Source organism: Salmo salar, chromosome ssa25 (genome assembly GCF_905237065.1).
Source record: "Salmo salar chromosome ssa25, Ssal_v3.1, whole genome shotgun sequence".
NCBI lineage: Eukaryota > Metazoa > Chordata > Actinopteri > Salmoniformes > Salmonidae > Salmo > Salmo salar.
In genome coordinates, this window is record NC_059466.1 from 54,007,067 (window position 1) to 54,079,155 (window position 72,089).

The following is a 72,089-nucleotide window of genomic DNA, read 5'->3' on the forward strand; positions in this document are numbered from 1 at the left end:
AGAGGGGCAGGTAGCCTAGTGGTTAGAGCAGCAGGTAGCCTAGTGGTTAGAGGAGCAGGTAGCCTAGTGGTTAGAGCGGCAGGTAGCCTAGTGGTTAGAGCAGCAGGTAGCCTAGTGGTTAGAGGAGCAGGTAGCCTAGTGGTTAGAGGGGCAGGTAGCCTAGTGGTTAGAGGGGCAGGTAGCCTAGTGGTTAGAGGGGCAGGTAGCCTAGTGGTTAGAGGGGCAGGTAGCCTAGTGGTTAGAGAGACAGGTAGCCTAGTGGTTAGAGAGGCAGGTAGCCTAGTGGTTAGAGCGTTGGGGCGGGTGGTAGCCTAGTGGTTAGAGCGGCAGGTAGCCTAGTGGTTAGAGCGGCAGGTAGCCTAGTGGTTAGAGGGGCAGGTAGCCTAGTGGTTAGAGCAGCAGGTAGCCTAGTGGTTAGAGGGGCAGGTAGCCTAGTGGTTAGAGTGTAGGGGAGGCAGGTAGCCTAGTGGTTAGAGCGGCAGGTAGCCTAGTGGTTAGAGCGGCAGGTAGCCTAGTGGTTAGAGCGGCAGGTAGCCTAGTGGTTAGAGCGTTGGGGCGGGTGGTAGCCTAGTGGTTAGAGCAGCAGGTAGCCTAGTGGTTAGAGCGGCAGGTAGCCTAGTGGTTAGAGCGGCAGGTAGCCTAGTGGTTAGAGCAGCAGGTAGCCTAGTGGTTAGAGCGGCAGGTAGCCTAGTGGTTAGAGCAGCAGGTAGCCTAGTGGTTAGAGCAGCAGGTAGCCTAGTGGTTAGAGCAGCAGGTAGCTTAGTGGTTAGAGCAGCAGGTAGCCTAGTGGTTAGAGCAGCAGGTAGCCTAGTGGTTAGAGCGTTGGGGCGGGTGGTAGCCTAGTGGTTAGAGCAGCAGGTAGCCTAGTGCTTAGAGCAGCAGGTAGCCTAGTGGTTAGAGCGTTGGGGCGGGTGGTAGCCTAGTGGTTAGAGCAGCAGGTAGCCTTGTGGTTAGAGCGTTGGGGCGGGTGGTAGCCTAGTGGTTAGAGCGGCAGGTAGCCTAGTGGTTAGAGCGGCAGGTAGCCTAGTGGTTAGAGCAGCAGGTAGCCTAGTGGTTAGAGCGTTGGGGCGGGTGGTAGCCTAGTGGTTAGAGCAGCAGGTAGCCTAGTGGTTAGAGCGTTGGGGCGGGAGGTAGCCTAGTGGTTAGAGCGTTGGGGCGGGTAGTAGCCTAGCGGTTAGAGCAGCAGGTAGCCTAGTGGTTAGAGCGTTGGGGCGGGTGGTAGCCTAGTGGTTAGAGCAGCAGGTAGCCTAGTGGTTAGAGCGGCAGGTAGCCTAGTGGTTAGAGCGGCAGGTAGCCTAGTGGTTAGAGCGGCAGGTAGCCTAGTGGTTAGAGCGGCAGGTAGCCTAGTGGTTAGAGGGAGGGCCTCGTGGTTAGAGCGGCAGGTAGCCTAGTGGTTAGAGCGGCAGGTAGCCTAGTGGTTAGAGCGGCAGGTAGCCTAGTGGTTAGAGCGGCAGGTAGCCTAGTGGTTAGAGCAGCAGGTAGCCTAGTGGTTAGAGCAGCAGGTAGCCTTGTGGTTAGAGCGTTGGGGAGGCAGGTAGCCTTGTGGTTAGAGCATTGGGGCGGCACGTAGCCTTGTGGTTAGAGCATTGGGGCGGCAGGTAGCCTTGTGGTTAGAGCGTTGGGGAGGCAGGTAGCCTTGTGGTTAGAGCATTGGGGCGGCAGGTAGCCTTGTGGTTAGAGCGTTGGGCCAGTAACCGAAAGGTTGCTAGATTGAATCCCCGAGCTGACAAGGTAAAAATCTGTCCTTCTGCTCCTGAACAAGGCAGTTAACCCACTGTTCCTAGGCCGTCATTGTAAATAAGAATTTGTTCTTAACCGACTTGCCTAGTTAAATAAAGGTCTTAAAAAATGTTTTAACAATCCCTTGAAAACGGCACGCAGTTGTCAATGGTTTTAGCAGAGCTGACGGTCTTCTTGCTCTACAGCAGCCAAATGAAACGCTCTGCACCCTGTTGTGACGTCTTATTGATAACGACCTATGGGGACAAACATCTGGAACAGATCATTAGGATTCTCAGGTTCCAAATATATGAAATGTCATGTTGGCTCATACACATCCAGAGGCTGCTACAGCCTCTCCTCATGTAATGCATGTCAATCCCTGGAGTCAAAGACATGCTGGTTGAGTTGGAAAGAAAGCGTTATGTTTCTAATTTCTTAATGTCGTAAATTAAACTGTAATATTATACAAAATGATAAGAACTGTATTATAATGAGCGAACTGAATCTAAGTTAATCTATGTTCATGTTTTAGTTCTAGTCCATGTGAATTGTTCAATATGTGTATGTCTCAGCAAAGATAAAACTATGTGAGTTTACATATGGCTTAAAAATAAATGTCAATTTCTTTCTATTTTCCATAAATGTATAAATATAGACATGAATTGTTCCTTAGTTTTGGTGTTTGCCTGTAACATCTAGTAGATGTAGCAACATTGCTATTTATTGCAGAGATGAAATTATTAGACTGTTTATTTGCTTTATCTTGTTTCTAGTTATTGTTCTGTAAGATATGTTATGTGCATTGTGTAACTAAAATGTTCATTTAAAACTATTTACTTTAATAGGGAATTATTTATGTAAAAATTGTTTGTAAAATCTATTTTGGTTTTTATGACATTAAACATGAATTGAACTTGGTACACAGAGTGTGATGGAATTGGTTCTGCTTACTATAAACTATGAAGATTTGTATTAATGGTATAACTGTTTTTAAAGTATACATTTCAATGATTTATTTGATTTGCTATAGATATGTGTCCAGAAGAGAGGTGATCGCCTCCATACATTAATATCTCCCCTGCAGGACCCCTCTACACTACCATGTCCTGATCTGTCCATCAGGACCCCTCTACACTACCATGTCCTGATCTGTCCATCAGGACCCCTCTACACTACCATGTCCTGATCTGTCCATCAGGACCCCTCTACACTACCATGTCCTGATCTGTCCATCAGGACCCCTCTACACTACCATGTCCTGATCTGTCCATCATGTTCTGTCCATCAGGAACCCCCTCTACACATTGTAAATAATAATTTGTTCTTAACCGACTCGACTGGTTAAATAAAAAAAAAGTTTTAAAAAAGTGGTGCACTCAGGTAAATAAAGTACCAACTGCTGTAAAACAACTTTAATGGGTTAATGCATTTATACAACACATTTCATGACTGTACCACCACCATGTGACCATCCATACAACACATCATGACTGGACCACCACCACCATGTGACCATCCATACAACACATGACTGGACCACCACCACCATGTGACCATCCATACAACACATGACTGGACCACCACCACCATGTGACCATCCATACAACACACATGACTGGACCACCACCACCATGTGACCATCCATACAACACATGACTGGACCACCATGTGACCATCCATACAACACATGACTGCACCACCATGTGACCATCCATACAACACATGACTGGACCACCATGTGACCATCCATACAACACATGACTGTACCACCACCATGTGACCATACATACAACACATGACTGGACCACCACCACCATGTGACCATCCATACAACACATGACTGGACCACCACCACCATGTGACCATCCATACAACACATGACTGCACCACCATGTGACCATCCATACAACACATGACTGTACCACCACCACCATGTGACCATCCATACAACACATGACTGTACCACCACCACCATGTGACCATCCATACAACACATGACTGGACCACCATGTGACCATCCATACAACACATGACTGGACCACCACCATGTGACCATCCATACAACACATGACTGGACCACCACCACCATGTGACCATCCATACAACACATGACTGGACCACCACCATGTGACCATCCATACAACACATGACTGTACCACCACCACCATGTGACCATCCATACAACACATGACTGGACACCACCACCATGTGACCATCCATACAACACATGACTGGACCACCACCATGTGACCATCCATACAACACATGACTGGACCACCACCACCATGTGACCATCCATACAACACATGACTGGACCACCACCACCATGTGACCATCCATACAACACATGACTGGACCAACCACCACCATGTGACCATCCATACAACACATGACTGGACCACCACCACCATGTGACCATCCATACAACACATGACTGGACCACCATGTGACCATCCATACAACACATGACTGGACCACCATGTGACCATCCATACAACACATGACTGGACCACCATGTGACCATCCATACAACACATGACTGGACCACCACCATGTGACCATCCATACAACACATGACTGGACCACCATGTGACCATCCATACAACACATGACTGGACCACCACCATGTGACCATCCATACAACACATGACTGTACCACCACCATGTGACCATCCATACAACACATGACTGGACCACCACCATGTGACCATCCATACAACACATGACTGGACACCACCACCATGTGACCATCCATACAACACATGACTGGACCACCACCATGTGACCATCCATACAACACATGACATTTTTTCATTGATGAATTGAATCAGTTTCAGGTCCTGACTGGTTAGAACGTGAAGCTGGCCCGACCCCTATAACACAGACTGTAATAATGCCAAGGGTACAGCATCCTATACAGCTTCATATCCAACACTATTTCAGCTTAGCGCATCTGGACAGGACTCATTTACATCCTTAACAGATAATTGCACAAAAAATAATAAAAAAAAATAAAAAATTATTGATGCCAAAATGTTAATCTGGACAGTTGTTTTCAACAATACAGGACCATGCATTAGTCTCCCCAACCTTCTGTTAACCACAAACATATTGACAATATAGAAATATTTGCAAGTTGGTAGTAACATGGAGAGATAAATCTCTGGAAGTTGAATCAATACGGTACCTTGAAGTATTCAGACCCCTTGACTTATTCCACATGTTGAGTTACAGCCTGAATTCTAAATAAATCTCATCCATCTATCTACACACAATAACCCGTAATGACAAAGTGTAAACAAGTTTTTAGAAAATGTCGCATATTTATTGAAAATCAAATATGTAAATGAGATTTCCCTAAGTATTCACACTGACACTCCAAATTGAGCTCAGGTGCATCCAATATCCCTTGATCATCCTTGAGATGTCACTACAACTTGGGAGTCCATCTGTGGCCAATTCAAATTGTTTGGACATGATTTAGCCGTCTCTACATGGTCCCACAGTTGACAGTGCATGTCAGAGCAGAAATTAAATCCAAGGACCTACGATCCCTTATTGATGTCGCTTGTTAAATCCACTTCAATCAGCGTAGATTAAGGGGAGGAGACGGGTTAAAGAAGTTTTAAGCCTTGAGACAATTGTGACAGATTGTGTATGAGTGCGATTCAGAGGGTGAATGGGCAAGACAAAAGATTGAAGTGCCTTTGAACGGGGAATGGCGGTAGGTGCCAGGAGAACTGGTTTGTGTGAAGAACTGTAACGCTGCTGGGTTTTTCAAACTCAACAGTTTCCTGTGTGTATCAAGAATGGTCCACCACTCAAAGGACATCCAGACAACTTGACAAGTGTGGGAAGCATTGGAGTCAACATGGGCCAGCATCCCCATTGGAAGCTTTCGACACCTTGTAGAGTCCATGTCCCGACGAATTGAGTCTGTTCTGAGGGCAAAAGCCGGTGTTGCAACTCAATATCGGGAAGGTGTTGCTAATGTGTGATACACTGAGTATATCTGGGAAAGAGAATAAAACAATTTCTAGAGTGTTGAAAGGTTGAAGAGCACAGTGGTCGCCATCATTGGGAAATAAAACAAATCTATATGGAACTACCCAGACTCTGCCTAGAGCTGGCCGTCCGACCAAACTGAGCAACCAGGCAAGGAGGACCTTGGTCAGGGAAGTGACCACTCTGACAGAACTACAGATTTCCTTGGCTGACATGGGAGAACCTGCTAGAAGGATAAGTCGCATCAGCACTTCACCAATCTGGACTTTATGGGAGAGTGGCCAGACGGAAGACACTCCTGAAAAAAAGGCACATGACAACACACCTGGAGTTTGCAAAAAGGCACGTGAAAGACTCAGAGCATAAGGCAAATTATTATGTGGTCTGATGAGACAAAAAATGTAACTCTTTGGCCTGAATGCAAAGCTCTATGTCTGGAGAAAACCAGACACATAACCCGTCTTACACCATCCCCTACCGTGAAGCAGGGTGGCGGCAGCATCACCATCCCTACCGTGAAGCAGGGGGGCGGCAGCATCACCATCCCTACCGTGAAGCAGGGGGGCGGCAGCATCACCATCCCTACCGTGAAGCAGGGGGGCGGCAGCATCACCATCCCTACCGTGAAGCAGGGGGGCGGCAGAATCACCATCCCTACCGTGAAGCAGGGTGGCGGCAACATCACCATCCCTACCGTGAAGCACGGTGGTGGCAACATCATGCTATGGGGATGCTTTTCAGCAGAAGGGACTGGGAGGGAACAATGAATGGAGCCAAATACAGGCAAATCCTTGATGAGAACCTGTTTCAGATCGCAAAAGACCTTAAATCTTCGCCCCCAGTCTATGTTCCAACAGGACAATGACCTCAAGCACACAGCCAAAGCAACACTGGAATGGCTTCAGAACAAGAATGTGAAAGTCCGTCAGTGGCCGAGCCAAAGCCTAGACTTGAAAATCTGAAGATTGCTGTTCACCACCACTCCCCATCTAATTTAAGAGCTTGAGAAAATGTGCAAAGAATAATGAGAGCAAATCCCCAAATCAAGACGACTCCAATCTGACCCAGACATCCCCAAGACGACTCCAAGCTGACCCAGACATCCCCAAGACGACTCCAAGCTGACCCAGACATCCCCAAGACGACTCCAAGCTGACCCAGACATCCCCAAGACGACTCCAATCTGACCCAGACATCCCCAAGACGACTCCAATCTGACCCAGACATACTGAAGACGACTCCAATCTGACCCAGACATCCCCAAGACGACTCCAAGCTGACCCAGACATCCCCAAGACGACTCCAATCTGACCCAGACATCCCCAAGACGACTCCAATCTGACCCAGACATCCCCAAGACGACTCCAATCTGACCCAGACATCCCCAAGACGACTCCAAGCTGACCCAGACATCCCCAAGACGACTCCAATCTGACCCAGACATCCCCAAGACGACTCCAATCTGACCCAGACATACTGAAAGGTGCTTCTTCAAAGTATTGAATCAGGGGTGTGAATACTTATGTAAATTATATATTTCCATATTTCATTTAATACATTTGCAAACATTTCTAAAAACATATTTTCACTTTGTTATTATGGGGTATTGTGACTAGATGGGTAAGGGGGAAAAAAACAATTGATTTAATCCATGTTGAATGCAGCCTGTAACATGTGGAATAAGTCGAGGGGTATGAACACTGTCTGAAGACACTGGGTTGGGCTTTGCATAACTGATCGTCCAATGGGAAAATGTCTGGGGAAATTGCCTTTCCTATTCGTCCAATAGTGTGACTAGTTCAGAGACAGAGAGTATAGACATGTTTGTCTCACATACAATAACAGCATCAACACAGGGTCTCGTAATGCCAGAAAATAGAACAGACTTGCTTTAAAACCTGGTCTTCTGAAGATGGTTGAACGGTCATTTACATAGAAATGGTGCCATCAATATGGGGCATACTCATCTTTTAAAAAGTGTAAAGAATTGACCTTGCACTGAAAGTGTTCACGCTTTAATGTCTAGTCACAAAATGGGCTAAACATTACAAATATATAATATTTCCCATGAATCAAACCCTTAACACGTCCCTATAGAACTCCATATCAAAATTACTATGGGAACTAGTGCAATCTGGAGGCAGCCTGGGACCGGGTCAGCCTGGTCTGTGGGACGGGGGCAGCCTGGTCTGTGGGACGGGGGCAGCCTGGGACCGGGGCAGCCTGGTCTGTGGGACGGGGGCAGCCTGGGACCGGGGCAGCCTGGTCTGTGGGACGGGGGCAGCCTGGTCTGTGGGACGGGGGCAGCCTGGGACCGGGGCAGCCTGGTCTGTGGGACGGGGGCAGCCTGGTCTGTGGGACCGGGGCAGCCTGGTCTGTGGGACGGGGGCAGCCTGGGACCGGGTCAGCCTGGTCTGTGGGACGGGGGCAGCCTGGGACCGGGTCAGCCTGGACGGGGCAGCCTGGTCTGTGGGACGGGGCAGCCTGGGACCGGGGCAGCCTGGTCTGTGGGACGGGGGCAGCCTGGGACCGGGGCAGCCTGGTCTGTGGGAGGGGCAGCCTGGGACCGGGGCAGCCTGGTCTGTGGGACGGGGGCAGCCTGGTCTGTGGGACAGGGGCGCCTGGCAGCCTGGTCTGTGGGACGGGGGCAGCCTGGGACCGGGGCAGCCTGGTCTGTAGGACGGGGGCAGCCTGGCTGTGGGACCGGGGCAGCCTGGTCTGTGGGACGGGGGCAGCCTGGGACGGGGCAGCCTGGTCTGTGGGATGGGGGCAGGACGGGGGCAGCCTGGTCTGTGGGACGGGGGCAGCCTGGGACAGGGCAGCCTGGTCTGTGGGACGGGGGGGGGGGCAGCCTGGTCTGTGGGACGGGGGCAGGACGGGGCAGCCTGGTCTGTGGGACGGGGGCAGGACGGGGCAGCCTGGTCTGTGGGACGGGGGCAGGACGGGGCAGCCTGGTCTGTGGGACGGGGGCAGCCTGGGACGGGGCAGCCTGGTCTGTGGGACGGGGGCAGGACGGGGGCAGCCTGGGACAGGGCAGCCTGGTCTGTGGGACGGGGGCAGGTACAGAGTCAAATAGGGAGAACACAGTAGATCAGCTCCAATGGCAGATAGATTAAGGCCATTTGAAATGACAGAAAAATAGCAGACAAAACTTGAGGACCAAAACCAAACGTTTCTTTCCACCAGTTGGAGCCAGTTAGCCTCCCAGCCAGTTAGCCTCCCAGCCAGTTAGCCTCCCAGCCAGTTAGCCTCCCAGCTCTGTTCATCCCTGCTCGGGTGGGGGTCTCCATGCTGTCTCAGCTCTCAGTCTGGATCAGAGGGCTGTAGCAGTCAGGACTGTTTTAGGCGTTTCCGCGGCAGGCCGAAGGGCGGGCACTGTGCCGATGCCAGGGCTCTGAAGGCCTCGGCCACTAAGTGAGGGTGGGACTGGATCATTGACTTCCAGCCTGCCGTCTCCATTATGTCCGTGGCATGACTGAAATACAACCACACACACACACGAAGTTAACAACCAAACATCTGAAACCAATTCAGGACTGAAATGACAGAATAAATACATAAGTACAGAGATATATTTATATATAAAAATGCAACATGTAAAGTGTTGGTTTCATGAGCTTAAGTAAAATATTCCAGAAATGTTCCATACACACAAAAAGCTTATTTCTCTCAAATGTTGCGCACATCCTGTTAGTGAGCGTTTCTCCTCTGCCAAGATAATCCATCCACCTGACAGGTGTGGCATATCAACAAGCTGATTAAAACGGCATGATCATTACACAGGTGTGCCGGGGACAATTAAAGGCCACTCGAAAATGTGCCGTTTTGTCACACAACACAATGCCACAGATGTCTCAAATCTTGAGGGAGCAGCAATTGGCATGCTGCCTGCAGGAATGTCCACCAGAGTTGCTCCCAAATAATAGAATGTTCATTTCTCTACCATAAACCACCTTCAAACGTCATTTTAGAGAATTAGGCAGCATGTCCAACCGTAGACCAGGTGTAACGACGCCAGCTCAGGACCCCCACATCCGGCCTTTTCACCTGCGGGATCATCGGACACCAGCCACCCAGACAGCTGATGAAACTGTGGGTTTGCACATCTGAAGAATTTCTGCACAAACTGTCAGAAACCGTCTCAGGGAAGCTCATCTACTGTATTATTGACTGCATGTTTTGTTTATTCCATCTGTAACTGTGTTGTTGTTTGTATCGCACTACTTTGCTTTATCTTGACCAGGTCGCAGTTGTAAATGAGAACTTGTTCTCAACTAGCCTACCTGGTTAAATAAAAGGTGAAAAAAAATAAAAATAAAAATTCTGTATACTCGTTCGTCCTCACCAGGGTCGACCTGACTGCAGTTCGGACTTCAGTGGGTAAATGCTCACCTTCGATGACCACTGGTACGCTACCGAAGTGTGCGCTTCATGGATGAATCCTGGTTTCAACTGTACCAGGCAGATGCCAGACAGAGTATCGCCTCAGGCGAGCGGTTTGTCTACGTTGTGAACAGAGATGCCCCATGGTGTGGGCAGGTATAAGATGCAGACAACACAATTGCATTTTATTGATGGTAATTTGAATGCACAGAGATACCGTGACGAGATCCTGAGGCCCATTGTCGTGCCATTCATCCGCCACCATCACCTCATGTTTCAGCATGATAATGTACAGCCCCATGTCACAAGGATCTGTACACAATTCCTGGAAGCTGAAAATGTCCCAGTTCTTCCATGGCTTGCATACTCACCAGACATGTCACCCATTGAGCATGTTCGGGATGCTCTGGATCGACAGAATATTTCAGTTCACGCCAATATCCAGCAACTTCGCACAGCCATTCAAGAGGAGTGGGACGACATTCCACCAATCAACAGCCTGATCAACTCTATGTGAAGGAGATGTCATCACCCCGCATGAGGTAAATGGTGGTCACACCAGATACTGACTGGTTCTCTGATCCACGTCCCTACCTTTTATTTAAGGTATCTGTGACCAACAGATGCATGTCTGTATTCCCAGTCATGTGAAATCCATAGATTAGGACCTAATGAATTTATTTACATTGACTGATTTCCTTATATGAACTGTAAGTCATTAAAATCTTTGAAATTGTTGCATGTTGTGTTTCTATTGTTGTCCAGTATACACAGAGAGATATGAAGAAGTGTTTCAGACAAAGGGCTGCAACAGTGGTGGTGGTGGTGGTAGTAGTAGTAGTAGTAATAGTAGTAGTAGTAGTAGTAGTAGCAGCAGTAGTAGTAGTACTAGTAGTACTAGTAGTACTAGTAGTACTAGTAGTAGTAGTAGTAGCAGCAGCAGTAGTAGTAGTAGTACTAGTAGTACTAGTAGTAGTAGTAGTAGCAGCAGTAGTAGTAGTAGTAGCAGCAGTAGTAGTAATAGTAGTAATAGTAGTAGCAGCAGTAGCAGTAGTAGTAGTAGTAGTAGTAGTAGTAGTAGTAGTAGTAGTAGTAGTAGTAGTAGTAGTAGTAGTAGTGCCTTCTTATTCAAACTCCTTTCGTCCTGACAGCAGATCACCAGTAATACTGAACTAATTAAAACAGACATCCTCCTCTATGAAAACTGAGATGACTCAAGGTGTCCTTTAACACACTACATCACACAGAATAAAACAAAATGTTCATTTCATATTGTAGAACAGCGCACAAAGCTTATCCAGGTAAGAGAGTGTATTAATAACATGGATCAGCCCCATACTAGCCCTGCTGGCTCCATCCTCCCTGGCTCTGTGGCTAAAACAATGAATTCTAATGCATCTCTTTGGGAGAGATAAGAGTTTGTTATTAATCTGGTGTCACATATCAGATAGTTACATACTTGCTATTCCAGTTTTTCCCATCTTTACAGCCCAGCTGTCGGAGGACACTGCACCTGTAGGAGATAACAGAGCAGCGCTGAGAGAAGGAAAACACGGCTGGCAGGAGGGATTCATCACTGGGGCTTTCTACAGATACTTGCCTGTTGATAAAATCTATGGCTTGTGCTTTGAGCTGCTCGGCACTGTGTAAATCCGCCAGGATGAGGGTATCAGCCACGTTCTCCACAGAGAGGCTGTTGCACAGAGCCTCTTCACACATCACCTTTAAACGCTCCAAGGCATACTGGAGGAAAGAGAGAGAGGGTTAGGATTAATTAGGGTTGGGGTCAGGATTCATTAGGGTTGGGGTCAGGGTCAGGATTCATTAGGGTTGGGGTCAGGATTCATTAAGGTTGGGGTCAGGGTCAGGATTCATTAGGGTTGGGGTCAGGATTCATTAAGGTTGGGGTCAGGATTCATTAGGGTTGGGGTCAGGATTCATTAGGGTCGGGGTCAGGATTCATTAGGGTTGGGGTCAGGATTCATTAGGGTTGGGGTCAGGATTCATTAGGGTTGGGGTCAGGGTCAGGATTCATTAGGGTTGGGGTCAGGATTCATTAGGGTCAGGGTCAGGATGAATTAGGGTTGGGGTCAGGATTCATTAGGGTTGGGGTCAGGGTCAGGATTCATTAGGGTTGGGGTCAGGATTCATTAGGGTTGGGGTCAGGGTCAGGATTCATTAGGGTTGGGGTCAGGATTCATTAAGGTTGGGGTCAGGATTCATTAGGGTTGGGGTCAGGATTCATTAAGATTGGGGTCAGGGATGGGGTCAGGATTCATTAGGGTTGGGGTCAGGATTCATTAGGGTTGGGGTCAGGGTCAGGATTCATTAGGGTTGGGGTCAGGATTCATTAGGGTTGGGGTCAGGATTCATTAAGGTTGGGGTCAGGATTCATTAGGGTTGGGGTCAGGGTCAGGATTCATTAGGGTTGGGGTCAGGATTCATTAAGGTTGGGGTCAGGATTCATTAAGGTTGGGGTCAGGGGTTGGGGTCAGGATTCATTAGGGTTGGGGTCAGGATTCATTAAGGTTGGGGTCAGGATTCATTAGGGTTGGGGTCAGGATTCATTAAGGTTGGGGTCAGGATTCATTAGGGTTGGGGTCAGGATTCATTAAGGTTGGGGTCAGGGGTTGGGGTCAGGATTCATTAGGGTTGGGGTCAGGATTCATTAGGGTTGGGGTCAGGATTCATTAAGGTTGGGGTCAGGGGTTGGGGTCAGGATTCATTAGGGTTGGGGTCAGGATTCATTAGGGTTGGGGTCAGGAGTTGGGGTCAGGATTCATTGGGGTTGGGGTCAGGGGTTGGGATTCATTAGGGTTTAGGGTTAGGGTTAGGGTTAGAGAGAAAGAGAGAGAGAGGGTTAGGGTTAGAAAGAGAGAGAGAGACAACAACCTATCCTCCTACAGAGAGAGAGAGAGAGAGAGAGAGAGAGAGAGAGAGAGAGAGAGAGAGAGAGAGAGAGAGAGATTGGGGATTGGCCAATAGGGTTGAGAGAGGTTGGGGGTTGACTAATAGGGTTGAGAGAGATTGGGGGTTGACCAATAGAGTTGAGAGAGATTGGGGGTTGGCCAATAGGGTTACAGTCCCCATGTCAATCTAGCTCTGACTAAACATTTTTAAAAACACCCCAACCATGCAGATGACATTTTTAAACAATTTGGATTAAAATTCAATCATTTGAAACGAGTCGTTAGCCGTATGCCAACAGGCCACTGTAACCCTGTTATTAGTAACAATGTGGACTGGCTGCGTTATATTGGGTCAGTCTCACTTTGTCAGCAGCTGCCAGCAGGTTGTCGGCCATCTTGTCCAGGTTGGGAGCTTTCCCTGTGTAGATGAATCCCATCATCTCCTTAAACACGTCTGGCTCCACATCACTGATGTCCACACGGTTCTGAGACAGGACACAGTATCATTGTGTTACTATGAGAAATAAAGTGGCAGCAGTACAACACCATGTGTTCATATCTGAAGATCTCAGTGAAACACACCTTTTTACTCTCCTCCATTTCATGTTCGAACATGGCGCTAAAGACGGGAGATCTCGCTGTCAATAGAAGGGAACAACAACATTAGCGTCTGTGCTGATTCAAGGCATTGTTAACCAAACTGCTGCTGTGTCTGAAGCACAAAGTCACAGGGTGAAGGAATCTATCTATCTATAGCCTGCAGTCTGCACAGCTAGGAGGGCTGGAGAGACCCGCAGGATTACAACCAGGTGTTACAGGGTTAAAACCAGGGGGCTGGTAGCGGCAGAGAGGGTGGGGGCTGGTAGTGGTAGAGAGGTATTAGTAGTGTAGTAGTAGTGTAGTGGTAGAGAGGGAGGGGGCTGGTAGCGGTAGAGAGGGAGGGGGCTGGTAGCGGTAGAGAGGAGGGGGCTGGTAGCGGTAGAGAGGGAGGGGGCTGGTAGCGGTAGAGAGGGAGGGGGCTGGTAGCGGTAGAGAGGGAGGGGGCTGGTAGCGGTAGAGAGGGAGGGGGCTGGTAGCGGTAGAGAGGGAGGGGGCTGGTAGCGGTAGAGAGGGAGGGGGCTGGTAGCGGTAGAGAGGGAGGGGCTGGTAGTGGTAGAGAGGGGGGCTGGTAGCGGTAGAGAGGGAGGGGGCTGGTAGCGGTAGAGAGGGAGGGGGCTGGTAGTGGTAGAGAGGGGGCTGGTAGCGGTAGAGAGGGAGGGGGCTGGTAGCGGTAGAGAGGGAGGGGGCTGGTAGCGGTAGAGAGGGAGGGGGCTGGTAGCGGTAGAGAGGAGGGGGCTGGTAGCGGTAGAGAGGGAGGGGGCTGGTAGTGGTAGAGAGGGAGGGGGCTGGTAGCGGTAGAGAGGGAGGGGGCTGGTAGCGGTAGAGAGGGAGGGGGCTGGTAGTGGTAGAGAGGGAGGGGGCTGGTAGCGGTAGAGAGGGAGGGGGCTGGTAGTGGTAGAGAGGGAGGGGGCTGGTAGTGGTAGAGAGGGGGCTGGTAGCGGTAGAGAGGGAGGGGGCTGGTAGCGGTAGAGAGGGAGGGGGCTGGTAGTGGTAGAGAGGTATTAGTAGTGTAGTAGTAATGTAGTAGTAGTAATGTAGTAGTGTAGCGGTAGAGAGGGAGGGGGCTGGTAGCGGTAGAGAGGTATTAGTAGTGTAGTAGTAGTAATGTAGTAGTAGTTTAGTAGTGTAGTGGTAGAGAGGGGGCTGGTAGCGGTAGAGAGGGGGCTGGTAGCGGTAGAGAGGGGGCTGGTAGCGGTAGAGAGGGGGCTGGTAGCGGTAGAGAGGGGGCTGGTAGCGGTAGAGAGGGGGCTGGTAGCGGTAGAGAGGGGGCTGGTAGCGGTAGAGAGGGGGCTGGTAGCGGTAGAGAGGTATTAGTGATGTAGTAGTAATGTAGCAGTAATGTAGTAGTAGTAGTAATGTAGTAGTAGTTTAGTAGTGTAGTGGTAGAGAGGGGGCTGGTAGCGGTAGAGAGGTATTAGTGGTGTAGTAGTAGTAGTAATGTAGTAGTAGTTTAGTAGTGTAGTGGTAGAGAGGCGGCTGGTAGTGGTAGAGAGGTATTAGTGGTGTAGTAGTAGTAATGTAGTAGTAATGTAGTAGTTTGGTGTAGTAGTAGTAGTAATGTAGCAGTAGTGTAGTAGTGGTAGTTTAGTAGTGTAGTAATGTAGTAGTAGTAATGTAGTAGTAGTGGTGTAGTAATGTAGTAGTAATGTAGTAGTAGTAATGTAGTGTTACCTGCCAGGATGGATTTGTGAGCCTTGAACTCCTGCCCTCCCACATAGAGGGAACAGTCAGTGAAGCGGGAACACTGCCACAGGTTCCCCAGGTCATCTGACAGCTGGCACTCTGGGACCTTCAGCATGTTAATGTTGGACTGGCCAGAGATGTTCACCGAGTCCTGCACCACACTCACCTACAATACAATATAACATACAATACATGATCAATACATTATCCATACATTATCAATACTAAATCATGTTGGACTGGCCAGAGATGTTCAGAGTCCTGCACCACACTCACACAATAGAATATAACATCCTTTCTGAAGGTGCAGTAGATCATGTATTTATACCTCTCGACTTACACATTTTGTTGTGTTACAACCGTCGACACACAATACTTCATAATGACAAAGTGAAAAAATATTTTATTTTTGTAAATGTATTGAAAAACAAATCCCCAAATCTCTAATTTACATAATTATTCCTACCCCTGAGTCAGTACCTGTTAGAATCACCTTTGGCAGCGATTACAGCTGTGAGTCTTTCTGGGTAAGGCTCGAAGAGCTTTAAATATCTGGATTGCACTATATTTGCACATTCTTCAAAATATTATTCAAACTCTGTCAAGTTGTTGATCATTGCTAGGCTGCCATTTTGAAGTCTTGCCATAGATTTTCACGCCAGTTTAAGTCTAAACCGTAACTAGACAACTCAGGAACATTCAAAGTCATCTTGGCAATCAACTCCAGTGTAGATTTGGCCTTGTGTTTTAGGTTATTGTCCTGCTGAAAGGTGAATTCATCTCCCAGTGTAGATTTGGCCTTGTGTTTTAGGTTATTGTCCTGCTGAAAGGTGAATTCATCTCCCAGTGTAGATTTGGCCTTGTGTTTTAGGTTATTGTCCTGCTGAAAGGTGAATTCATCTCCAGTGTAGATTTGGCCTTGTGTTGTAGGTTATTGTCCTGCTGAAAGGTGAATTCCTCTCCAGTGTAGATTTGGCCTTGTGTTAGGTTATTGTCCTGCTGAAAGGTGAATTCCTCTCCAGTGTAGATTTGGCCTTGTGTTTTAGGTTATTGTCCTGCTGAAAGGTGAATTCATCTCCCAGTGTAGATTTGGCCTTGTGTTTTAGGTTATTGTCCTGCTGAAAGGTGAATTCATCTCCAGTGTAGATTTGGCCTTGTGTTGTAGGTTATTGTCCTGCTGAAAGGTGAATTAGTCTCCCAGTGTTTGTTGGAGCGCAGAATGAACCAGGTTTTACTGTAGGATTTTTCCTGTGCTTAGCTCTCTTCCATTTATTTTTATCCTAAAAATCTCCCTAGTCCTTGCCAATGACAAACATACCCATAACATAATGCAACCACCACCATGCTTGAAAATATGAAGCATGGTACCAACTGATGTGTTGGATTTGCCCCCAAACATAAAACTTTTTTATTCAGGACATAAAGTTCATATCTTTGCAGTTTTACTTTAGTGCCTTGTTGCAAACAGGATGCATGTTTTGGAATATTTTTATTCTGTACAGACTTCCTTTTTTCTCTGTCATTTAGGTTAGTATTGTGGCGTAACTACAATGTTGTTGATCCATCCTCTGTTTTCTCCCATCACAGCCATTAAACTCTGTTTTAAAGTCACCATTGGCCTCATGGTAAAATCCCGGAGTGGTTTCATTTTTTACATTTACCTTTTAGTCATTTAGCAGACGCTCTTATCCAGAGCGACTTACAGTAGTGAATGCAGACATTTCATACACATTTCTTTTTTTTCTTCCCTGTGCTGGCCCCCCGTGGGAATCGAACCCACAACCCTGGCGTTGCAAACACCATGCTCTACCAACTGAGCTACAGTTTCCTTCCTCTCCGGCAACTGAGTTAGGAAGGACACCTGTATCTTTGTAGTGACTGGGTGTATTGATACACCATCCAAAGTGTATCCAATCCACCTTGCTCAAAGGGATATTCAATGTCTGCTATTTTTATCTACCAATAGGTGCCCTTCTTTGCGAGGCATTGGAAAACCTCCCTGGTCTTTGTGGTTGAATCTGTGTTTGAAATTCACTGCTCGACTGAGGGACCTTCCAGATAATTGTATGTGTGGAGGTACAGAGATGAGGTAGTCATTCACAAATCATGTTAAACACTATTATTGAACACAGAGTGAGTACAGTTCATCATGTGACTGGTTCAGCACATTTTTACTCCTGAAGTTATTTAGGCCATAACAAAGGGGTTGAAACCTTACTGATTCAAGACATTTCAGCTTTTCATTGTTTATTAATTTGTAAACATTACTAAAAACATAACTCTACTTTCACATTATGGGGTATTGTGTGTAGAGGCCAGTGACAACATTTAATTTAATCCATTTTAAATTCAGGCTGTAACAACAAAATGTGGAAAAAGTCAAGGGATGTGAATACTTTCTGAAGGCCTTGTACACATGATCTATAACAAAACATTTATTCATGTTGGACTGGCCAGAGATGTTCAGAGTCCTGCTCCACGCTCACCTAGAATATAATGCATTATCAATACATTATCCAATACTAAATCATGTTGGACTGGCCAGAGATGTTCACAGAGTCCTGCTCCACGATCACCTAGAATATAATGCATTATCAATACATTATCAATACTAAATCATGTTGGACTGGCCAGAGATGTTCACACCATCCTGCTCCACGCTCACCTAGAATATAATGCATTATCCATACATTATCAATACTAAATCATGTTGGACTGGCCAGAGATGTTCACACCATCCTGCTCCACGCTCACCTAGAATATAATGCATTATCAATACATTATCCATACATTATCAATACTAAATCATGTTGGACTGGCCAGAGATGTTCAGAGTCCTGCTCCACACTCACCTAGAATATAATGCATTATCCATACATTATCCATACATTATCAATACTAAATCATGTTGGACTGGCCAGAGATGTTCACACCATCCTGCTCCACGCTCACCTAGAATATAATGTATTATCAATACATTATCCATACATTATCCATACATTATCAATACTAAATCATGTTGGACTGGCCAGAGATGTTCACACCATCCTGCTCCACGCTCACCTAGAATATAATGCATTATCCATACATTATCAATACTAAATCATGTTGGACTGGCCAGAGATGTTCACACCATCCTGCTCCACACTCACCTAGAATATAATGCATTATGAATACATTATCCATACATTATCAATACTAAATCATGTTGGACTGGCCAGAGATGTTCACAGAGTCCTGCTCCACACTCACCTAGAATATAACATATTTACACTATAGCTGGGCAATATGGACCAAATAGCCATAAACTGAGCCATTTTGCAGGATAATGATAAATACAACATTATCTGCAGGGCTTTAGACTGACTTTCCCAGTGCCAAGACATGACAAAAGGTAGCTATCTAACACGTCCAGGGAATCCTATCTAACATGTCCAGGGAATCCTATCTAACACGTCCAGGGAATCCTATCTAACATGTCCAGGGAATCCTATCTAACATGTCCAGGGAATGCATGATGGACATTTTGATGTGCAACATGCGAAAATAGGATCCAGAATAATCAGATAGGTTTTTGCCTCTTTAGAGATGAATTTGCCTGCATGTTTTTGGTGCATATTGTCCTAGGCTATATGTGACATAATTCATCATCTGAGGAAGTAGGAAGTCAAAACACAGCAAAATTGCTAACTCTAAATATTATATCGTTGCTAAGATAGCCATGCAATTGATTTTAACAGTGAATTTAACATCCTACAAACCTTTCCAATGGTAGGCACATGGCCCACCCATCTCAATGACATACTGTTTGTAAAATGCTGCCTTTTCCTCTATATTGACAGTTGAGGAATAACTGTTAAACTCACAAAGCAGAATCTCTCTTTTTTAAATGGTTTTAGACGTAAAAATATGCCGGAACGTTGTGTAGCCTAATCACTGAAATTACCGGCTTCGGTAAAACGAGGGTAATGTCAGTGTCTGTAATTTTCAGTTTATCATCCCAGCTAATGGACAACATAACGTCGGACTGGCCACAGACGGTAACAGTCTTGCATCACTCTCAGCTGCAATACATTCACCCATACTGCAATACATTCACCCATACTGCAATACATTCACCCATACTGCAATACATTCACCCATACTGCAATACATTCACCCATACTGCAATACATTCACCCATACTGCAATACATTCACCCATACTGCAATACATTCACCCATACTGCAATACATTCACCCATACTGCAATACATTCACCCATACTGCAATACATTCACCCATACTGCAATACATTCACCCATACTGCAATACATTCACCCATACTGCAATACATTCACCCATACTGCAATACATTCACCCATACTGCAATACATTCACCCATACTGCAATACATTCACCCATACTGCAATACATTCACCCATACTGCAATACATTCACCCATACTGCAATACATTCACCTATACTACAATACATTCACCCATACTGCAATACATTCACCCATACTGCAATACATTCACCCATACTGCAATACATTCACCCATACTGCAATACATTCACCCATACTGCAATACATTCACCCATACTGCAATACATTGATGATTTGGAGAGAACTTCCTTTGAATAGTTAGTTTCAGTGTGGAGTTGTTAATGGCTAAATGAGTTAAATGTTCATATTGGAGAAGGATCTCCGGGTCTTTGTTACGCCATTAAAACAGCAGAGAAAACACATTGTAATCCAACTAATTCATTAACTTCCTGAAACGCCTAATTAAATGACAAGGAGACCTTCCATCTCCAATTTGAATCTAATTTGTTTATAAAATTGCCAATTTCCCTGAAAATGTTAGACCTTGTTGCAAACCATGTCAGGCAAACTGGCACTTTATTCCTAGAAGTATTCAGTTAATTTCAAATTGATTGGACACTTCATTTACCTGGACCCTCCAAAGTTACATTCCAGAAAACACTTATTGTTCTGGACACATTCTACTGTGTGTGTGTGTAACAGTGATACTGTGTGTGTGTGTGTGTGTGTGTGTGACAGTGATACTGTGTGTGTGTGTGTGTGTGTGTGTGTGTGTGTGTGTGTGTGTGTGTGTGTGTGTGTGTGTGTGTGTAAAACGGTGATAGTGTGTGTGTGTGTGTGTAACAGTGATATTGTGTGTGTGTGTGTGTGTGTGTGTGTGTGTGTGTGTGTGTGTAACAGTGATACGTGTGTGTGTGTGTAACAGTGATATTGTGTGTGTGTGTGTGTAACAGTGATACTGTGTCCATGGAGACCGTTACCTCACAGAACAGGGTGAGCTTGTCGTCGGGTAACAGCCCGTTGCCTTCATCAAGCAGGAAATCTCTTCTAATGAACTTCTTGAAGCCCCAGTCCTTCCCCTGGACAAACCGATAGGCTCTTTGGCTTTCTGCAGCGAGGAGGAAGAATCCACAACACAGTGTCTATAAGGCTCTAACTAGGAGAATACAGGAACAGTATGTTATTTGAATGGTGATTTCCTTAAAGTAATATAGTTGTAGACGGTCTGGTTTGTTACTAACCCATAGCTTTAGTCTCTTCTCTTTTAGCGTTCAATAAGGAAAACTTGAACTTGGCTCTGACTTCACTTTTTGGACAACTAACAAGAAGTAAATACAGCGACAGATAATCTTTGCTTTCATCGTCCAGTCCTTTTGGGTTGACTCTCAGACACCTGGGCAGGAAACAGAGGAGCAGAATAGTTCTGGTACAGGCAGATCCACTCAGAATTACACAGACACGTTTCCTGACATAAAGCATTGACGTTATAATGAATTAATGACAGTTTTAATTCAGTAAATGTTAAGTTTACCATTTCATCTTGTCGTTGGGTCCAGAGGAGAAGGTGGAACTCTTTAAAACCTCCCCCATTTCCTCTCTACAGAAACTGAAGTTATTGATGGTCCACATGTAGGAGAACTTGACTACTTTCACCTGAAACAAAAAAGGCAACAATCACAACGCTTCCATCCATTTCAAAAGAAAGCTTGTGATGTTGACAAGCAAAAATAAAAACATCTAATACAGAAAGAGAAAAACGCCAAAATGAAATATAAAGCCAGACAATCAATGGTGATAAGCAGACCTAGTGAACTAATCTAACCTAGATTTCTGCCATGGGCAGACAGCGGGCACACATCCAGACAGAGGCGGGCAGAGAGACAGGAGACAGGCGGGCAGAGAGACGGTCAGAAACAGGCACCCCTACCTGTGTGTAACACCAGCTCTCTGCCACAGGTCCAGTAGACATGTCCCCTGGTGGAGGAGGGGAAGGAACCCGTGACATGGCCAGCTTCCCCCTTCAGCAGCAGCTTTAACACTTAACCTTTCCTACAGGGGAGCAGAGGAGTGGTTAGGCCTAATAAACAACCTTCTAAACCCCAAAATTGCCCTCGCTAGAAGCCTGTGTTTCAGACATAAAGAAGTGGATGGCTGCAAACGTTCTACTTTTAAAACTCGGACAAAACAGAGATGCTTGTTCTAGGTCCCAAGAAACAAAAGAGATCATCTGTTGAATCTGACAATTAATCTGGATGGTTGTACAGTCGTCTCAAATAAAACTGTGAAGGACCTCGGCGTTACTCTGGACCCTGATCTCTCTTTTGAAGAACATATCAAGACTATTTCAAGGACAGCTTTTTTCCATCTACGTAACATTGCAAAAATCAGAAACTTTCTGTCCAAAAATGACGCAGAAAAATTTATCCATGCTTTTGTTACTTCTAGGCTGGACTACTGCAATGCTCTACTTTCCGGCTACCCGGATAAAGCACTAAATAAACTTCAGTTAGTGCTAAACACGGCTGCTAGAATCCTGACTAGAACCAAAAAATTTGATCATATTACTCCAGTGCTAGCCTCCCTACACTGGCTTCTTGTTAAGGCAAGGGCTGATTTCAAGGTTTTACTGCTAACCTACAAAGCATTACATGGGCTTGCTCCTACCTATCTTTCCCATTTGGTCCTGCCGTACATACCTACACGTACGCTACGGTCACAAGACGCAGGGTTCCTAATTGTCCCTAGAATTTCTAAGCAAACAGCTGGAGGCAGGGCTTTCTCCTATAGAGCTCCATTTTTATGGAATAGTCTGCCTACCCATGTGAGAGACGCAGACTCAGTCTCAACCTTTAAGTCTTTACTTAAGACTTATCTCTTCAGTAGGTCCTATGATTGAGTGTAGTCTGGCCCAGGGGTGTGAAGGTGAACGGAAAGGCTGGAGCAACGAACCGCCCTTGCTGTCTCTGCCTTGCCGGTTCCCCTCTCTCCACTGGGATTCTCTGCCTCTAACCCTTTTACAGGGGCTGAGTCACTGGCTTACTGGTGTTCTTCCATGCCGTCCATGGGAGGGGTGCGTCACTTGAGTGGGTTGAGTCACTGACGTGGTCTTCCTGTCTGGGTTGGCGCCCCCTCCTTGGGTTGTGCCGTGGCGGAGATCGTTGTGGGCTATACTCGGCCCTGTCTCAGGATGGTAAGTTGGTGGTTGGAGACATCCCTCTAGTGGTGTGGGGGCTGTGCTTTGGCAAAGTGGGTGGGGTTATATCCTGCCTGTTTGGCCCTGTCCGGGGGTATCATCGGATGGGGCCACAGTGTCTTCTGATCCCTCCTGTCTCAGCCTCCAGTATTTATGCTGCAGTAGTTTATGTGTCGGGGGGCTAGGGTCAGTCTGTTACATCTGGAGTATTTCTCTTGTCTTATCCGGTGTCCTGTGTGAATTTAAATATGCTCTCTTTCTTTCTTTCTCTCTCTCTCTCAGAGGACCTGAGCCCTAGGACCATGCCTCAGGACTACCTGGCATGATGACTCCTTGCTGTCCCCAGTCCACCTGGCCGTGCTGCTGCTCCAGTTTCAACTGTTCTGCCTGCGGCTATGGAACCCTGACCTGTTCACCGGACGTGCTTGTTGCACCCTCGACAACTACTATGATTATTATTATTTGACCATGCTGGTCATTTATGAACATTTTAACATTTTAACATCTTGACCATGTTCTGTTGTAATATCCACCCTGCACAGCCAGAAGAGGACTGGCCACCCCTCATAGCCTGGTTCCTCTCTAGGTTTCTTCCTAGGTTTTTGGCCTTTCTAGGGAGTTATTCCTAGGGAGTTTTTCCTAGCAACCGTGCTTCTACACCTGCATTGCTTGCTGTTTGGGGTTTTAGGCTGGGTTTCTGTACAGCACTTTGAGATATCAGCTGATGTACGAAGGGCTATATAAATACATTTGATTTGAATTTGATTTGATTCTAAACCCAACATCAGACTGGGACTGGGCCATCAGCACTCCATTACCACATCAGCCTGGGCCACCAGCACTGCATTACCACATCAGCCTGGGCCCCCAGCACTGCATTCCCACATCAGCCTGGGCCCCCAGCACTGCATTCCCACATCAGCCTGGGCCCCCAGCACTGCATTCCCACATCAGCCTGGGCCCCCAGCACTGCATTCCCACATCAGCCTGGGCCCCCAGCACTGCATTCCCACATCAGCCTGGGCCCCCAGCACTGCATTACCATATCAGATGAAGTCACAAAATTCTACTGAAACCAGGTTAGAGGTTAAGGAACAAGGGCGATAGAGGGGGAGGAGAGAGATGGCACTGGGATGTGCTAGCCAACAACAACAGGGAAACAATTTCATATATTTCTGACTGTTAGTACAAGGCAGTCCAGATTAGAGATGTGGCAGTCCAGATTAGAGATGTGGCAGTCCAGATTAGAGATGTGGCAGTCCAGATTAGGCAGTCCAGATTAGGCAGTCCAGATTAGAGATGTGGCAGTCCAGATTAGGCAGTCCAGATTAAGCAGTCCAGATTAGAGATGTGGCAGTCCAGATTAGAGATGTGGCAGTCCAGATTAAGCAGTCCAGATTAGAGATGTGGCAGTCAGAGCATGTTGTCAGCTAGTGATGGTCAAGCAAATAACTGACCGTTAATTAACATAAACACATTTAGCGTCTCTGGCTTCCACATTCAGCGTCTCTGGCTTCCACATTCAGCGTCTCAGGCTTCCACATTCAGCGTCTCAGGCTTCCACATTCAGCGTCTCAGGCTTCCACATTCAGCGTCTCAGGCTTCCACATTCAGCATCTCAGGCTTCCACATTCAGCATCTCAGGCTTCCACATTCAGCATCTCAGGCTTCCACATTCAGCATCTCAGGCTTCCACATTCAGCATCTCAGGCTTCCACATTCAGCATCTCAGGCTTCCACATTCAGCATCTCAGGCTTCCACATTCAGCGTCTCAGGCTTCCACATTCAGCGTCTCAGGCTTCCACATTTAGCGTCTCTGGCTTCCACATTCAGCGTCTCAGGCTTCCACATTCAGCATCTCAGGCTTCCACATTCAGCATCTCTGGCTTCCACATTCAGCATCTCTGGCTTCCAGATTCAGCATCTCTGGCTTCCAGATTCAGCATCTCAGGCTTCCACATTCAGCATCTCAGGCTTCCAGATTTAGCTTCCACATTTAGCTTCCACATTCAGCATCTCAGGCTTCCAGATTTAGCATCTCAGGCTTCCAGACATAGCGTCTCTGGCTTCCACATTCAGCATCTCTGGCTTCCAGATTTAGCTTCCACATTCAGCGTCTCAGGCTTCCACATTTAGCATCTCAGGCTTCCACATTCAGCATCTCTGGCTTCCACATTTAGCTTCCACATTTAGCTTCCACATTTAGCTTCCACATTTAGCTTCCATAGCCCACAAGCCACTGATGCAGACCTTTGGAACGTCTACATTATAAAGTCTAAATCCATTTCATATCGCCTACACCTTCAAAGGCCTAAAGAAACATGATATTAAGAAAATGTAGTCTATAATTCTGAGTCTTCCTGATGTTAGGTCCTGATGTGGCTGTGCCATATGGCTGTGGGCTAAACTAGTTCATTTAGCAGGTCCTGATATGGCTATGCCATATGGCTGTGGGCTAAACTAGTTCATTTAGCAGGTCCTGATATGGCTGTGCCATATGGCGGTGGGCTAAACTAGTTCATTTAGCAGGTCCTGATGTGGCTGTGCCATATGGCTGTGGGCTAAACTAGTTCATTTAGCAGGTCCTGATATGGCTGTGCCATATGGCGGTGGGCTAAACTAGTTCATTTAGCAGGTCCTGATGTGGCTGTGGGCTAAACTAGTTCATTTAGCAGGTCCTGATGTGGCTGTGGGCTAAACTAGTTCATTTAGCAGGTCCTGATGTGGCTGTGGGCTAAACTAGTTCATTTAGCAGGCAAGATTTGCTTAGAATTCCGTGGCATTATTTCATAGTAAGAACAATGCAATTGAACATATAATTGAATAAAATAGAAAGGATACTTTCTCCCAACTGATTTCCGAGTGAGTGGGCACATGGGGCTGTTCTGTGTTAAGCAGTTAACAGGTCCTCCTATAAGCTTTATTTTGAGTTATTTATGCGACTTTAATTGTGATACAAATGTTAGGCTGTATGTTTGATTTTTAATACATTGTAAGGCTGCACGATGCGACTAATGAGGACTTGGAAAAAGTCTGATGAAAGGCATGAGCTCTGTTTCTTACGCAGGCAGCACACACACCATCAGTCTCTCATTCATAATTTCACAAGCACTCGATAGTATTCTCACACATCAGACGATTCTCAATTTAATCTGGTCTTTACATATAGCCTGGAATATATAACCCTAACCGGTAGCCTGCTCTCCTAACCGGTAGCCTGCTCTCCTAACCGGTAGCCTGCTCTCCTAACCGGTAGCCTGCTCTCCTAACCGGTAGCCTGCTCTCCTAACCGGTAGCCTGCTCTCCTAACCAGTAGCCTTTTCTCGAATAGCAACTGGGGGTTACGGGCGGTTAAGGTCTCAATATGCCAGGTAGGCTACACCATTTGTAAAGAAGATTAAAGTGCTTCATTTTAAGAATTTAGTCATAAATATTTAGTCATAAATATAGTAGCTAAGAGAAAGCTGTCATCTTCTGATGACTGGGTGTATAAGAACACGGTTCACTACACTCCGTAGGCTATGGGCTCTCCGACCATGTTCCCCCAAAAAATAATTTGCCACATGCACCGAATACAACATGAAATGCTTACTTACAAGCCCTTAACCAACAATGCAGTACTGGTCCCGTGTGGCTCAGTTGGTAGAGCATGGTGTTTGCAACGCCAGGGTTGTGGGTTCGATTCCCACGGGGGACCAGTACAGGGGGAAAAAAATGTATGAAATGTATGCATTCACTACTGTAAGTCGCTCTGGATAAGAGCGTCTGCTAAATGACTAAAATGTAAGATATAGAGTTAAGAAAATATTTCCTACATAAAATTAAAAGTAACACTAAAATAATACCGAACCTATATACAGGGGGTACCGGTAACGAGTTAATGTGCAGGGGTAAACATTAGTCGAAGTAATGTGTACAGTACAACATATGGAATCATGGAGTAACCAAAAAAAGTGTTAAACAAATCAAAATATATTTCATATTTTAGATTCTTCAAAGTAGCAACACTTTGACAGCATTGCACTCTTGGCATTCTCTCAACCAGCTTCACCTGGAATGCTTTTCCAACAGTCTTGAAGGAGTTCCCACATATGCTTTTCCTTCACTCGGTGGTCCAACTCATCCAAAACCATCTCAATTGGGTTGAGGTTGGCTGATTGTGGAGGCCAGGTCATCTGAAACAGCACTCCCATCACTCTCCTTCTTGGTCAAATAGCCATTACACAGCCTGGAGGTGTGTTGAGTCATTGTCCTGTTGAAAAACAAATGATAGTCCCACTAAGCGCAAACCAGATGGGATGGCGTATCGCTGCAGAATGCTGTGGTAGCCATGCTGGTTAAGTGTGCCTTGAATTTTAAATAAATCACTGACAGTGTCACCAGCAAAGCACCCCAAACACCATTACACCTCCTCCATGCTTCACGGTGGGAACTACACATGCAGAGATCATCCATTCACCTACTGCGCATCTCACAAAGACACGGCGGTTGGAACCAAAAATCTCACATTTGGACTCAGACCAAAAGACAGATTTCCACCGGTCTAATGTCCATTGCTCGTGTTTCCTGGTCCTTCTTATTGGTGTCCTTTAGTAGTGGTTTCTTTGCAGTAATTCGACCATGAAGGCCTGATTCACGCAGTCTCCTCTGAACAGTTGATGTTGAGATGTGTCTGCTACTTGAACTCTGAAGCATTTATTTGGGCTGCAATTTCTGAGGCTGGTAACTCTAATGAACTGATCCTCTGCAGCAGAGGTAACTCTGGGTCTTCCTTTCCTGTGGCGGTCCTCATGAGAGCCAGTTTCATCATAGCGCTTGATAGTTTTTGCGATTGCACTTGAAGAAACATTAAAAGTTCTTGAAATTTTCCAGATTGTCTGACCATGTCGTAAAGTAATGGACTGTCGTTTCTCTTTGCTTATTTGAGCTGTTCTTGCCATAATATGGACTTGGTCTATTACCAAATAGGGCCATCTTCTTTATATCACCCCTACCACATCACAACACAACTGATTGGCTCAAATGCAGTAAGGAAAGAAATTCCACAAATTAACTTTTAACAAGGCACACCTGTTAATTGAAATGCATTCCAGGTGACTACCTCATGAAGCTGGTTGAGAGAATGCCAAGTGTGTGCAAAGCTGTCATTTATTATATTTTGAATTTTATTTAACTTTCATTTAACTAGGCAAGTCAGTTAAAAACAATTCTTATTTACAATGACGGCCTACCCAAACCCTAACCCGGACGACGCCGGGCCAATTGTGCGCCGCCCTATCGGACTCCCAATCACAGCCGGTTGTGATACAGCCTGGAATCGAACCAGGGTCTGTAATGACACCTCTAGCACTGAGATGCAGTGCCTTAGACCACTGCACCACTCGGGAGCCCCATCAAGGCAAAGGGTGGCTACTTTGAAGAATCTGAAATATAAAATAGATTTAGATTTGTTTAACACTTTTTTGGATACAACATGATTCCAGATATGTTATTTCATAATTTTTATGTTTTCACTACAATGTAGAAAATAGTTATACATGAAAAAAAATTGTTTAAAAATGGAATGAGTAGGTGTCCAAACTTTTGACTGGTACTGTACATCGGTAGTGGTAAAGTGGCTATGCATGGGTTGGGGGTGTCAATGTAAATAGTCCATGTGGCCATTTGATTAACTGTTCAGCAGTCTTTTGGCTTGGAGGGTAGAAGCTTTTAAGGAGCCTTTTGGACCTACACTTGGTGGTCCCGTACTGCTCGCCGTGCGGTATCAGAGAACAGTCTATGACTAGAGTGGCTGGAGTCTGACAAATTAAGGCCTTCCTCTGACACCGCTTGGTACAGAGGTCCTGGATGGCAGAAAGTTTGGCCCCAGTGATGTGCTGGGCTGTATGTACTACACTCTGTAGTGCCTTGCGGTCAGATGCTGAGCAGTTGCCATACCAGGCAGCGATGCAACCAGTCAGGATGCTCTCGATGGTGCATTTGTACAACTTTGAGGATCTGAGAACCCATGACAAATCTTTTCAGTCTCGTGATGGGGAATAGGCGTCGTCGCGACCCTCTTCACGACTGTCTTGGTGTGTTTGGACTATGAAAGTTTGTTGGTGATGTGGACACCAAGGAACTTGAAGCTCTCAACCTGCTGGAAGTTTACATACACTTAGGTTGGAGTCATTAAAACTCGTTTTTCAACCACTCCACAAATTTCTTGTTAACCAACTATAGTTTTGGCAAGTCGGTTAGGACATCTACTTTCTGCATGCCACAAGTAATTTTTCCAACAATTGTTTACAGACAGATTATTTCACTTATAATTCACTGTATCACAATTCCAGTGGGTCAGAAGTTTACATACACTAAGCTGACTGCCTTTAACCAGCTTGGAAAATTCCAGAAAATTATGTCATGGCTTTAGAAGCTTCTGATAGGCTAATTGACATCATATGAGTCAATTGGAGGTGTACCTGTGGATGTATTTCAAGGCCTACCTTCAAACTCGGTGCCTCTTTGCTTGACATCATGGGAAAATCAAAAGAAATCAGCCAAGACCTCAGAAAAACAATTGTAGACATCCACAAGTCTGGTTCATCCTTGAGAGCAATTTCCAAATGCCTGAAGGTACCACGTTCATCTGTACAAACAATTGTACACAAGTATAAACACCATGGGACCGCGCAGCCGTCATACCGCTCAGGAAGGAGACACGTTCTGTCTCCTAGAGATGAACGTACTTTGGTGCAAAAAGTGCAAATCAATCAAATAACAACAGCAAAGGACCCTGTGAAGATGCTGGAGGAAACAGGTACAAACGTATCTATATCCACAGTAAAACGAGTCCTATATCGACATAACCTGAAAAGCCGCTCAGCAAGGAAGAAGCCACTGCTCCAAAACCACCATAAAAAAAGCCAGACTACGGTTTGCAACTGCACATGGGAACAAAGATCGTACTTTTTGGAGAAATGTCCTCTAGTCTGATGAAACAAAAATATAACAGTTTGGCCATAATGACCATAGTTATGTTTGGAGGAAAAAGGGGGAGGCTTGCAAGCCGAAGAACACCATCCCAACTGTGAAGCACGGGAGTGGCAGCATCATGTTGTGGGGGTGCTTTGCTGCAGGAGGGACTGGTGCACTTCACAAAATAGATGACATCATGAGGTAGGAAAATGATGTGGATATATTGAAGCAACATCTCAAGACATCAGTCAGGAAGTTAAAGCTTGGTCACAAATGGGTCTTCCAAATGGACAATGACACCAAGCATACTTCCAAAGTTGTGGCAAAATGGCTTAAGGACAACAAGGTCAAGGTATTGGAGTCGGCATCACAAAGCCCTGACTTCAATCCTATTGAAAATTTGTGGGCAGAACTGAAAAAGGATGTGCGAGCAAGGAGACCTACAAACCTGACTCAGTTACACCAGCTCTGTCAGGAGGAATGGGCCAAAATTCACCCAACTTATTGTGGGAAGCTTGTGGAAGGCTACTCGACACGTTTGACCCAGGTTAAACAATTTAAAGGCAACGCTACCAAATACTAATTGAGTGTATGTAAACTTCTGACCCACTGGGAATGTGATGAAAGAAAAAAAAGCTGAAATAAATAATTCTCTCTACTATTATTCTGACATTTCACATTCCTAAAATATAGTGGTGATCCTAACTGACCTAAGACAGGGAATTTTTACTTGGATTTAATGTCAGGAATTGTGAAAAACTGAGCTTAAATGTATTTGGCTAAGGTGTATGTAAACTTCCGACTTCAACTGTATGTGCAGATGAGGATGTGCAAGTAGAAATACTGGTGTGCAACAGAGCAGAAAAACCAAAACAAATATGGGGATGAGGTAGGTAGTTGGTTGGATGGGCTATTTACAGATGGGCTGTGTACAGCTGCAGCGATCGGTAAGCTGCTCTGACAGCTGACGCTTAGTGAGGGAGTTTTAAGTCTCCAACTTCAGAGATTTTTGCAATTCGTTCCAGTCGTTGGCAGCAGAGAACTGGAAGGTTAGGCGGCCAAATGAGGTGCTGGCTTTGGGGATGACCAGTGAAATGTACCTGCTGGAGCGTGTGCTATGGTGTTGCTATGGTGACCAGTGAACTGAGTTAAGGCGGAGCTTTACTTAGCAAGGGATTATAGATGACCTGGAGCCAGTGGGTTTGGTGACGAATATGTAGCGAGGACCAGCCAACGAGAGCATACAGATCGCAGTGGTGGGTAGTATATGGGGCTCTGGTGACTAAACATAAGAGAAGTGTGCACGATCTCGCCCATACGCACGCACAGTCCAGTGCGAGTTATTCCAGCCCCTCGCAGATGCCGTGCTAGAGTGGGCATCCAGCCTGGTAGGAGGATGCCTGCGCAGCGCGTCTGGTCACCGGTGCGCCTCCTAGGTCCAGGCTACCCTACGCCCGCTCTACGCACGGCAACCATCAGGCCCCTGCACAGCCCAGTTCGCCCTGTACCAGCACCCCGCTCGTACAGGGCTACTAGTTCCATCCAGCCAGGACGGGTTGTGCAGGAGGTGCGATCAAGACCGCCTGTGCGCCTCCATGGCCCAGTATTTCCAGTTCCTGCCTCTCGTGCTGACCCGGAAGTGCGAACCCCTAGTCTGGCATGTCCAGTACCAGCACCACGCATCAAGCGTCCAGAGAGTCAGCCTAGTCCTACTCAGCCTGTTCCCGCTCCTCGCACTAGCCATGAGGTGCGTGTTCCCAAACTGGCACTTCCAGTACCAGCACCACGCATCAGGCTTCCAGTTCCACTCGGCCGGTTCCTGCTTCCCGCACTAGCCCTGAGATGCGTGTCCCCAGGCTGGTACCTCCACTACCAGTCCCACGTGTTAAGCCCGGAACCGAGTGAGACGGCCCACTGTGCAGAACCGAGTGAGATGGAGGGGTGAATGGGTCTACAGTCCGGAACCGAGTGAGTCTGCCTGCAGTCCGGAACCGAGTATGTCTGCCTGCGGCCCGGAACCGAGTGAGTCTGCCTGCGGTCCGGAACCGAGCGAGTCTGCCTGCGGTCCGGAACCGAGCGAGTCTGCCTGCGGTCCGGAACCGAGCGAGTCTGCCTGCGGTCCGGAACCGAGCGAGTCTGCCTGCGGTCCGGAACCGAGCGAGTCTGCCTGCGGTCCGGAACCGAGCGAGTCTGCCTGCGGTCCGGAACCGAGCGAGTCTGCCTGCGGTCCGGAACCGAGCGAGTCTGCCTACAGTCTGGAGGGCAGTAGACCAGAACCTGAGCCACCTCCAGTATTGGTGGGTTGGGGAGGGGGGGTGTTGCACGGCTGCCACCCTCCCTTCCCTCCCTTTAGTTTAGGGGAATTATGTTTGTTTTGGGGTATTTTTATTTTTTTAGAGGTGCATCCGGGGTCTGCACCTTTGGGGGGGGGGGTACTGTCACATCCTGACCAGTAGAGGGACTATTTGTATTGTAGTTTGGGCAGGACGTGGCAGAAGGGTATTTGTTTCATATGGTTCGGGTTGTGTGTGTAGTATTAAAGGGGTGTTTGGTTTATGTATTCCAGGGTTTTAGTGTATGTTCTGGTTTTGGTTTTCTATGGTTTTCTGGTTTGTCTATTTCTTTGTTGTCTGTGTGGCTCCCGATCAGGAACAGCTGTACGTCGTTGTTCCTGATTGGGAGTCATATATTAGGAGCTTGTTTTCACCTGGGGTTTTTGTGGGTAGTTGTATTTTGCACTGCTACGTATAGCCTGTAAAACTGTCGTCTGCCGTGCTTTGTTTTGTTGTTTTTTCGTTTTCTCTTTATTTAATAAATATAAAGATGAGCATCCACATTCCTGCTGCGTTTTGGTCATCAATACACAACGACACCCGTGACAATATCGTGTAGGACCTTGAGTGTGGCTGAGGTGCAACCATGACCAGCTCGGAAACCGGAGCATAGCATAGCGGAGAAGGTACGGTGGGATTCGAAATGGTCGGTAATCTGTTTGTTAACTTGGCTTTCGAAGACCTTAGAAAGGCAGGGTAGGATAGATATAGGTCTGTAGCAGTTTGGGTCTAGAGTGTCTCCCTCTGACCGCGGCAGCTTTCCAATCTATGGGAATCTCAGACGATACAAAAGAGAGGTTGAACAGGATAGTAATAGCGGTTGCAACAATTTCGGCAGATAATTTTAGAGAGGGTCCAGATTGTCTAGCTGATTTATAGGGGGTCCAGATTTTGCAGCTCTTTCAGAACATCAGCTATCTGGATTTGGGAGAAGGAGAAATGGGGAAGGCTTGGGCGAGGTTCTGTGGGGGGTGGAGGGCTGTTGACCGGGGTAGGGGTAGCCAGGTGGAAAGCATGGCCAGCCGTAGAAAAATGCTTATTGAAATTCTCAATTATAGTGGATTTATCGGTGGTGACAGTGTTTCCAAGACTCAGTGCAGTGGGCAGCTGGGAGGAGGTGCTCTTATTCTCCATGGACTTTAGTGTCCCAGACTTTTTTTTCAGTTTGTGCTACAGCTAGCCTTAGCTTTCCTAACTGCATGTGTATATTTGTTCCTAACTTCCCTGAGAAGTTGCATATCACGGGGGCTATTCGATGCTAATGCAGAACGCCACAGGATGTTTTTGTGCTGGTCAAGGGCAGTCAGGTCTGGAGAGAACCAAGGGCTATATCTATTCCTAGTTCTAAAATTTTTGAATGGAGCATGCTTATTTAAGATGGTGAGGAAGACACTTCTAAAGAATAACCAGGTATCCTCTACTAACGGATGAGGTCAATATCCTTCCAGGATACCCGGGCCAGGTCGATTAGCAAGGCCTGCTCGCTGAAGTGTTTTAGGGAGCGTTTGACAGTGAGGTGTGGTTATTTGACCGCAGACCCATTACGGCTGCAGGCAATGAGGCAGAGATCTTGGTTGAAAACAGCAGAGGTGTATTTGGAGGGCAAGTTGGTTAGGATGATATTTATGAGGGTGCCCGTGTTTATGGATTTGGGGTTGTACCTGGTAGTTTCATTGATTATTTGTGTGAGATTGAGGGCATCAAGCTTAGATTGTAGGATGGCAGGGGTGTTAAGCATGTTCCAGTTTAGGTCACCAAGCAGCACGAGCTCTGAAGATAGATGGGGGGCAATCAATTCACATATGGTGTCCAGAGCACAGCTGGGGACAGAGGGTGGTCTATAGCAAGCGGCAACGGTGAGAGCCTTGTTTCTGGAAAGGTGGATTTTTAAAAGTAGAAGCTGAAATTGTTTGGGTACAGACCTGGATAGTAAGACAGAACTCTGCAGGCTCTCTCTGCAGTAGATTGGAACACAGCCCCCTTTGGCAGTTCTATCTTGTTGGAAAATGTTATAGTTAGGGATGGAAATGTCAGGGTTTTTGGTGGTCTTCCTAAGCCAGGATTCAGACATGGCCAGGACATCCAGGTTGGCAGAGTGTGCTAAAGCAGGGAATAAAACAAACTTAGGGAGGAGGCTTCTAATGCTAACATGCATGAAACCAAGGCTTTTACGGTTACAGAAGTCAACAAATGAGCGCCTGGGGAATAGGAGTGGAGCTAGGCACTGCAGGGCCTGGATTAACCTCTACATCACCAGAGGAGGAGTAGGGTAAGGGTACAGCTAAAGTCTATCAGGACTGGTCGTTTGGTGCGTTCAGAACAGAGAGTAAAAGGAGCAGGTTTCTGGGCACGATAGCATAGATTCAAGGCATAGTGTACAGACAAAGGTATGGTAGGATGTGAGTACATTGGAGGTAAACCTAGGCATTGAGTAATGATGAGAGAGAGATAGTCTCTAGAGACATTTAAACCTGGTGATGTCATCGCATATGTGGGAGGTGGAACTAAATGGTAGTTTAAAGCATATTGAGCAGGGCTAGAGGCTCTACAGTGAAATAAGACAAGTAATCACTAACCAGGACAGTAATGGACAAGGCATATTGATATTAGGGAGAGGCATGCGTAGGGGTCCAGTGAGTGGGTGGGCTGGCTGGAGACACACGGCGATTCAGACAGCTAGCAGGCCGGGGCTAGCAAGCTAGCAGAAGGGCCTTAGAGGGACGTCTCGACGGAGGAAAGTCTGTTTTAGCCTCCTCGTGCGGTGACGTCAATAGACCAGTCGTGATGGATTAGTAGGGTTCCGAGTAGCAGAGGGGTCCAAGTCCAATTGGCAAAATAGGTATAGCGGCCGAAGAAATTGGGTTAAGAAATTTAAATATGGGTCGGTAGTCATTTAGGCAGGTCACCTTAGTGGCACTATGATGGTCTGCTTAAAACATGTTGGTATTACGGACTCGGACAGATTGCACTTAGGACATTGAACTCGTCATTACATGTTGTTGGCAAGCATGTGAATGGTTTGTGTCTGGAGTGTATGGTCGATGAAACGATGGAGCGTGTGTTGTTATATTGTTGTAAGTATGTTGAAGAGAGGGAAAGATTGAAGTGTAGGGTCATTGAGGTTGGACGGGGTTGGACGGGGGTTGGAAGGGATTTGGGGGATGGGGGAGGGTCTATTAGAAGTTAGTAGGGCTCTTTTTTATTTTCTCAGAAGTACTGAGTTAGGTAGGAGAATTTAGACATGTTGTAAACCGTGAATGACCACACTCCAGCACAATAGGTGGCGGCATGCACCTCATCATTGGTTTGCGGGCCGCCATTATATCATAGAAGAAGACCATGAGACATCCCGAAAATCGGTCTTCTCACAAAATCGTCTGTAGCATCCAAACAGCTTGGCCTATAAACTATTATGACCCTCTGTGTAACCGATGTGAAATGGCTAGTTAGTTAGCGGTGGTGCGCGCTAGTACCATTTCAATCGGTGACGTCACTCGCTCTGAGACTTGAACTAGGGTTTCCCCTTGCGTCGCAAGGGCCGCGGCTTTTGTGGCGCGATGGGTAACGATGCTTCGTGGGGTGTCAGTTGTTGATGTGTGCAAGGGTCCATGGTTCGAGCCCAGGTTGGGGCGAAGAGAGGGACGGAACCTTCACTGTTATATATGGAAAGATGAGACTCTCACGAACAGGTGCATGGTGTTTTCTGGTTTGCTCTACAACCCCAACAAGCGTCTCGGTTCAGCCGATCTGCCAACTTCTGTCTGTAGCGTCCGAACAGTTCGGGCTTCACACTAATATGACTCCTCTGTGGTCCCGGTCGGAATATTATCGCTTTTTTACGAGAAAAATGGCATAAAAATGGATTTTAAACAGCGGTTGACATGCTTCGAAGTACGGTAATGGAATATTTAGACATTTTTGGTCACAAAATGCGCCATGCTCGTCACCCTTCTTTACCCTTTCGGATAGTGTCTTGAACGCACGAACAAAACGCCGCTATTTGGATATAACGATGGATTATTTGGGACCTAACCAACATTTGTTATTGAAGTAGAAGCCCTGGGAGTGCATTCTGACGAAGAAAACCAAAGGTAATAACATTTTTCTTATAGTAAATCTGACTTTGGTGAGTGCTAAACTTGATGGGTGTCTAAATAGCTAGCCCTGTGATGCCGGGCTATCTACTTAGAATATTGCAAAACGTGCTTTCACCGAAAAGCTATTTTAAAATCGGACATAGAGTGCATAGAGGAGTTCTGTATCTATAATTCTTAAAATAATTATGCTTTTTGTGAACGTTTATCGTGAGTAATTTAGTAAATTCACCGGAAGTTTGCGGGGGGTATGCTAGTTCTGAACGTCACATGCTAATGTAAAAAGCTGGTTTTTGATAGAAATATGAACTTGATTGAACAAAACATGCATGTATTGTATAACAATGTCCTAGGTGTGTCATCTGATGAAGATCATCAAAGGTGAGTGCTACATTTAGCTGTCTTCTGGGTTTTTGTGACATTATATGCTAGCTTGAAAAATGGGTGTCTGATTATTTCTGGCTGGGTACTCTGCTGACATAATCTAATGTTTTGCTTTCGTTGTAAAGCCTTTTTGAAATCGGACAGTGTGGTTAGATTAACGAGAGTCTTGTCTTTAAAATGGTGTAAAATAGTCATATGTTTGAGAAATTGAAGTAATAGCATTTCTAAGGTATTTGAATAACGCGCCACAGGATTCCACTGGCTGTTACGTAGGTGGGACGATTTCGTCCCGCCGGCCCTAGAGAAGTTAAATGTATTTGGCTAAGGTGTATGTGAACTTCGACTTCAACTGTACGTACAGTCACTGTGGGGACAACGTCATCAATGCACTTATTGATGAAGCCAGTGACTGATGTGGTGTATTCCTCAATGCCATCAGAGGAATCCCGGAACATATTCCAGTCTGTGCAGCAAAACAGTTCTGTAGCTTAGCATCCACATCATCTGACCACTTCTGTATTGAGCGCGTCACTGGTACTTCCTGCTTTAGTTTTTGCAGGAATCAGGAGGATAGAATTATGGTCAGATTTGCCAAATGGAGGGCGAGGGAGAGCTTTGTACGCATCGCTGTGTGTGAAGTAAAGGTGGTCTAGTTTGTTTTTTCTCCCTCTGGTTGCACATGTGGTAGAAGTGAGGTAAAAAGGACGTAAGTTTTCCTGCATTAAAGTCCCCGGCCACTAGGAGCACCGCCTCTGGACGAGCATTTTCTTGTTTGCTTATGGCCTTATAGATTACTACGGAAAATACAGATAAATAAAACTCTTGGTAAATAGTGTGGTCAACAGCTTATCATGAGGTATTCTAACGCAGGTGAACAAAACCGAGACTTCTTGGGCCTATAGGCTACGTTTGCAGATTTGGCCACTTTAGTAGCGATACCAACCTTATCAAAACACATAGGCCTATGAGCTAGACTACATGATGATACCAACCTTATCAAAACACATAGGCCTATGAGCTAGACTACATGATGATACCAACATTATCAAAACACATAGGCCTATGAGCTAGACTACATGATGATACCAACCTTATCAAAACACATAGGCCTATGAGCTAGACTACATGATGATACCAACATTATCAAAACACATAGGCCTATGAGCTAGACTACATGATGATACCAACCTTATCAAAACACATAGGCCTATGAGCTAGACTACATGACGCATGTGACTGATTATGAAGGGACCATTATCCTGCACCTGTTAGAACAGTTTCCGTTTCTATTTTGAGCTGCTTTTGAAAGCAAAAGTCAAGTTGAAAACATTGGCATTGTTGAATTAGATTTTCATAACGGCAAGCTAGGACTGATGGTTTGGTTTACTAGCTCGTCCGTTTGGTTACCACGGCCACTACTGTAGCCATCTAATAAAACTTGCAAGCTTCTTCAATGGATGTTGAACACATTTCTACCTGCAAATTAACACATTTCTAGCGGCAAATGCGTTAAATTATAGCCATGGTATAAAATGCAACACCACGTCGCGGAACACACCTTCCATGTCGCTCATTATTTTCCATAGAACGCAATGCCCCTGTTCACTATCCCTTTTATTTTGTTTATCTTGAATGTGTTTTTTCACTTTATCAGTTACATTTGGTAATGAATTGAGTCAGTTCCTGTGAGAGTTGGGATATACAGCAGCTTCAGAAAGTATTCACACCACTTGACTTGTCCAAATGTTGTGTTATGGACTGAATATAAAAAAAATGGATTAAATTGAGATGTGTGTAGGCCAGTAACACAAATACCCCATATTGTCAAAGCGGAATTATGTTTACACATTTTTACAAATTAATTCAAAATGAAAAGCAATAGCTTTTAACATGATTTTTGAATGACTACGTCATATCTGTACACCACACAGAGATAATTGTAAGGTCCCTCAGTCGAGCAGTGAATTTCAAACACAGATTCAACCACAAAGACCAGGGAGGTTTTTCAACACCTTGCAAAGCACACCTATTGGTAGATGGGTAATATTTTTTTTTTAAAGCAGACATTGAATATCCCTTTGGGAAAGGGGGGATACCTAGTCAGTTGGAAAGGGGGGATACCTAGTCAGTTGGAAAGGGGGATACCTAGTCAGTTGGAAAGGGGGGATACCTAGTCAGTTGGAAAGGGGGGATACCTAGTCAGTTGGAAAGGGGGGATACCTAGTCAGTTGGAAAGGGGGGATACCTAGTCAGTTGGAAAGGGGGGATACCTAGTCAGTTGGAAAGGGGGGATACCTAGTCAGTTGGAAAGGGGGGATACCTAGTTAGTTGGAAAGGGAAAGGGGGATACCTAGTTAGTTGGAAAGGGGGATACCTAGTCAGTTGGAAAGGGAAAGGGGGATACCTAGTCAGTTGGAAAGGGGGGATACCTAGTCAGTTGGAAAGGGGGGATACCTAGTCAGTTGGAAAGGGGGGATACCTAGTCAGTTGGAAAGGGGGATACCTAGTCAGTTGGAAAGGGGGGATACCTAGTCAGTTGGAAAGGGGGGATACCTAGTCAGTTGGAAAGGGGGGATACCTAGTCAGTTGGAAAGGGGGGATACCTAGTCAGTTGGAAAGGGGGGATACCTAGTCAGTTGGAAAGGGGGGGATACCTAGTCAGTTGGAAAGGGGGGATACCTAGTCAGTTGGAAAGGGAAAGGGAGGATACCTAGTCAGTTGGAAAGGGGGGATACCTAGTCAGTTGGAAAGGGAAAGGGGGATACCTAGTTAGTTGGAAAGGGGGATACCTAGTCAGTTGGAAAGGGAAAGGGGGGATACCTAGTTAGTTGGAAAGGGGGGATACCTAGTCAGTTGGAAAGGGGGTATACCTAGTCAGTTGGAAAGGGAAAGGGGGATACCTAGTTAGTTGGAAAGGGGGGATACCTAGTCAGTTGGAAAGGGGGGATACCTAGTCAGTTGGAAAGGGGGGATACCTAGTCAGTTGGAAAGGGGGATACCTAGTCAGTTGGAAAGGGGGGATACCTAGTCAGTTGGAAAGGGAAAGGGGGATACCTAGTCAGTTGGAAAGGGGGGATACCTAGTCAGTTGGAAAGGGGGGATACCTAGTCAGTTGGAAAGGGGGGATACCTAGTCAGTTGGAAAGGGGGGATACCTAGTCAGTTGGAAAGGGGGGATACCTAGTCAGTTGGAAAGGGAAAGGGGGATACCTAGTTAGTTGGAAAGGGGGGATACCTAGTCAGTTGGAAAGGGGGGATACCTAGTCAGTTGGAAAGGGGGGATACCTAGTCAGTTGGAAAGGGGGGATACCTAGTCAGTTGGAAAGGGAAAGGGGGATACCTAGTCAGTTGGAAAGGGGGGATACCTAGTCAGTTGGAAAGGGGGATACCTAGTCAGTTGGAAAGGGGGGATACCTAGTTAGTTGGAAAGGGGGGATACCTAGTCAGTTGGAAAGGGAAGATACCTTTTTGGTTGGTCATACTAACAGAACCAGGAAGGGGATACCTAGTCAGTTGTACAACTGAATTCATTCAACTGAAATGTGTCTTCCACATTTAACCCTCTGAATCAGAGAGGTGGGGGGGGGGGCTGCCTTACAATTGACATCCACATCTTCAGCGCCCGGGGAACAGTGGGTTAACTGCCTTGCTCAGGGCCCGGGGCACAGTGGGTTAACTGCCTTGCTCAGGGCCCGGGGCACAGTGGGTTAACTGCCTTGCTCAGGGCCCGGGGCACAGTGGGTTAACTGCCTTGCTCAGGGCCCGGGGAACAGTGGGTTAAGTGCCTTGCTCAGGGGCAGAACAGCAGATTTTTGCCTTGTCAGCTCGGGGTTTCGATCCAGCAACTTTTCGGTTACTGGTCCCACGATCCTACCCGCCAGGCTACCCAAGCATGGTGAAGTCATTAATTACATGATGGATCAACAACATTATAGTTACTCCACAATACTAACCTAATTGACAGAGTGAAAAGGAAGCCTGTACAGAATAAAAATATTCCAAAACATGCATCCTGTTTGCAACAAGGCACTAAAGTAAAACTGCAAAAAAATGTGGCAAAGATATGAACTTTATGTCCTGAACAAAAAAGTGTTATGTTTGGGGCAAATCCAACACATCACTTAGTACCATGCTTCATATTTTCAAGCATGGTGGTGGTTGCATTATGTTAAAACACAATGCCAAATCTACACTGGAGATGAATTCACCTTTCAGCAGGACAATAACCTAAAACACAATGCCAAATCTACACTGGAGATGAATTCACCTTTCAGCAGGACAATAACCTAAAACACAAGGCCAGATCTACACTGGAGATGAATTCACCTTTCAGCAGGACAATAACCTAAAACACAAGGCCAAATCTACACTGGAGTTGATTGCCAAGATGACTTTGAATGTTCCTGAGTTGTCTAGTTACGGTTTAGACTTAAACTGGCGTGAAAATCTATGGCAAGACTTCAAAATGGCAGCCTAGCAATGATCAACAACTTGACAGAGTTTGAATAATATTTTGAAGAATGTGCAAATATAGTGCAATCCAGATATTTAAAGCTCTTCGAGCCTTACCCAGAAAGACTCACAGCTGTAATCGCTGCCAAAGGTGATTCTAACAGGTACTGACTCAGGGGTAGGAATAATTATGTAAATTTGAGATATTAGCGTTATATTTTTCATAGATATTTAACACATTTTAGATTTTTTCTTCCACTTTGACTTCATAGTATTGTGTTGTTCGTTAAAAAAAGATGCCACCTTGTAACAAAATGTGGAAAAGCCAAAGAGCGGGACCCCTTTCTGAAGGCACCTGGTTGTCCAGCCCTAGTCTTTACCACCCTGACGAACGCTGTTGTAGACACAACACTTCTGTGTTTTTTATTTTTTATTCTTGCCATGAATAAGCCGTAAAACAATACAGCCTTTTACATTTTTCCACTACATGAGAGTGCCTTGATTACGTCTGTAAGTTTGTTTGCACAAAGGCTTTTCGGTCATTGTTTGCTATCCAGCATCAACTTCTTGTTGATCTATAGTATTTCATGATCAAAGACCTCACAGATTTACTGTAAACCCAAAGAACCTCTCCTGTGTCTCTGCATTCGCCATGATGTCAGAGTGCAGTTTTGGAGAAGCCTAGTTAACGGTCAAGTCCAGCCCAGACCACACTAGCCCAGACCACACTAGCCCAGACCACACTAGCCCAGACCACACTAGCCCAGACCACACTAGCCCAGACCACACTAGCCCAGACCACACTAGCCCAGACCACACTAGCCCAGACCACACTAGCCCAGACCACACTAGCCCAGACCACATTACAGGAGCACTATTACTGTCATAATGCACTAAGCGATACCACCATTAAATATCCTTCCTCACAAAATGTGCACTTCTTCACTTCCCTGATCTGAAAGGAAATGAATGGGGAAAATAAATATGGTGGAAACTCACTCTAGCCAATTATTTTAGATTTGTGTGAATTAGAGAACGAGTGCGAACTTCAGGAGAAAGAAGATTATTATTGGGACGCGCTGCATGACCCATCTCAACAGTCTCATCATCTAGCTGTGTTTCATGTCTCAACAGCTCTGAAACTTTCAAACTTCTGCTTGCTTCTTACCTGCCCGGGCATACCCTTCTAATTTATACTGGTGAGGACAACAAAACACACCCATCATCCCTAACCCTTCTAATTTAGACTGGTGAGGACAACAAAACACACCCATCATCCCCAACCCTTCTAATTTATACTGGTGAGGACCACAAAACACACCCATCATCCCCAACCCTTCTAATTTATACTGGTGAGGACAACAAAACACCCATCATCCCTAACCCTTCTAATTTATACTGGTGAGGACAACAACACACCCATCATCCCCAACCCTTCTAATTTATACTGGTGAGGACAACAACACACCCATCATCCCCAACCCTTCTAATTTAGACTGGTGAGGACAACAAAACACACCCATCATCCCCAACCCTTCTAATTTAGACTGGTGAGGATAGAATCCAAACACACCCATCATCCCTAACCCTTATAATTTAGACTGGTGAGGATAGAATCCAAACACACCCATCATCGCTAACCCTTCTAATTTATACTGGTGAGGACAACAAAACACACCCATCATCCCTAACCCTTCTAATTTATACTGGTGAGGACCACAAAACACACCCATCATCCCTAACCCTTCTAATTTATACTGGTGAGGACAACAACACACCCATCATCCCCAACCCTTCTAATTTATACTGGTGAGGATAGAATCCAAACACACCCATCATCCCTAACCCTTCTAATTTATACTGGTGAGGACAACACAACACACCCATCATCCCCAACCCTTCTAATTTAGACTGGTGAGGACAACACAACACACCCATCATCCCTAACCCTTCTAATTTAGACTGGTGAGGACAACAAAACACACCCATCATCCCCAACCCTTCTAATTTAGACTGGTGAGGATAGAATCCAAACACACCCATCATCCCTAACCCTTCTAATTTAGACTGGTGAGGACAACAAAACACACCCATCATCCCCAACCCTTCTAATTTATACTGGTGAGGATAGAATCCAAACACACCCATCATCCCCAACCCTTCTAATTTAGACTGGTGAGGACAACAAAACACACCCATCATCCCCAACCCTTCTAATTTAGACTGGTGAGGATAGAATCCAAACACACCCATCATCCCTAACCCTTCTAATTTATACTGGTGAGGATAGAATCCAAACACACCCATCATCCCCAACCCTTCTAATTTAGACTGGTGAGGACAACAAAACACACCCATCATCCCCAACCCTTCTAATTTAGACTGGTGAGGACAACAACACACCCATCATCCCCAACCCTTCTAATTTAGACTGGTGAGGACAACAACACACCCATCATCCCTAACCCTTCTAATTTATACTGGTGAGGATAGAATCCAAACACACCCATCATCCCCAACCCTTCTAATTTAGACTGGTGAGGACAACAAAACACACCCATCATCCCCAACCCTTCTAATTTAGACTGGTGAGGACAACAACACACCCATCATCCCTAACCCTTCTAATTTATACTGGTGAGGACAACAACACACCCATCATCCCTAACCCTTCTAATTTATACTGGTGAGGATAGAATCCAAACACACCCATCATCCCCAACCCTTCTAATTTAGACTGGTGAGGATAGAATCCAAACACACCCATCATCCCTAACCCTTCTAATTTAGACTGGTGAGGATAGAATCCAAACACACCCATCATCCCCAACCCTTCTAATTTATACTGGTGAGGACAACAACACACCCATCATCCCCAACCCTTCTAATTTATACTGGTGAGGACAACAACACACCCATCATCCCCAACCCTTCTAATTTAGACTGGTGAGGACAACAAAACACACCCATCATCCCCAACCCTTCTAATTTATACTGGTGAGGACAACAACACACCCATCATCCCTAACCCTTCTAATTTATACTGGTGAGGACAACAAAACACACCCATCATCCCCAACCCTTCTAATTTATACTGGTGAGGATAGAATCCAAACACACCCATCATCCCCAACCCTTCTAATTTATACTGGTGAGGACAACAAAACACACCCATCATCCCTAACCCTTCTAATTTAGACTGGTGAGGATAGAATCCAAACACACCCATCATCCCCAACCCTTCTAATTTAGACTGGTGAGGATAGAATCCAAACACACCCATCATCCCTAACCCTTCTAATTTATACTGGTGAGGACAACAAAACACACCCATCATCCCCAACCCTTCTAATTTATACTGGTGAGGATAGAATCCAAATCCACCAGAGTATGAATAACTTGATATGCATTGTAACATATCCACTACGTTTCTATCATGACGTTAAGTTGGTAAGAAATCAGACCTGTCAGACTGTACTCACCAGCAGATCTTGATAGGAATGCTTATATTTCATGCTATTGTTGGGAATCCCATGTACGCACCTCTCAGGACGAGTGATCAAAGTAATGGTTAGAGATCCGAGTTCCCTAGGACCTAGGTTATCACTGACTGCTTCATGGTGCTGTCTAGAGATCCCACTCTGAGGAAAGAACATAACCAACAATTAGACACTTGTTGGGACGATCAAAAAATCAGTTGGATGTAAAACCCTTTTGTCGTCTGGGCCTGAACAGAAGTGACTTTCAAAAAGCAGCATTGTCCTGACATGGCTACAGATCAACCAACACCCTGATAACAGCCAACAGAAATAATGTCAGAATAAGATAAATCTATTCCATATATAGATATATATATATATATATATCTTGTCATATCTCTTAGAAGCATGTAGGACTTGTCAAATGACACAGCTGTAGTCTGATGTTTTGGAGCAAGCTAGCTAGCTAACGTTACTGGATGTTAGCTCTCAAAATGTTCACTTAATGTTTACCTGGGATCCCACATAAAACATAATTGTAGCTAAGAGCTTTATGAATGTCAGTTGGTGAAATGTGAGAATTAGTTTGCTTTATAAGTGCCACATCTTTCAAACAAAACTAGCTAGTTAGCTAGTCATCTCCGGGTTAGTTAGTCGCGCATAGCTAGCCAGCTAAGGACCGGTCTCTTATCATTTCTGACATGTCAGCTAGCAATATAGCCGGCTAGTTTATCCTTTTGTTTTAGGACAAACGTATTTGCTGTCCGCCTACGGTTAATTTGACAATATGCAGCCAGAAGATGTCATCTTTATTTGGCCCAGAATCGGTGCTGAGGTTGTTTGTGTTGGCTAGCTAACGTTAGCTGTTTTGAAGCTAACGTTAAAAATCAGCAAGATTGAAAATAGCTAGCTAGACTGCCCTCTAAGTAGTTAGGACTAGCTAGCTTGCTAAATGTTTGGTAAACTGGCGAAACTGTATTATGACTATGTACTGTAGCATAGCGTCACGCTAGCTAACGTCTAAATAGTTGATTCCTCTGCGAGATAGCTATCAAAACTCCAACTAAATAACTGGTTGACTAACTTAACGTTAACAATAACATAGTGGCACAACTAATGGCTAGCTGGGAAGTATAGTTAGCTAGCGTTAGCGTACACTGTTATGCTTGACCAGGCCTGGCTAGCTAACAGTAGCTTATAAAATCACTGTTGCTAATCTAATTGGTCAATATCAAGCTTGGAAACAAAGGCGCTTCAGCATATTCTCCTTGAAAAACACTGGTGTTACCAACTACCATTGGTACACTAGTTACAGATGCTCAATTACAAACACAATGATTGGTAACTGAACTACAAGACTTGTTCGATAATGTTTTAGGGTTAGGGTCCAACGAAATGCTTATTCTAATGGAAAAAGGTTAGCTAGCTAGGGGGAAATGGAAAAAAATACAATGTTTTGACTACGAACCTTTCATTTCCATGCTTCCACTAAATGCAACGAATCGTATCTCAGCCATTCATTTCACCATCAGTTATTTTGCTAAACAATGTAAAACTGCGTTTGAAACATTCTAGATACGTAAGATGTATAGCTATATGTTTTTCAAAGTCTACCATGCTAGGCTAGTTGTAGCCTTGTGTGGTGGCGACAGATCAACTAGCTTCTCCCCTGCAGACAACGCGTGCGCGGTAGTAGTTGTAAATGGCAAACTTCCTGGTCTCATCAGCAGATGATTTCTGTGGTGTGTTTTATTTACCCTGCTCTGCTCTGCCGCTTTCACAACCACTGGGAACAACGGAAAAATACAAGGTCAAATCATGACGTCAGTGATGTTCAGGTCGGGAAGTTGGAGCTCTAGAAAGAGACCCGAGTTCCCGACATGGAAATCCGAGTTGGATGACCGACCGTTCAAATCGATTTTTTCCCCAGTCGGATGTCGCTTTTTTTCCGAGTTCCCTATTGTTTTGAACGCACTGAAGTCGGAGATTTCACAGTTCCCAGTTGTTTTGAACGCGGCATCACTCAGTGGAGGGAAAAGTACTCAATTGTAATTTTTTTATTTATTTAATTTCACCTTTATTTAACCAGGTAGGCTAGTTGAGAACAAGTTCTCATTTACAACTGCGACCTGGCCAAGATAAAGCAAAGCAGTGCGACAAAAAACAACACAGAGTTACACATAAACAAACATACAGTCAATAATACAATAGAAAAGTATATATACAGTGTGTGCAAATGGAGTAAGGAGGTAAGACAATAAATAGGCCATAGTAGCGAAGTAATTACAATTTAGCAAATTAACACTGGAGTGATAGATGTGCAGATGATGATGTGCAAGTAGAAATACTGGTGTGCAAAAGAGCAGAAAAGTAAATAAAAACAACATGGGGATGAGGTATGTAGTTGGATGGGCTATTTACAGATGGGCTGTGTACCTTGCAGCGATCGGTTAGCTGTTTAGATAGCTGATGCTTAAAGTTAGTGAGGGAGACATAAGTCTCCAACTTCAGCGATTTTTGCAATTCGTTCCAGTCATTGGCAGTGTACTTGAGTAAAAGTAAAGATACTGTAATAGAACATGACTCAAGTAAAAGTGAAATTCACCAAATAAAATACTCCTTAAGTAAAAAAGTGTAAAATGATTTGGTTTTAAATGTACTTAAGTATTAAAAGAAAATGGAATTGCTAAAATATATTAAAAGTATAAATCATTTAAAATTCCTTATATTAAACCAGATGGCACAATTTTCTTGTTTTTATTTATTTACAGATAGCCAGGAGCACACTCGAACACTCAGACATAATTTACAAACGAAGCATTTGTGTTTAGTGAGTCGGCCAGGTCAGAGGCAGTAGAGATGACCAGGGATGTTCTCTTGATAGGTGCGTGAATTGGACCATTTTCCTGTCAAATGTATGGAGTAAAAAGTACGTTATTTTCTTTAGGAATTTAGTGAAGTAAAAGTAAAAAGTTGTCAAAAATAAAAAAAATAGTCAAGTAAAGTACAGATACCCCAAAAAACAACTTAAGTAGTACTTTAAAGTATTTTTACTTAGGTATTTTACACCACTGGCATCACTCTATTGTTCAAAATGTTTATAGCCTAAAATGTTACAAGCATTAAAGAATGAGGAACCTGCAGGTAAATACTCTAGTCTTGTGAAAGTACTACTATGGGGAGGACCTGCAACATTTCTTCAAATTGTCTTCAAGTGGTTATTTTACTGGCAAACAAAATAAGTCCAGTTTATTGGATCGGAATCCCTAACTGTGCTTTGTTTGCACGCAGCCCTCCTTTCTTTTCTCTCCTCTCTCTCCCGCTGACGTTACTCGCATAGTGAACACGAAGCAGATTGGGTAATGCCGCTTTCAAGACAACTGGGAACTCAGAATTAACAAGGTCAAATCATGACGTCATGCTGGAAAGTCGGAGCTCTAGAAAGATGCCAGAGTTTCCGACTTGGAATTCCGTTTTGAAAGACCGATAAACTATTTTTCCCAGTCGGCGCTTGTTTTTCCCGTGTTTCGCAGTTTATTTGAACGCACTGAAATCAGAAGTCGGAGATTTCCAGTTGGTTTGAACGCGGCATAAGCCACTCAGAAACAATACAGTAAAATGACACCCTCAAGGCCTGTGATAACTAGGAGTCCGCATGCTTCGCATCCCAAACAGTTCGTGCATACAGTATATTATCACAACATTTTGTGACTTTTGGTCTTCTGCAAGGTTTTTTTCTGCTTTTCAAAAAAAAAAAAAACGGTTTTGAGGCAAGCTGAAGTCGGTAGCCGAAATTTAAGCCCCTTGGTTGGTGATTGGTCAACAGTAGGGTTAACCCAATAGAGCCCCACAGTGAAGGCGTCATAATACCCATAAAACCTAGTGGTCAAACAGGAAAATGGTTCCAATCGTTTTTCCACCATTCGTCTTTTCCCCATAGGGGAGTTTAGAAACACTTAAAATAAGGGCTGTGTTTTGTGTAGGCTTACCCTGGCGTGACGTTTTGATAATTGTGTAAATCTCTCTTGGACAAGAGAAATCTCTCTTTATCAATATATTAGCCAAAAATGAAATGCTACTTAGCTGCTAATGTGGCTATCACACAGAACTACAGAGAGGAAGAAGAGGCCCAACTCGTGGGAAAATATATCTCCCTTTAGCAGGTGGCGTGTTCTCGTTGTTTGGCCCTCCAAGCAAGGAGTTTTTGTATGGAGGTCAATGAGAGATTGTTAAATTTGGTCAACAACAAAAAAAATGTATGTCTTATTTGCTACGTGAGGTTTATTTGATCGAACATAAGTTTCGTAATGCTTAAGTTGTTACGAGTGTACTGATATAAGAAGGACATGTGACATCCTGGCAACTGAGAAAAAACACTTTATATTGGAATTGTCTGGAGATGGAATGAGGCTAGCAGAATAGCATCTCCATTGAATACAGGCGCTTGACGTCAACAAACCTCATTGAATATTCAAAAAGGATTACAATAATGAGATGTATCCACCAATCTAAAGAAAGGATAGGCAGGAGCTGGACTTCCATTGTTAGGGTGGAGAAATATGTATCCTGTCAGTATATCCATAATCTTTGAGAACTTAACAAAATGTGGAAAAAGTCAAGGGGTCTGAACACTTTCCGAATGCATTGTAAGAAAGATCAGGATTTTTGTAATTTTTTTATATGTATTTAACCCCTTATTTTTTGCACTAAACCGTCTCCATATATACTTCCGTTCTGACATGTATGTGTTTGTGAGTCTTTCCACACAGGGGTCATATTAGTGTGAAGCCCGAAGTGTTTGGACGCTACAGACAGAAGTTGGCAGATCGGCTGAACCGAGACGCTTGTTGGGGTTGGAGAGCAAAACAGAGAACACCATGCACCTGTTCGTGAGAGTCTCATCTTTCCATAGAGGGTCATAATAGTTTAGAGGCCAAACTGTTTGGATGCTACAGACGATTTTGTGAGAAGACCGATTTTCGGGATGTCTCATGGTCTTCTATGATATGATGGCGGCCCGCAAACCAATGTTGAGGTGCATGCCGTCACCTATTGTGCTGGAGTGTGGTCATTCACGGTTTACATTTACATTTAAGTCATTTAGCAGACGCTCTTATCCAGAGCGACTTACAAATTGGTGCATTCACCTTATGATATCCAGTGGAACAACCACTTTACAATAGTGCATCTAAATCTTTTAAGGGGGGGTTAGAAGGATTACTTTATCCTATCCCAGGTATTCCTTAAAGAGGTGGGGTTTCAGGTGACTCCGGAAGGTGGTGATTGACTCCGCTGTCCTGGCGTCGTGAGGGAGCTTGTTTACAACATGTCTAAATCCTCCTACCTAACTCAGTACTTCTGAGAAAATAAAAAAGAGCCCTACTAACTTCTAATAGACCCTCCCCCAACCCCCAAATCCCTTCCAACCCCCGTCCAACCCCGTCCAACCTCAATGACCCTACACTTCAATCTTTCCCTCTCTTCAACATACTTACAACAATATAACAACACACGCTCCATCGTTTCATCGACCATACACTCCAGACACAAACCATTCACATGCTTGCCAACAACATGTAATGACGAGTTCAATGTCCTAAGTGCAATCTGTCCAAGTCCGTAATACCAACATGTTTTAAGCAGACCATCATAGTGCCACTAAGGTGACCTGCCTAAATGACTACCGACCCATATTTAAATTTCTTAACCCAATTTCTTCGGCCGCTATACCTATTTTGCCAATTGGACTTGGACCCCTCTGCTACTCGGAACCCTACTAATCCATCACGACTGGTCTATTGACGTCACCGCACGAGGAGGCTAAAACAGACTTTCCTCCGTCGAGACGTCCCTCTAAGGCCCTTCTGCTAGCTTGCTAGCCCCGGCCTGCTAGCTGTCTGAATCGCCGTGTGTCTCCAGCCAGCCCACCCACTCACTGGACCCCTACGCATGCCTCTCCCTAATATCAATATGCCTTGTCCATTACTGTCCTGGTTAGTGATTACTGTCTTATTTCACTGTAGAGCCTCTAGCCCTGCTCAATAAGCCTTAACCAACCATGTTGTTCAACCTCCTACATATGCGATGACATCACCTGGTTTAAACGTCTCTAGAGACTATATCTCTCTCATCATTACTCAATGCCTAGGTTTACCTCCAATGTACTCACATCCTACCATACCTTTGTCTGTACACTATGCCTTGAATCTATGCTATCGTGCCCAGAAACCTGCTCCTTTTACTCTCTGTTCTGAACGCACCAAACGACCAGTCCTGATAGACTTTAGCTGTACCCTTACCCTACTCCTCCTCTGGTGATGTAGAGGTTAATCCAGGCCCTGCAGCCCCTAGCTCCACTCCGATTCCCCAGGCGCTCATTTGTTGACTTCTGTAACCGTAAAAGCCTTGGTTTCATGCATGTTAACATTAGAAGCCTCCTCCCTAAGTTTGTTTTATTCCCTGCTTTAGCACACTCTGCCAACCTGGATGTCCTGGCCATGTCTGAATCCTGGCTTAGGAAGACCACCAAAAACCCTGACATTTCCATCCCCAACTATAACATTTTCCAACAAGATAGAACTGCCAAAGGGGGCTGTGTTCCAATCTACTGCAGAGAGCCTGCAGAGTTCTGTCTTACTATCTAGGTCTGTACCCAAACAATTTCAGCTTCTACTTTTAAATATCCACCTTTTCAGAAACAAGTCTCTCACCGTTGCCGCTTGCTATAGACCACCCTCTGCCCCCAGCTGTGCTCTGGACACCATATGTGAATTGATTGCCCCCCATCCATCTTCAGAGCTCGTGCTGCTTGGTGACCTAACCTGGAACATGCTTAACACCCCCACCATCCTACAATCTAAGCTTGATGCCCTCAATCTCACACAAATTATCAATGAACCTACCAGGTACAACCCCAAATCCGTAAACACGGGCACCCTCATAAATATCATCCTAACCAACTTGCCCTCCAAATACACCTCTGCTGTTTTCAACCAAGATCTCGATACTGCCTCATTGCCTGCATCCGTAATGGGTCTGCGGTCAAATAACCACACCTCACTGTCAAACGCTCCCTAAAACAGCGAGCCTTGCTAATCCTGGCCGGGTAATAGTAGGTCTTCCTCACCATCTTAAATAAGCATGCTCCATTCAAAAATTTTAGAACCAGGAATAGATATAGCCCTTGGTTCTCTCCATACCTGACTGCCCTTGACCAGCACAAAAACATCCTGTGGCGTTCTGCATTAGTATCAAATAGCCCCAGTGATATGCAACTTCTCAGGGAAGTTAGGAACAAATATACACATGCAGTTAGGAAAGCTAAGGCTAGCTGTAGCACAAACTGAAAAAAATTCTGGGACACTAAAGTCCATGGAGAATAAGAGCACCTCCTCCCAGCTGCCCACTGCACTGAGTCTTGGAAACACTGTCACCACCGACAAATCCACTATAATTGAGAATTTCAATAAGCATTTTTCTACGGCTGGCCATGCTTTCCACCTGGCTACCCCTACCCCGATCAACAGCCCTCCACCCCCCACAGAAACTCGCCCAAGCCTTCCCCATTTCTCCTTCTCCCAAATCCAGATAGCTGATGTTCTGAAAGAGCTGCAAAATCTGGACCCCCTATAAATCAGCTAGACAATCTGGACCCTCTCTTTCTAAAATGATCTGCCGAAATTGTTGCAACCGCTATTACTATCCTGTTCAACCTCTCTTTTGTATCGTCTGAGATTCCCATAGATTGGAAAGCTGCCGCGGTCAGAGGGAGACACTCTAGACCCAAACTGCTACAGACCTATATCTATCCTACCCTGCCTTTCTAAGGTCTTCGAAAGCCAAGTTAACAAACAGATTACCGACCATTTCGAATCCCACCGTACCTTCTCCGCTATGCTATGCTCCGGTTTCCGAGCTGGTCATGGTTGCACCTCAGCCACACTCAAGGTCCTACACGATATTGTCACGGGTGTCGTTGTGTATTGATGACCAAAACGCAGCAGGAATGTGGATGCTCATCTTTATATTTATTAAATAAAGAGAAAACGAAAAAACAACAAAACAAAGCACGGCAGACGACAGATTTACAGGCTATACGCAGCAGTGCAAAATACAACTACCCACAAAAACCCCAGGTGAAAACAAGCTCCTAATATATGACTCCCAATCAGGAACAACGACGTACAGCTGTTCCTGATCGGGAGCCACACAGACAACAAAGAAATAGACAAACCAGAAAACCATAGAAAACCAAAACCAGAACATACACTAAAACCCTGGAATACATAAACCAAACACCCCTTTAATACTACACACACAACCCGAACCATATGAAACAAATACCCTTCTGTCACGTCCTGACCAAACTACAATACAAATAGTCCCTCTACTGGTCAGGATGTGACAGTACCCCCCCCAAAAGGTGCAGACCCCGGATGCACCTAAAAAAAAAAAAAAATACCCCAGAACAAACATAATTCCCCTAAACTAAAGGGAGGGAAGGGAGGGTGGCAGCCGTGCAACACCGCCCCCTCCCCAACCCACCAATAATGGAGGTGGCTCAGGTTCTGGTCTACTGCCCTCCAGACTGTAGGCAGACTCACTCGGTTCCGGACCGCAGGCAGACTCACTCGGTTCCGGACCGCAGGCAGACTCACTCGGTTCCGGGCCGCAGGCAGACTCACTCGGTTCCGGAGCGCAGGCAGACACACTCGGTTCCGGACTGCAGGCAGACTCACTCGGTTCTGCACAGTGGGCCGTCTCACTCGGTTCCGGGCTTAACACGTGGGACTGGTAGTGGAGGTACCAGCCTGGGGACACGCACCTCAGGGCTAGTGCGGGAAGCAGGAACCGGCCGAGTGGAACTGGTATTACGCACTGGAAGCCTGATGCGTGGTGCTGGTACTGGAAGTGCCAGTTTGGGAACACGCACCTCATGGCTAGTGCGAGGAGCGGGAACAGGCTGAGTAGGACTAGGCTGACTCTCTGGAAGCTTGATGCGTGGTGCTGGTACTGGACATGCCAGACTAGGGGTTCGCACTTCCGGGTCAGCACGAGAGGCAGGAACTGGAAATACTGGGCCATGGAGGCACACAGGCAGTCTTGATCGCACCTCCTGCACAACCCGTCCTGGCTGGATGGAACTAGTAGCCCTGTACGTGCAGAGTGCTGGTACAGGGTGAACTGGGCTGTGCAGGGGCCTGATGGTTGCCGTGCGTAGAGCGGGCGTAGGGTAACCTGGGCCTAGGAGGCGCACCGGTGACCAGACGTGCTGCGCAGGCATCCTCCTACCAGGCTGGATGCCCACTCTAGCACGGCATCTGCGAGGGGCTGGAATAACTCGCACTGGACTGTGCGTGCGTATGGGCGAGATCGTGCACACTTCTCTTCTGTTTAGTCACCAGAGCCCCATATACTACCCACCACTGCGATCTGTATGCTCTCGTTGGCTGGTCCTCGCTACATATTCGTCACCAAACCCACTGGCTCCAGGTCATCTATAATCCCTTGCTAAGTAAAGCTCCGCCTTAACTCAGTTCACTGGTCACCATAGCAACACCATAGCACACGCTCCAGCAGGTATATTTCACTGGTCATCCCCAAAGCCAGCACCTCATTTGGCCGCCTAACCTTCCAGTTCTCTGCTGCCAACGACTGGAACGAATTGCAAAAATCTCTGAAGTTGGAGACTTAAAACTCCCTCACTAAGCGTCAGCTGTCAGAGCAGCTTACCGATCGCTGCAGCTGTACACAGCCCATCTGTAAATAGCCCATCCAACCAACTACCTACCTCATCCAATATTTGTTTTTGTTTTTCTGCTCTGTTGCACACCAGTATTTCTACTTGCACATCCTCATCTGCACATACAGTTGAAGTCGGAAGTTTACATACACCTTAGCCAAATACATTTAAACTCAGTTTTTCACAATTCCTGACATTAAATCCAAGTAAAAATTCCCTGTCTTAAGTCAGTTAGGATCACCACTTTATTTTAGGAATGTGAAATGTCAGAATAATAGTAGAGAGAATTATTTATTTCAGCTTTTATTTCTTTCATCACATTCCCAGTGGGTCAGAAGTTTACATACACTCAATTAGTATTTGGTAGCATTGCCTTTAAATTGTTTAACCTGGGTCAAACGTGTCAAGTAGCCTTCCACAAGCTTCCCACAATAAGTTGGGTGAATTTTGGCCCATTCCTCCTGACAGAGCTGGTGTAACTGAGTCAGGTTTGTAGGTCTCCTTGCTCGCACATCCTTTTTCAGTTCTGCCCACAAATTTTCAATAGGATTGAGGTCAGGGCTTTGTGATGCCGACTCCAATACCTTGACCTTGTTGTCCTTAATTAAGCCATTTTGCCACAACTTTGGAAGTATGCTTGGTGTCATTGTCCATTTGGAAGAGACCCATTTGTGACCAAGCTTTAACTTCCTGACTGATGTCTTGAGATGTTGCTTCAATATATCCACATAATTTTCCTACCTCATGATGTCATCTATTTTGTGAAGTGCACCAGTCCCTCCTGCAGCAAAGCACCCCCACAACATGATGCTGCCACCCCCGTGCTTCACGGTTGGGATGGTGTTCTTCGGCTTGCAAGCCTCCCCCTTTTTCCTCCAAACATAACAATGGTCATTATGGCCAAACTGTTATATTTTTGTTTCATCAGACTAGAGGACATTTCTCCAAAAAGTACGATCTTTGTTCCCATGTGCAGTTGCAAACCGTAGTCTGGCTTTTTTTATGGCGGTTTTGGTACAGTGGCTTCTTCCTTGCTGAGCGGCTTTTCAGGTTATGTTGATATAGGACTCGTTTTACTGTGGATATAGATACGTTTGTACCTGTTTCCTCCAGCATCTTCACAAGGGTCCTTTGCTGTTGTTATTTGATTGATTTGCACTTTTTGCACCAAAGTACGTTCATCTCTAGGAGACAGAACGCGTCTCCTTCCTGAGCGGTATGACGGCTGCGTGGTCCCATGGTGTTTATACTTGTGTACTATTGTTTGTACAGATGAACGTGGTACCTTCAGGCGTTTGGAAATTGCTCCCAAGGATGAACCAGACTTGTGGATGTCTACAATTGTTTTTCTGAGGTCTTGGCTGATTTCTTTTGATTTTCCCATGATGTCAAGCAAAGAGGCACCGAGTTTGAAGGTAGGCCTTGAAATACATCCACAGGTACACCTCCAATTGACTCATATGATGTCAATTAGCCTATCAGAAGCTTCTAATGCCATGACATCATTTTCTGGAATTTTCCAAGCTGGTTAAAGGCCAGTCAACTTAGTGTATGTAAACTTCTGACCCACTGGAATTTTGATACAGTGAATTATAAGTGAAATAATCTGTCTGTAAACAATTGTTGGAAAAATTACTTGTGTCATGCACAAAGTAGATGTCCTAACCGACTTGCCAAAACTATAGTTTGTTAAGAAGATATTTGTGGAGTGGTTGAAAAACGGGTTTTAATGACTCCAACCTAAGTGTATGTAAACTTCCGACTTCAACTGTATATCACTCTAGTGTAAATTGCTAAGTTGTTATTACTTCGACACTATGGACTATTTATTGCTTTACCTCCTTACTTCATTTGCACACACTGTATACAGATATTTCTCTTGTGTTATTGACTGTACTTTTGTTTATTCCATGTGTAACTCTGTGTTGTTGTTTGTGTCGCACTACTTTGCTTTATCTTGGCCAGGTCGCAGTTGTAAATGAGAACATGTTCTCAACTAGCCTACCTGGTTAAATAAAGTGTGTCTAGGAATGTGATGAGAAGAGCGGTGTTGTAGGGACCAAGTTTGGCATGGTGATGGAGGACGCCTTGCTGGCTAACTGCTGCACACATGGTGATATTCCCTCCACGTTGTCCAGGGACATTCCGTCCCAGTCCTCTTCTTTTCACTAGGTTGAAGCCAGCCTCAATGTAAATATAAATGTGTTGAATTGCAGCGGCATCCAGCTCCAAGACTCTCTGACACAGACAACATGTGGCATAGACCTAGAGCAGTCAATATGGTGAGACACAATACACTGGATTACAGGACTGTAATGTGTCTAGACAGTGCTGATATGATAGTAAATTCACAGTATAGTACTTACTCTCACATATTCATTGCGCTGTTCTTTAACCCTCTGAGTTCCGCTCAAATGGCGCCCTGTTTCATCCGGAATCGGTTGCGCTGTAACACTGTCCAATGAAGACAAGCACACCTGGTGAATGTTATTGAATATTGGTGTTGTCTGCAGTTATGTGGTTCTGTATTTCTCGTAGTCTAATGGTATTGTATGCCACCACCATATTTACAATAGCGGTCTCCTGTTCTGGTGTGAATAGCCGGTGTCTTCCACCACGGCCTGGCCTCAGTTCTGCAGAAGATCCACAAATATGATTGGTTACAGTAAACTAAAATAATCTATTTTAAAAAGGCAGGAATAAATGACGTTACTGTAACATTGGCCAACGATCACTGAGTACCATAGGCCTACTGATATGTCGGACTGCAGTATACATACATAAAGAGTATAGTGTAGATGGTAGGTAACTTACCGGTTCTCATTTCTGAATGTTCGGATGATAGATGAAACCGTGTAGCAGCTCAGGTTGGGCTGGACTCTCTCCCCAGCCTCCCTCATACTCAATCCATGGTTGAGCACGTGGTCAACCAATGTGGCCCTGATCTCATCTGAGACAACTGTCCTTCCTCTTCCTCCTCTTCCTCTCACTCCTTCACCTCTAGCTCTTGCTTCACCATTGACTTCCATTTTCCTCCAAAACAGGAGAGCTCATCTGTGTCCTTTTATCGTGCTTAAAGCTCTGATTTCTAAGTGAACAATTCAGCAACTGGTGTTTACACCTGTGAGGAGTGGGTGTTGCCAGTTGGTGTATAGAGCTTGGCATTGTGATTGGTGTTGCTTTCCAAAGGGACTAAAGAGATTTTAATTGTGAATGTTGTGCCTAATGTAGAGAACTGTGTGTAGTGTTTTGCTAAAAGTGTGATATAGAATTGAAAACTGAGTGTAAAGCAGGAATTGTGCTTGCAATTTTGCAGACTTTAGGGTTTATGGATTTGGTACATGAATTTCAGGTTTTGGTGATTGTGTTTCAAGTTCCAATTTTAGTGTGTAAACAATTGGGAAAAACTGCAACAGTTTTGGAAACTGTGTGTTAGCATTTGAAAACATGTGCTGCAAATATATAGTTTTGCAGGTGGTGGAGAATGAATGAGAAAAGAGTTCATGGATTTCGGAGAATGTGGTCATTGAATGCATTTTGTGTGAAAGCCATGAAAAATGATTCACAGTTTGGTCCACATACACTTCTGTTTTGCTGAATGTGTGAAGAGTTTTCATAATGTGACTTCAGTTTTTGACCAATGCATGTTACCAATTTTAAAAAATTGTATATAAAAAAAAATGTAGTAAATTGACCGAGCGGCACAGATTACTGTTCCATTTGAGAAGGGCGCAGCTACTCCTCCCTCCCCCTTTTGCCCGATGATGTAACGGCTCAGTATCATCGAATTGGCCCGTTCACTTCTTACTGGATGGATACTCCTCAGAATTAGCTAGAATGGCAAATATGCCCCAATCGGCTGGCATTCATGGTAGAGGTCTTCAAGGATTCACCTGTACCCGAGACCAGATCCGGGACCTGAGTGGGTCCGGATTCAGAATTGTAAATAATGTCATGTGCCTGGATCGGATCTGAATGTCACGGGTCTTGGTATGTGTAATATTAAATGTCTTGTCCGGATGAGCCCGGACAGATCTGAACGAGATTGCAGCACTAAAGGGAGAGAGAAATGATGATGCTGCTCTTGCTTTTCATGAGAGCGGAGCAATGCGCTTGTAGCTTGTTGTTGTTAGCCAATCAGAAGTCAACAAAGCGGCAATAGGCTACAATCATAGAGCCTTCGTGGGTCAGTCAAAAGTTAGGAGATATCTAATCAATGGAAGATGGAATTAAAATGACAGAATTAACATTTAAAGGACAAGGAAAGACTACAACGACCAAGAGCCAACAGGGCTGCTACTTGAAAATTCTGAATGGACTTGTTGTTTGTAACTGTCGGATGAGAAAGCTGTCACGTCCTGGCCAGTATAAGGGTTAATTGTTATTGTAGTTTGGTCAGGACGTGGCAGAGGGTATTTGTTTTTTGGTTCAGGGTGGTGTTTTTGTAGTAAGGGCATTTGATTTAGTATTCCGGGGGTTTTTGGGCACTGTTTTGAGATTCATGTATTCTATGTTTAGTCTAGGTAGTCTGTTTCTATGTAGGGTTAATTGGGGTGGACTTCCAATTGAAGGCAGCTGTGTGGTGTTGCCTTTATTGGAAGTCCTATATTAGTTGGGTGTGTTTGTCTGTGTGTTTGTGGGAGATTGTTCTGTGTTTAGCCTTGTGCCTTGCCAGACTGTTTGTTGATCGGTCGTTCTCTTTTTTGTTATTTTGGTGTTCATTTTGGAATTTATTAAAAGTCAAGATGAGCTTACACATACCTGCGGCATTTTGGTCCTCCTTAACCAACGACAACCGTGACAAAAGCGAATGCACTGCAGCTTCAATTAGCCTAGCTAGCTAATGTTAGCGTCTCCCAGTTTGACGCAGTCAAGACAGGTACTACATAATCATATTTGACGATAAAAAAAACCTAAGTATGGAAGTTATTAGTGCATTATAGTGTGAGTTGGCTTAGATGGTTGCTCCCAGTGTCACTCACTCACAGTATAGCCCCTCTCCCGCCTGCTAGAGTGGCACCTCTCTCCCTCCTCTCGTGTTTATCAGCTCCGTTTAATAAACTAGCTAAATAAAGAACCTTTCTGCTGCTTCCCCCACTCAGATCGGACTGGGTCTGGATCTGACTGGGTCTATACGGAACTGGTCTAGCTGTCCTCGCGTTCGGAAAGGGTCTTTATATTAAAACAATTAATTTATTCATATCCGGTCCGGGTGGGAAAGCCTCAGGTCTATTTCGTAACGGGTCCAACTTCAACCTGTGAAGACCTCTAATTCACGGTAGTCTGGAGAACAGGGCTGTACCATAAGTTATGGTCCAAGGGTTCTTACAGTAAACTAGTATAGAAGACATTTACGTTTACATTTGAGTCATTTAGCAGACGTTCTTATCCAGAGCGACTTACAGTAGTGAATGCATACATTTCATACATTTCCTACATTTCTTTTCCGTACTGGTCCCCCGTGGGAATTGAACCCACAACCCTGGCGTTGCAAACACTGTAACTTCCAATTATATTTTTTCAATGTAGTATCACAGCTAATATTACTGGGGATTGGTTAGATGATGAACATGGTTTCATAGTTGAGATTAGTCTGCCTCTGAGGTCCTGTTCCTGGGAACTCACAGGCTGTTATGAAATAAATGAAGTCTGAGGGGATTGGCCTATATCTACAGGAAAAACAGTGCTTTAACAGACATGGGGGTTTTCAGTTTCAAGTTTAATGTCACATGCATAAGTATAATGAAATGCTTTTCTTGTAAGCTCAAAACCCAACAATGCAGTAATCAATATCAATGTAGCACTAAAAATAACAAGGTAGAACAAAAACACACCAGAAATAAAACTAAAAATATAGAGGATCAGTTAATACCATACTATATACAGTTAATACCATACTATATACAGTTAATACCATACTATATACAGGGTCAGTTAATACCATACTATATACAGGATCAGTTAATACCATACTATATACAGGATCAGTTAATACTATATACAGGGTCAGTTAATACCATACTATATACAGGGTCAGTTAATACCATACTATATACAGTTAATACCATACTATATACAGGATCAGTTAATACCATACTATATACAGGATCAGTTAATACCATACTATATACAGGGTCAGTTAATACCATACTATATACAGGGTCAGTTAATACCATACTATATACAGTTAATACCATACTATATACAGGGTCAGTTAATACCATACTATATACAGTTAATACCATACTATATACAGGGTCAGTTAATACCATATTATATACAGGGTCAGTTAATACCATACTATATACAGGGTCAGTTAATACCATACTATATACAGGGTCAGTTAATACCATACTATATACAGGGTCAGTTAATACCATACTATATACAGGATCAGTTAATACCATACTATATACAGGGTCAGTTAATACCATACTATATACAGTTAATACCATACTATATACAGGGTCAGTTAATACCATATTATATACAGGGTCAGTTAATACCATACTATATACAGGGTCAGTTAATACCATACTATATACAGGGTCAGTTAATACCATACTATATACAGGATCAGTTAATACCATACTATATACAGGGTCAGTTAATACCATACTATATACAGGGTCAGTTAATACCATACTATATACAGGATCAGTTAATACCATACTATATACAGGTTAATACCATACTATATACAGGGTCAGTTAATACCATACTATATACAGTTAATACCATACTATATACAGGGTCAGTTAATACCATACTATATACAGTTAATACCATACTATATACAGGGTCAGTTAATACCATACTATATACAGGGTCAGTTAATACCATACTATATACAGGATCAGTTAATACCATACTATATACAGGTTAATACCATACTATATACAGGGTCAGTTAATACCATACTATATACAGGGTCAGTTAATACCATACTATATACAGTTAATACCATACTATATACAGGACCAGTTAATACCATACTATATACAGGGTCAGTTAATACCATACTATATACAGGATCAGTTAATACCATACTATATACAGGTTAATACCATACTATATACAGGGTCAGTTAATACCATACTATATACAGGGTCAGTTAATACCATACTATATACAGGATCAGTTAATACCATACTATATACAGGGTCAGTTAATACCATACTATATACAGTTAATACAATACTATATACAGGGTCAGTTAATACCATACTATATACAGGATCAGTTAATACCATACTATATACAGGTTAATACCATACTATATAAAGGGTCAGTTAATACCATACTATATACAGGGTCAGTTAATACCATACTATATACAGTTAATACCATACTATATACAGGACCAGTTAATACCATACTATATACAGGGTCAGTTAATACCATACTATATACAGGGTCAGTTAATACCATACTATATACAGGGTCAGTTAATACCATACTATATACAGGATCAGTTAATACCATACTATATACAGGATCAGTTAATACTATACTATATACAGGGTCAGTTAATACCATACTATATACAGGGTCAGTTAATACCATACTATATACAGTTAATACCATACTATATACAGGGTCAGTTAATACCATATTATATACAGGGTCAGTTAATACCATACTATATACAGGGTCAGTTAATACCATACTATATACAGGGTCAGTTAATACCATACTATATACAGGGTCAGTTAATACCATACTATATACAGGATCAGTTAATACCATACTATATACAGGGTCAGTTAATACCATACTATATACAGTTAATACCATACTATATACAGGGTTAGTTAATACCATATTATATACAGGGTCAGTTTATACCATACTATATACAGGGTCAGTTAATACCATACTATATACAGGGTCAGTTAATACCATACTATATACAGGGTCAGTTAATACCATACTATATACAGGGTCAGTTAATACCATACTATATACAGGGTCAGTTAATACCATACTATATATCAGTTAATACCATACTATATACAGGGTCAGTTAATACCATACTATATACAGGGTCAGTTAATACCATACTACATACAGGATCAGTTAATACCATACTATATACAGGTTAATACCATACTATATACAGGGTAAGTTAATACCATACTATATACAGGGTCAGTTAATACCATACTATATACAGGATCAGTTAATACCATACTATATACAGGTTAATACCATACTATATAAAGGGTCAGTTAATACCATACTATATACAGGGTCAGTTAATACCATACTATATACAGTTAATACCATACTATATACAGGGTCAGTTAATACCATACTATATACAGGACCAGTTAATACCATACTATATACAGGGTCAGTTAATACCATACTATATACAGGGTCAGTTAATACCATACGATATACAGGATCAGTTAATACCATACTATATACAGGTTAATACCATACTATATACAGGGTCAGTTAATACCATACTATATACAGGGTCAGTTAATACCATACTATATACAGGATCAGTTAATACCATACTATATACAGGGTCAGTTAATACCATACTATATACAGGGTCAGTTAATACCATACTATATACAGTTAATACCATACTATATACAGGGTCAGTTAATACCATACTATATACAGGATCAGTTAATACCATACTATATACAGGTTAATACCATACTATATAAAGGGTCAGTTAATACCATACTATATACAGGGTCAGTTAATACCATACTATATACAGTTAATACCATACTATATACAGGACCAGTTAATACCATACTATATACAGGGTCAGTTAACACCATACTATATACAGGGTCAGTTAATACCATACTATATACAGGGTCAGTTAATACCATACTATATACAGGATCAGTTAATACCATACTATATACAGGGTCAGTTAATACCATACTATATACAGGATCAGTTAATACCATACTATATACAGTTAATACCATACTATATAGAGGGTCAGTTAATACCATACTATATACAGGATCAGTTAATACCATACTATATACAGGATCAGATAATACCATACTATATACAGGGTCAGTTAATACCATACTATATACAGGATAAGTTAATACCATACTATATACAGGGTCAGTTAATACCATACTATATACAGGAGCAGTTAATACTATACTATAAACAGGTTAATACCATACTATATACAGTTAATACCATACTATATACAGTTAATACCATACTATATACAGGGTCAGTTAATACCATACTATATACAGGTTAATACCATACTATATACAGGGTCAGTTAATACCATACTATATACAGTTAATACCATACTATATACAGGGTCAGTTAATACCATACTATATACAGGGTCAGTTAATACCATACTATATACAGGATCAGTTAATACCATACTATATACAGGTTAATACCATACTATATACTGGGTCAGTTAATACCATACTATATACAGGGTCAGTTAATACCATACTATATACAGTTAATACCATACTATATACAGGACCAGTTAATACCATACTATATACAGGGTCAGGTAATACCATACTATATACAGGATCAGTTAATACCATACTATATACAGGTTAATACCATACTATATACAGGGTCAGTTAATACCATACTATATACAGGGTCAGTTAATACCATACTATATACAGGATCAGTTAATACCATACTATATACAGGGTCAGTTAATACCATACTATATACAGGGTCAGTTAATACCATACTATATACAGTTAATACCATACTATATACAGGGTCAGTTAATACCATACTATATACAGGATCAGTTAATACCATACTATATACAGGTTAATACCATACTATATAAAGGGTCAGTTAATACCATACTACATACAGGGTCAGTTAATACCATACTATATACAGTTAATACCATACTATATACAGGACCAGTTAATACCATACTATATACAGGGTCAGTTAATACCATACTATATACAGGGTCAGTTAATACCATACTATATACAGGGTCAGTTAATACCATACTATATACAGGATCAGTTAATCCCATACTATATACAGGATCAGTTAATACTATACTATATACAGGGTCAGTTAATACCATACTATATACAGGGTCAGTTAATACCATACTATATAAGATCAGTTAATACCATACTATATACAGGGTCAGTTAATACCATACTATATACAGGGTCAGTTAATACCATACTATATACAGGATCAGTTAATACCATACTATATACAGGGTCAGTTAATACCATACTATATACAGGGTCAGTTAATACCATACTATATACAGGATCAGTTAATACCATACTATATACAGGTTAATACCATACTATATAAAGGGTCAGTTAATACCATACTATATACAGGGTCAGTTAATACCATACTATATACAGTTAATACCATACTATATACAGGACCAGTTAATACCATACTATATACAGGGTCAGTTAATACCATACTATATACAGGGTCAGTTAATACCATACTATATACAGGGTCAGTTAATACCATACTATATACAGGATCAGTTAATACCATACTATATACAGGATCAGTTAATACTATACTATATACAGGGTCAGTTAATACCATACTATATACAGGGTCAGTTAATACCATACTATATACAGTTAATACCATACTATATACAGGGTCAGTTAATACCATACTATATACAGGGTCAGTTAATACCATACTATATACAGGGTCAGTTAATACCATACTATATACAGGGTCAGTTAATACCATACTATATACAGGGTCAGTTAATACCATACTATATACAGGGTCAGTTAATACTATACTATATACAGGATCAGTTAATACCATACTATATACAGGGTCAGTTAATACCATACTATATAGATCAGTTAATACCATACTATATACAGGGTCAGTTAATACCATACTATATACAGGGTCAGTTAATACCATACTATATACAGGGTCAGTTAATACCATACTATATACAGGGTCAGTTAATACCATACTATATACAGGGATCAGTTAATACCATACTATATACAGGATCAGTTAATACCATACTATATACAGGGTCAGTTAATACCATACTATATACAGGGTCAGTTAATACCATACTATATACAGGATCGGTTAATACCATACTATATACAGGTTAATACCATACTATATACGGTCAGTTAATACCATACTATATACAGTTAATACCATACTATATACAGGGTCAGTTAATACCATACTATATAGGTCAGTTAATACCATACTATATACAGGGTCAGTTAATACCATACTATATACAGGGTCAGTTAATACCATACTATATACAGGGTCAGTTAATACCATACTATATACAGGTTAATACCATACTATATACAGGGTAAGTTAATACCATACTATATACAGGGTCAGTTAATACCATACTATATACAGGGCAGTTAATACCATACTATATACAGGGTCAGTTAATACCATACTATATACAGGGTCAGTTAATACCATACTATATACAGGATCAGTTAATACCATACTATATACAGGAGTTAATACCATACTATATACAGGGTCAGTTAATACCATACTATATACAGGGTCAGTTAATACCATACTATATACAGGGTCAGTTAATACCATACTATATACAGGGTCAGTTAATACCATACTATATACAGGGTCAGTTAATACCATACTATATACAGGGTCAGTTAATACCATACTATATACAGGGTCAGTTAATACCATACTATATACAGGGTCAGTTAATACCATACTATATACAGGTTAATACCATACTATATACAGGGTCAGTTAATACTATACTATATACAGTTAATACCATACTATATACAGTTAATACCATACTATATAGGCAGTTAATACCATACTATATACAGTTAATACCATACTATATACAGTTAATACCATACTATATACAGGGTCAGTTAATACCATACTATATACAGGGTCAGTTAATACCATACTATATACAGGATCAGTTAATACTATACTATATACAGGGTCAGTTAATACCATACTATATACAGGGTCAGTTAATACCATACTATATACAGTTAATACCATACTATATACAGGGTCAGTTAATACCATACTATATACAGGGTCAGTTAATACCATACTATATACAGGGTCAGTTAATACCATACTATATACAGGGTCAGTTAATACCATACTATATACAGGGTCAGTTAATACCATACTATATACAGGATCAGTTAATACCATACTATATACAGGGTCAGTTAATACCATACTATATACAGTTAATACCATACTATATACAGGGTCAGTTAATACCATATTATATACAGGGTCAGTTAATACCATACTATATACAGGGTCAGTTAATACCATACTATATACAGGGTCAGTTAATACCATACTATATACAGGATCAGTTAATACCATACTATATACAGGGTCAGTTAATACCATACTATATACAGGGTCAGTTAATACCATACTATATACAGGATCAGTTAATACCATACTATATACAGTGTTAATACCATACTATATACAGGGTCAGTTAATACCATACTATATACAGTTAATACCATACTATATACAGGGTCAGTTAATACCATACTATATACAGTTAATACCATACTATATACAGGGTCAGTTAATACCATACTATATACAGGGTCAGTTAATACCATACTATATACAGGATCAGTTAATACCATACTATATACAGGTTAATACCATACTATATACAGGGTCAGTTAATACCATACTATATACAGGGTCAGTTAATACCATACTATATACAGTTAATACCATACTATATACAGGACCAGTTAATACCATACTATATACAGGGTCAGTTAATACCATACTATATACAGGATCAGTTAATACCATACTATATACAGGTTAATACCATACTATATACAGGGTCAGTTAATACCATACTATATACAGTTAATACCATACTATATACAGGACCAGTTAATACCATACTATATACAGGGTCAGTTAATACCATACTATATACAGGGTCAGTTAATACCATACTATATACAGGGTCAGTTAATACCATACTATATACAGGATCAGTTAATACCATACTATATACAGGATCAGTTAATACTATACTATATACAGGGTCAGTTAATACCATACTATATACAGGGTCAGTTAATACCATACTATATACAGTTAATACCATACTATATACAGGGTCAGTTAATACCATATTATATACAGGGTCAGTTAATACCATACTATATACAGGGTCAGTTAATACCATACTATATACAGGGTCAGTTAATACCATACTATATACAGGGTCAGTTAATACCATACTATATACAGGATCAGTTAATACCATACTATATACAGGGTCAGTTAATACCATACTATATACAGTTAATACCATACTATATACAGCGTTAGTTAATACCATATTATATACAGGGTCAGTTTATACCATACTATATACAGGGTCAGTTAATACCATACTATATACAGGGTCAGTTAATACCATACTATATACAGGGTCAGTTAATACCATACTATATACAGGGTCAGTTAATACCATACTATATACAGGGTCAGTTAATACCATACTATATACAGGGTCAGTTAATACCATACTATATACAGGATCGGTTAATACCATACTATATACAGTTAATACCATACTATATACAGGGTCAGTTAATACCATACTATATACAGTTAATACCATACTATATACAGGGTCAGTTAATACCATACTATATACAGGGTCAGTTAATACCATACTACATACAGGATCAGTTAATACCATACTATATACAGGTTAATACCATACTATATACAGGGTAAGTTAATACCATACTATATACAGGGTCAGTTAATACCATACTATATACAGTTAATACCATACTATATACAGGACCAGTTAATACCATACTATATACAGGGTCAGTTAATACCATACGATATACAGGATCAGTTAATACCATACTATATACAGGTTAATACCATACTATATACAGGGTCAGTTAATACCATACTATATACAGGGTCAGTTAATACCATACTATATACAGGATCAGTTAATACCATACTATATACAGGGTCAGTTAATACCATACTATATACAGGGTCAGTTAATACCATACTATATACAGTTAATACCATACTATATACAGGGTCAGTTAATACCATACTATATACAGGATCAGTTAATACCATACTATATACAGGTTAATACCATACTATATAAAGGGTCAGTTAATACCATACTATATACAGGGTCAGTTAATACCATACTATATACAGTTAATACCATACTATATACAGGACCAGTTAATACCATACTATATACAGGGTCAGTTAATACCATACTATATACAGGGTCAGTTAATACCATACTATATACAGGATCAGTTAATACCATACTATATACAGGGTCAGTTAATACCATACTATATACAGGATCAGTTAATACCATACTATATACAGTTAATACCATACTATATAGAGGGTCAGTTAATACCATACTATATACAGGATCAGTTAATACCATACTATATACAGGATCAGTTAATACTATATTATATACAGGATCAGTTAATACCATACTATATACAGTTAATACCATACTATATACAGGGTCAGTTAATACCATACTATATACAGGATAAGTTAATACCATACTATATACAGGGTCAGTTAATACAATACTATATAAAGGATCAGTTAATACCATACTATATACAGTTAATACCATACTATATACAGGATCAGTTAATACCATACTATATACAGGATCAGTTAATACTATACTATATACAGGATCAGTTAATACTATACTATATACAGGGTCAGTTAATACCATACTATATACAGGGTCAGTTAATACCATACTATATACAGGATCAGTTAATACTATACAATATACAGGGTCAGTTAATACCATACTATATAAAGGATCAGGTAATTCCATACAATATACAGGATCAGTTAATACCATACTATATACAGTTAATACCATACTATATAGAGGGTCAGTTAATACCATACTATATACAGGAGCAGTTAATGCCATACTATATACAGGATCAGTTAATACTATACTATATACAGGATCAGTTAATACTATACTATATACAGGGTCAGTTAATACCATACTATATACAGGATCATTTAATACCATACTATATACAGGATCAGTTAATACCATACTATATACAGTTAATACCAAACTATTTACAGGATCAGTTAATACCATACTATATACAGGATCAGTTAATACTATACTATATACAGGATCAGTTAATACTATACTATATACAGGATCAGTTAATACTATACTATATACAGGGTCAGTTAATACCATACTATATACAGGGTCAGTTAATACCATACTATATACAGGGTCAGTTAATACCATACTATATACAGGGTCAGTTAATACCATACTATATACAGGGTCAGTTAATACTATACTATATACAGGATCAGTTAATACCATACTATATACAGGGTCAGTTAATACCATACTATATACAGGGTCAGTTAATACAATACTATATACAGTTAATACCATACTATATAGAGGGTCAGTTAATACCATACTCTATAAAGGATCAGGTAATTCCATACTATATACAGGATCAGTTAATACCATACTATATACAGGATCAGTTAATACTATACTATATACAGGATCAGTTAATACTATACTATATACAGGGTCAGTTAATACTATACTATATACAGGGTCAGTTAATACCATACTATATACAGGGTCAGTTAATACCATACTATATACAGGGTCAGTTAATACCATACTATATACAGGGTCAGTTAATACCATACTATATACAGGGTCAGTTAATACTATACTATATACAGGATCAGTTAATACCATACTATATACAGGGTCAGTTAATACCATACTATATACAGGGTCAGTTAATACAATACTATATACAGTTAATACCATACTATATAGAGGGTCAGTTAATACCATACTCTATAAAGGATCAGGTAATTCCATACTATATACAGGATCAGTTAATACCATACTATATACAGTTAATACCATACTATATAGAGGGTCAGTTAATACCATACTCTATACAGGATCAGTTAATACCATACTATATACAGGGTCAGTTAATACCATACTATATACAGGATCAGTTAATACTATACTATATACAGGATCAGTTAATACCATACTATATACAGGATCAGTTAATACCGTAATATATACAGGATCAGTTAAAATACCATACTATATACAGATAATACCATACTATATACAGGGTCAGTTAATACCATACTATATACAGGTTCAGTTAATACCATAATATATACAGTTAATACCATACTATATACAGGGTCAGTTAATACCATACTATATACAGGATCAGTTAATACCAAACTATATACAGGATCAGTTAATACCATACTATATACAAGGTCTGTTAATACTGTACTATATACAGGATTAATTAATACTATACTATATACAGGATCAGTTAATACCATACTATATACAGGATCAGTTAATACTATACTATATACAGGATCAGTTAATACGATACTATATACAGGATCAGTTAATACTATATTATATACAGGATCAGTTAATACTATACTATATACAAGATCAGTTAATACCATACTATATACAGGGTCAGTTAATGCTATACTATATACAGGGTCAGTTAATACCATACTATATACAGGATCAGTTAATACCATACTATATACAGGATCAGTTAATACTATATTATATACAGGATCAGTTAATACTATACTATATACAGGATCAGTTAATACTATATTATATACAGGATCAGTTAATACCATACTATTTACAGGATCAGTTAATACCATACTATATACAGGATCAGTTAATACTATATTATATACAGGATCAGTTAATACCATACTATATACAGTTAATACCATACTATATACAGGGTCAGTTAATACCATACTATATACAGCATAAGTTAATACCATACTATATACAGGGTCAGTTAATACAATACTATATACAGGATCAGTTAATACCATACTATATACAGGATCAGTTAATACTATGCTATATACAGGATCAGTTAATACTATACTATATACAGGGTCAGTTAATACCATACTATATACAGGGTCAGTTAATACCATATTATATACAGGATCAGTTAATACTATACTATATACAGGGTCAGTTAATACCATACTATATAAAGGATCAGGTAATTCCATACTATACACAGGATCAGTTAATACCATACTATATACAGTTAATACCATACTATATAGAGGGTCAGTTAATACCATACTATATACAGGAGCAGTTAATACCATACTATATACAGGGTCAGTTAATACCATACTATATACAGGATCAGTTAATAATATACTATATACAGGATCAGTTAATACTATACTATATACAGGATCAGTTAATACTATACTATATACAGGATCAGTTAATACTATACTATATACATGGTCAGTTAATACCATACTATATACAGGATCAGTTAATACCATACTATATACAGGATCAGTTAATACCACACCATATACAGTTAATACCAAACTATTTACAGGATCAGTTAATACCATACTATATACAGGATCAGTTAATACTATACTATATACAGGATCAGTTAATACTATACTATATACAGGATCAGTTAATACTATACTATATACAGGGTCAGTTAATACCATACTATATACAGGGTCAGTTAATACCATACTATATACAGGGTCAGTTAATACCATACTATATACAGGGTCAGTTAATACCATACTATATACAGGGTCAGTTAATACTATACTATATACAGGATCAGTTAATACCATACTATATACAGGGTCAGTTAATACC

General features: G+C 42.8%; 2 protein-coding genes across 6 annotated transcripts; both read right to left on the bottom strand.

The window, feature by feature from the left end:
- Nucleotides 1-3,119: 3,119 nt before the first annotated feature.
- On the bottom strand, nucleotides 3,120-8,179 carry LOC106591787 (uncharacterized). Of its 3 annotated transcripts, XM_045707359.1 has the most exons (3): nucleotides 4,204-8,179; nucleotides 3,920-4,092; nucleotides 3,120-3,801 (listed from the first exon to the last, which is right to left on the bottom strand). In XM_045707359.1, the coding sequence occupies exons 1-3, from the start codon at nucleotides 4,522-4,524 to the stop codon at nucleotides 3,207-3,209; spliced, it is 1,089 nt and encodes a 362-aa protein (XP_045563315.1). In that variant the 5' UTR covers nucleotides 4,525-8,179; the 3' UTR covers nucleotides 3,120-3,206. The 3 variants fall into 3 exon arrangements, with proteins under 3 accessions (XP_045563315.1, XP_014038512.2, XP_045563314.1); XM_014183037.2 differs by lacking the exon at nucleotides 3,920-4,092 and having other exon boundaries at nucleotides 3,120-3,890; XM_045707358.1 differs by having other exon boundaries at nucleotides 3,920-8,179.
- An 816-nt stretch (nucleotides 8,180-8,995) lies between these two features.
- On the bottom strand, nucleotides 8,996-46,232 carry LOC106591786 (speckle-type POZ protein-like A). 3 transcript variants are annotated; one of them, XM_045707360.1, is made up of 12 exons: nucleotides 45,971-46,232; nucleotides 44,567-44,664; nucleotides 21,538-21,659; nucleotides 21,142-21,263; nucleotides 20,852-21,003; nucleotides 20,591-20,718; nucleotides 15,291-15,468; nucleotides 13,602-13,657; nucleotides 13,382-13,504; nucleotides 11,711-11,853; nucleotides 11,570-11,623; nucleotides 8,996-9,202 (listed from the first exon to the last, which is right to left on the bottom strand). In XM_045707360.1, exons 3-12 carry the CDS (start codon nucleotides 21,613-21,615, stop codon nucleotides 9,058-9,060), a joined length of 1,179 nt encoding a protein of 392 aa, XP_045563316.1. In that variant the 5' UTR covers nucleotides 21,616-21,659; nucleotides 44,567-44,664; nucleotides 45,971-46,232; the 3' UTR covers nucleotides 8,996-9,057. The 3 variants fall into 3 exon arrangements, with proteins under 3 accessions (XP_045563316.1, XP_045563317.1, XP_045563318.1); XM_045707361.1 differs by having other exon boundaries at nucleotides 44,506-44,664; XM_045707362.1 differs by lacking the exon at nucleotides 44,567-44,664 and having other exon boundaries at nucleotides 45,971-46,207.
- Between the last annotated feature and the right edge of the window lie 25,857 nt (nucleotides 46,233-72,089).

Excerpts from the sequence above, each read along its gene's own strand:
- LOC106591787 (XM_045707358.1), bottom strand. The coding sequence starts at position 4,524 with ATGTGTTGTATGGATGGTCACATGGTGGTGGTCCAGTCATGTGTTGTA. Across the intron at positions 3,802-3,919 it reads GATGGTCACATGGTGGTGGT|TGGTCCAGTCATGTGTTGTA; the intron begins GTCCAGTCATGT and ends ACATGGTGGTGG.
- LOC106591786 (XM_045707360.1), bottom strand. The coding sequence starts at position 21,615 with ATGTCACGGGTTCCTTCCCCTCCTCCACCAGGGGACATGTCTACTGGA. Across the intron at positions 21,264-21,537 it reads AGAGCTGGTGTTACACACAG|GTGAAAGTAGTCAAGTTCTC; the intron begins GTAGGGGTGCCT and ends TTTTTGTTTCAG. Across the intron at positions 21,004-21,141 it reads CCCAACGACAAGATGAAATG|GTGTCTGAGAGTCAACCCAA; the intron begins GTAAACTTAACA and ends TTTCCTGCCCAG.